Source organism: Lepus europaeus, chromosome 1 (genome assembly GCF_033115175.1).
Source record: "Lepus europaeus isolate LE1 chromosome 1, mLepTim1.pri, whole genome shotgun sequence".
NCBI classification, from domain to species: Eukaryota; Metazoa; Chordata; class Mammalia; order Lagomorpha; family Leporidae; genus Lepus; species Lepus europaeus.
The window spans coordinates 160,591,219-160,651,293 of NC_084827.1; the positions used below are offsets into that span (position 1 = coordinate 160,591,219).

The 60,075-nt window shown below is 42.5% G+C and overlaps 2 protein-coding genes across 2 annotated transcripts; one reads left to right on the forward strand and one right to left on the reverse strand.

The window, feature by feature from the left end:
- Positions 1-429: 429 nt before the first annotated feature.
- On the reverse strand, positions 430-36,325 carry PECR (peroxisomal trans-2-enoyl-CoA reductase). Its single transcript, XM_062191361.1, has 8 exons — positions 36,134-36,325; positions 24,941-25,074; positions 24,218-24,383; positions 14,220-14,301; positions 12,079-12,175; positions 8,261-8,371; positions 3,631-3,742; positions 430-963 (listed from the first exon to the last, which is right to left on the reverse strand). Exons 1-8 carry the CDS (start codon positions 36,255-36,257, stop codon positions 878-880), a joined length of 912 nt encoding a protein of 303 aa, XP_062047345.1. The 5' UTR covers positions 36,258-36,325; the 3' UTR covers positions 430-877.
- Positions 36,326-36,478: 153 nt separating this feature from the next.
- Positions 36,479-58,236, forward strand: TMEM169 (transmembrane protein 169). Its single transcript, XM_062201850.1, has 3 exons — positions 36,479-36,531; positions 53,695-54,091; positions 57,392-58,236. Exons 2-3 carry the CDS (start codon positions 53,821-53,823, stop codon positions 58,012-58,014), a joined length of 894 nt encoding a protein of 297 aa, XP_062057834.1. The 5' UTR covers positions 36,479-36,531; positions 53,695-53,820; the 3' UTR covers positions 58,015-58,236.
- The last annotated feature ends 1,839 nt before the right edge of the window (positions 58,237-60,075 follow it).

Consider the following 60,075-nt stretch of genomic DNA (forward strand, 5'->3'; position numbering starts at 1 on the left):
CCTGGCTTCGGATCAGCGCAGCTCCGGCCGTTGCAGCCAACTGGGGAGTGAAACAGTGGATGGAAGACCTCTCTCTATCTCTCTCTCTCTCTCTGCTTCTCCTCTCTCTGTGTAACTCTGGCTTTCAAATAAATAAATAAATCTTAAAAAAAAAAAATAAAGAATGAACATGTGCAATTTGTTAATGGCATTTTTAAATAAGCATCTAACAGGATTGATGGAAGGTGGAATACTAAACCATGATCTATTTGCATAAAATTTAGTTTAATTTGATTTCTGTATACAGAGGAGGTATATGGAGAAAACAGAATACTTTGGTAATTCAAAATACATACCAAGCACTGCAAAAACAATACTACATGTAACTTCTTCTTTGGATTAAGAGGGTTTAAACAAATTTGACTTTAAGTACAAAACAAACTCCACATCAACAATTACCATAAAGCTTTATTGATACGAAACATTTGCCATCAAAAAGAAGTCATTGTAACTTATAATGTATAACTCTGGTTATAAAAATCAAAATGATGCCACAATTTAGATATATTTTCTACATTTACAGTTAAGTATTAATATCTTCTGGAAGTTCACAGTCCCTCTAATTATTTAAATTATTGCATTTTTTATTACCTTCTTAGAAAAAAAATAATCATTTAAGTATGTTAATTTGGGGGTTCCCAAAATTGTTATTTTATCTCATGGGTTAACAGACATTGTTTAGGAAACAAAGTGCATCTGTTTGGGGGATAGTTTATGTATAACTATAACATAAATTAAAAAGTAGAAATTATGCAAATTACAAACTCTTTAAAACTACAGAAGTGTATTCTCAAGACGTTAAGGCACTTGGAACCAAAAGACACCTTGCCCCCTTGGGTCAGAGATTGGCTTTACGCTTGAAAGACTCCTTCAACCTTCTGACAACAGAAAGGTCCCCAACTCCCTCGGGCCAGTTGTCATGATCTGTAAGGAAGTAGGAAATGTAGGTCACTTGCGAATCAGTTAAACTCCATTGTCTTCTTGTTATTTTCCCTGTTTCATCCATTGTCACAGCAAGAAAAAAGAAATCTTTAGGACAAATGGCATAGTTACTTTTTTTCAACGATTTTATTTATTTGAGAGGCAGATACAGACAGAGAGAGGGAGAGACAGAGAGAAAGGTCTTCCACCGGCTGGTTCATTCGCCAAATGGCCACAACAGCTGGAGCTGGGCTGATCTGAAGCCAGCACTGGGAGCTTCCTCTGGATCTCCCATGCGGGTACAGGGGCCCAAGGACTTGGGCCATTTTCCACTGCTTTCCCAGGCCATAGCAGAGAGCTGGATCAGAAGAGGAGCGGCCAGGTCTCAAGCCAGTGCCCATATGGGATGCCAGTGCTACAGGCGGAGGCTTAGACTGTGACGCCACAGCGCCGGCCCAAAGTATAGGTTTTGTAAAGAGCTGGCTTTGAATTCCAGCTCTGCCATTCACTAGCTCTGCCCAAGGCATAATAACATCTACCTTTTTTTTTTTTCTTGACAGGCAGAGTGGACAGTGAGAGAGAGAGACAGAGAGAAAGGTCTTCCTTTCGCCGTTGGTTCACCCTCCAATGGCTGCTGCGGCCGGCGCGCTGCGGCCAGCGCACTACACTGATCTGAAGGCAGGAGCCAGGTGCTTCTCCTGGTCTCCCATGGGGTGCAGGGCCCAAGCACTCAGGCCATCCTAGACTGCACTCCCGGGCCACAGCAGAGAGCTTGCCTGGAAGAGGAGCAACTGGGACAGAATCCGGAGCCCCGCATGGAACTAGAACCCGGTGTGCTGGCGCCACAAGGCGGAGGATTAGCCTATTGAGCCGCGGCTCCGGCTAATAACATCTACCTTTTAAAGGTATGGGTTAAAGGTGACGCCATATGTGCAGTGCTTGGCATACTATGGATGTTCAATAATTAGTATTTGCTTAATAATTTTTAAATATTGTGCTGCCTTTGTACCAGTTGCCTCCCCAGCCATATTTCCAATTCCCTGTCTCTTCTTTCCAATAGCATCGTTTCCATTTAAGAATCAACAAGGGTATGGGGAAGTGACCTTCTACTGGCACAATTGGTAGGGGAGGAGGAGGCAGCATGTGATGTAAGCTAAGTCAGCCAGGACCTCCGATCCCCTGGCTGTATTATTAGTTGACAATGATGTTTACAGAAGCTGATCTAACACACAGTGGATCTCGGAATTTTCTTAGAAATTCTGAAACAAAGCCATTCTCCCTCCCCTCTCTCTTTGTGCAGGGGGATGTGAACAGAGAAACATGTTGTTAGGGGCAGCAGGCAGCTGCCTTGCAACCAGGACAGCCAGCTGTAAAGTAAAGTCAACATAGCGGAAACAAAAACAGAGGAATGAAGGGGGAAACTGTCTTTGAGAGTTATCTCACCTCCTTTTCTGGTATTGAGGTAACAAATCCCTATATCATTTAGGCCCATTTGATTGGCAACTAAACAAATTCTGTCTGACACTGGGCTCTCTCCGTGCATTATCTGACTTAATCCTTCCAACGCCTCCACGAAATAAATACTGCATGTGTCCCATACAGAAAACAGAGGCCACTTGAAATTAACTTTCCCAAGCTAAGAAGGGTAGATAGTGCCAGGTTTCTCTGCCAGGCACTCCCATTCTGGAACCAGCAGTCTTAAAGACCACACCATACCAAAAGGCTACATACTCCTGTCCATTGTTTGGAAGTATTTTTATTCTTAAAAAATAGATATGTGTGTTTCCCCCAAAAAACTTACAACATATTTAGTACTGACAAAACAGTGTTAGAGTCACAAAAGAAAATCAACTTATTGGAGGCGTGGAGAAGATGCCATCTGGAATTTGTTGGCCTTTCTAAAGGAAAACCAGGGGTGGGCATTTGGTGCAGTGGTTGAATTGCTGCTTGAGACACTTGCATCCCATATCAGAACGCCAGAGCTCAAGTCAGAAGCTCCACTTCTCATGCCAGCTTCCTGCTAATGCACATCCTAGGGGGCAGCAGGTGATTATGGCTCAAGCACTTGTGTCCCTGCCACTCTTGGAGACTCAGACTGAGTTCTGGGTGCACATCAGCAGAAAGCTGGATCCGGAGTTGAGGAGCCGAGACTTGAACCAGGCACTCTGCTTTGGGGTGTGGGCATCCCAAGTGACATCTTAACCAAATTCAGAAAAGCTAGTGAATGGCAAACCTGGGATTCAAATCCAGGTCTTTTCTCAAAAACTACGTCATTTGCTATCAGTCCTAAAGAAAAGGAAAGCAGCCCTACACCACTCATGCCCCACCTAGTGGGTCTGATTGTTCTGCACAGACATGCAAGTCACTTACTGGAGGAAATACATGGCAACCTCTTCTCTTGTACATACAAATTCATACTGAGAATATTTAAGGGTTTAATTTCCACCAATGTATCCACACACAAAAACTTTTTTGAATATATAAAGCTAAAGCCTATAATAAATATACATCAATATTTTCTGTGACTAGGAACATTTCCTTTAAAACCATAACTGTAAATATTTTTGCAATTCTGATATTCTGGAGGGGAAAGCACTTATCTGTTCAATAGCAACGTAAGATTGAACCTGACCATGAATGTGAGAAGGCGTAAAGGTAGTGACGACTCACCTGGAATCTCATAGGAGTGAGTATACAGAGACTGACCCCCATCCACGTCTACCAACTGCCCAGTGATGAAGGAAGCTGCGGGAGACAGCAGGAAGCACACCACGGAGGAGATCTGGAAGAAAACACACACGTACACTTAAAAGTACAAACTCCCATTCCTAGTGCTTCACGGTCTCAAGTCAACACATCTCAAAGCCATAACTATGACATGAATCGTACTTGCATGTGCACAGTCGCCTGACAACACATGGACACCTCCCCTTTTCTGCTTGAGCATCATTGAAATCAGTAAGTGACTGGGGTAAAGGTGGTGAGATAGGAAGGAGCCCCAGATGGTGTCAAAGCCACACCCGAGTGAAGAAGTCAGCAGTGAACTCAGGGCTTAAACTCCCCTTTCACATTTCAGGCATTCAGTCCCTTCTGTGCCTTTCATTGTCCACTGCAACCCCACTTTCCATCACTGCCTCCCACGTGTCTTTTAGATCTTGGTCCCTGAAATAGTCGGTGTGGCTGTGTAGCAATAAACTGGCATTGTGATTTGTTCAGATTGTGGTCTTGTCAGGCCAGAAGCCTAGCAACACAGACAACAGGAGCATCCACAAAAGTGGATTCAGAATCTTACTGCATTCTTTTAATAATTCAAATAGTTAGTTGGTAAGTTCAGCAACATCTACCCCTAAAGCCAAACAGGAAGGCAGAAATAATTTCATAGAAGGTAAAGGAAGGTAAAAGCTGATGGCAGAAGTCAAGTTTTTTAAAGGGTACTGATCCCAAACACCTGACCCTCCTAACTCTCCCCTCAGGGACTGTCAATTAAAAGGAGGTAACACACTGATAAGCAGGCCAGCCCCTGGCTAGGTGGGAAAGTTCGGCCCATCTACAGATTTCTCTGACAACGAGGCAGAGGTCAAATTGCTCCCCTCCTGCTGCACCTCACTGTGTTGACCATCGTCTCTCTTTTATGAAAGAATGACCTACAGCATCTGCTGTCAAAGTGCAGTGGGGCAAAACCTGGGCATCCCTAAGACCTTTGGGTAGGGGTGGGGCAGTGTTCAAAGTCAAAACCTTTCCTAATAATATTAAACCCTTATTTGTGTTTTTCACTGTGTTATCATTTGGAGTGCGGGAGAGAGCTGCTGGGAGAGTTAGCATGAATCGTGCCAGGAACACAACACTGCACTTAGTCAGCAAGTTCTCGTGGGAGCGGGGGAATGCCCATCTCACTTTAGAATGCCCTTGACAAAGTGACTTGTTCACGTCTTCATAGTCTTCTGTGTGGTGAATGTTAAGTCCCCATCCGGGCCCAGTTCTTCTGTGCAGTAGATGAGTACAGTGGTTGTTTCAAGGACAAGAAACTGACTGAACTGAGAGCCAAAGTAGCCATGGCTTTCATAATGTTTTTTTACTTGGAAGAATGACTGACAGTTATTCATACTTGGGCATTTGGCAGACATTTTTTTCAAAAACAAACCAAGTGAGACTGTCACATCAAAGGAAAATAACTGGCAGTATTTGCTGTCAGTGATAACATTTGAACCTTCAAGTGAAAATTGGGATTTTGGAAAACTTGGCCCTGTCCGCATGAGCTTGACAGCTTCCCAATACGTAAAGGCTTTTCTTTTCTTTTTTTTTTTTTTTTTTTTTTGACAGGCAGAGTGGACAGTGAGAGAGAGAGACAGAGAGAAAGGTCTTCCTTTGCCGTTGGTTCACCCTCCAATGGCCGCCGCGGTAGGCGCGCTGAGGCCGGCACACCGCGCTGATCCGATGGCAGGAGCCAGGTGCTTCTCCTGGTCTCCCATAGGGTGCAGGGCCCAAGCACTTGGGCCATCCTCCACTGCACTCCCTGGCCACAGCAGAGAGCTGGCCTGGAAGAGGGGCAACCGGGACAGGATCGGTGCCCCAACCAGGACTAGAACCCGGTGTGCCGGCGCCGCGAGGCAGAGGATTAGCCTAGTGAGCCACGGCGCTGGCTACGTAAAGGCTTCTCTGAAGAGATCAGTGGAAACACAACAAATGGGATCTTTTGATGCTGTGTAATGAATTCCGTGTCAACATGGAGAGCATCTGCATAATTCAGTGAACCAGTATTTTCCAAAAGACCAATGCCTGATGTTATGAAATCCTGTGTGGATGAAATATTTGAATGTAACACAGCACAGGAAGTTCACTGAACACAGTTTCAAATCCCACATGGCAATTAATCTTTAAGAAACTACCACTTGCTGAGTATCTAAGACAAGTGTCCATAATGATCTGAAAAGATCCTGAAGAGCGTTCTTCTTTCCAGCCATCTGAGGGAAGCCACGTTTTCTTCATATGCTTTGGCTCAGAGTGAATACAGAGCAGAACTGAGAGTTCGGCTCTTACTAGGAAACCCCATGGACTATTTAGCCACACTGTAAGGGGATTTGTAAAAATGTAAAATGAATGTAAATAAAAAGGATTTTGTGATTTGCTTGTGAAAATGTAGCAATTTATCACTTCAAACTGTTTTTGTTAACCTAATGACTTGATCATTCTTAAATGAATTAATAAATATTTCTTGGCCAGCGCCGTGGCTTAACAGGCTAATCCTCCGCCTTGCGGTGCTGGCACACCGGGTTCTAGTCCCGGTCGGGGCGCCAGATTCTGTCCCGGTTGCTCCTCTTCCAGTCCAGCTCTCTGCTATGGCCCGGGAAGGCAGTGGAGGATGGCCCAAGTCCTTGGGCCCTGCACCCACATGGGAGACCAGGAGAAGCGCCTGGCTCCTGGCTTCGGATCAGCATGATGCACCGGCCGCAGAGGCCATTGGAGGGTGAACCAACGGCAAAAAGGAAGACCTTCCTCTCTGTCTCTCTCTCACTATCCACTCTGCCTGTTTAAAAAAAAAAAAAATTCTTAAATTTTTCAGCTTAAATTTCTACAATAGCAAATATAGATAGTGTACATAAGCAAAAAGAGTACTCTGGAGTGGGCATTTGGCACAGCAGGTAGGATGACCGCATCCCATAGCAGAGGGCTTGGGTTCAAGTCCCAGCTCTGCTCTCACTTACAGCTTTCTGATAACACTCCCTGGAATGCAGCAGGTGATAGCCAAAGTGCTTACATCCCCGTCACCCACATGGGAGACCCAGATGGAGTTCCAGCCTCCTGGTTTTGGTCTGGCACAGCCTCAGCTACTGCAGGCATTTGAAAAGTGAACCAGCAGATGGAAGATCTTTCTCTCTCTCTGCCTTTCAAATATATGACACTTTAAAGTGTTCTATTCAAATATAAATTTAATACTCCTTCAATTGAAATATTTCTAAAACAACTCAGCTTTCAGAATAAAAATCCAAATATCTCATTAACACAGGTCATCAAATGTCTGAATTAACAATGCCTTCCAAAATTTAATGTGAAAATCGGATTTAGTTCAGGAATTTCACTTTTAGAAATTTGCTTCCTTAAACAAGATACATGGCTTTGTTCAAAGATATTCACTATAGAATTACTGGAATCATAAAAAATACAAATAGAATCTAAATGCATAATAGGATCTGATTTAATAGATTATGGTATATCTATAGCAAGTTGCAGAAAAGAACAAATTGCAACCTGATTTTATTTATTTCTTTAAAGATTATTTATTTGAAAGACACAGTTACAGAGAGGCAGAGGCAGAGAGAAAGAGACAGAGAGAGAGATGTACTTCATCCCCTAAATGGCCACAATGGCCAGAGCTTGGCCAATCCAAAGCTAGGATCCAGGAGCTTCCCTTGGGTCTCCCACATGGGTGCAGGGGCCCAAAGGCTTGGCCATCTTCCAATGCTTTCCCAGGCACATTAGCTGGGAACTGTATCAAAAGTGGAGCATCTATGATTCCAACCTGCACCCATTTGGGATGCTAACACTGCAGGTAGTGGCTTTACCCTCTACATCACAGCACTGGCCCCCTGATTTTATTTTTAAAAGCCAATAAATATTTTTTTATGCATAGTAAATTTCTGAAAGAACACACATCAAGCTAATAATAAAAACCAACTCTAGGAATATAGCTGCATTTTCTTCTAAGAGTTTCATAGTTTTGCTTTCTATATATAGAATAGGAGGCCTAATTTATTGATTTTTCAAATTTTGAAAGATTTACTTATTTATTTAGAGAGGTAGAAAAACAGGAGGGAGGAGGAGCGAAAGAGACTCCCAGCTAGTGGTTCACTTCCCAGATGTCTCCAACAGCTGGGGTGGGGCTGAAGCTGGGAGTCAGGAACACGTTAAGATTGATATTGCTAGCATTTAATGAAGCACCTGAGTTTTACATACTTCAATCTGGCCACCTTACTGCTGTCTCTTAAGAAACTCCATGTAGCCAAGACCACCTGACTGACAGGGTTCTGTGTACCTGCAAATGCCATACGATCAAATAATAGAGCCTAGAAGTACAATGAGACAACAATGCATGCTGCTCTGAGATCACACTGCATTTGCTCCTGCATTAAGAAGGCACAGCCAGGATATTCCCGAGAGCCGGAAAACACAGGAGAAATGGATAGGTGGCAGTGAGGGAACCATCTCTGTCAGCCAACCAGACCACATAAAAAGGACACCAAATGATACAGATTACAAAGTCTCAAATATAGTCATTCTAATCAATGCTAGAAATACACATCACCTCCTCAGGAACTCCAACCCGTTTAGCCGGGACAACCTGAAAAGAAGATTCAAATAACTCTCGTCCCACGTCACCATAGTTGTCAGCTGCAGTCTGCGAATAAATGATTCCCTGTGTTTAAAATGAAACAAGAACAAAATGCATAAAAATTAAATGTTAATTGTAAAAACATCAAGGCAAGACAAACAGTACCAATAATTAAGTGGCTTATGTTTAATAGTGAACAATTCTAATATTAATTTTCTCACTGTTGTCAAAGGAGTACAGTCAACTACTATCTACAAATGCGTTATCTTAATCTCATTTTTCATTTTGTGACCTCGTCTCCCTTAATACCAACCACACCCTGGGCTTTTTCATAGAAGACTTGGTTTCTCAAGAACACAATTTTCAGTACATCACTGAGGCACTTAACTGGGAACAATGCGACAAGAGAATCTATTTTGTCTTCCACCAGGGTTCTCTGCTTTAAAACAGAGGACTAAGAAATGGTCTGTGAAACTTAGAAAATGCAGTATTTTATTGGCTATTCGCCTAGAATGAAATCACAGGTAAAACATTTGAATCCAATGTAAATAGACTAAAATTTTAACTGGTTAAGTGTTTTTTTATTCCTCTTTCCCTAGATTTCAAGGGTTTATAAAAGCCAGGAAACTTATTCAAAAACTGTATGAGGATCCTTAAAAAAAAAAGTCCTTGGAAAATGGAATTAGAAGTTTATTCCTGGGGCTGGTGCTGTGGCACAGTGGGTAATGCCACCGCCTGCAGTGCCAGCATCCCATGTGGGCACCAGATCGAGTCCTGGCTGCTCCATGTCCTATCCAGCTCTTTGCTATGGCCCGGGAAAGCAGTAGAATATGTCCCAAGTCTTTGGGCCCCTGCACCCATGTGGGAGACCCAGAAGAAGCTCCTGGCTCCTGGCTTTGGATCAGCACAGCTACAGCCATTGTGGCCAATTGAGGAGTGAATCAGTGGATGGAAGATCTCTCTCTCTCTGCCTCTCCTTCTCTCTCTGTGTAACTCTGACTTTCAAGTAAAATAAGTAAATCTTTAAAAAAAATAATTTTATTCCTAGGCAAGCAAGTTTGAAACATGCCTTTTGAGGGGTTCTTCAAAAAGTTCACAAAAATGAGAATCATGAAAAAAACCATGCATGATATATTTCAAAAATTTGTGGCACCAAAATATTTAATTCCATTTTACATGTACTTTTTGAAGTGCTCTCATGTAACACAAGATCAAGTTACTTGTTATTGATTCTAACTATCGGTTATGAGGAGGAGCGTAGGAAAGAGAAGTGAAAGTAAAATGAGGAAGTTTATCAGTATTAAGTACTTCAAATGATACAGCAGATATATTCATTGCCGATTAAACAATCTGCATCCTTTTACTTAAAGAAGATGAAATCATCCAGAAGTATTAAAGCTTAGACATCAAATCTAAAACATCTAAACATCCCTGGAGGGCACGTATGAATCAGTGCTGTCTTTATTATACTCACATACCAATAAGAGTTTCCAAGAAATGCACTTTAAGGCTAGTATTCCAAGCTGTCAACCTAATTATCTTAGAAATAGCTGAGCACAATATGAGTAAAATAACACCAGTTGTAAAGGACCAAGGGACGATGAGGATGCTGCTTGGAGCTACAGTCTTATTTGTTAGGGAACCATTCATGGAGAAAGTAACTGTAGCGCCCTTTGAAAGAAAGTAACTGCACAGTAGCATGCAGCTTGAAAGAAAAGTAGAAAGGTAACCACGCTAGCTGGCAAGATTTGAAAACGGATGGCCTAACCAGACCTAACCACAAACTGTCGTTGCCACGACTACGGGACCCTGGGGGGTCGGAATGTGGGTGGGGCTAGCCTCTAGAAACTGTATATAAGGAGACCCTCAGACGCTGTAAACCAGAGGTTGCTCAGCCTCTCTCCCGGGTCCATAGTGCCTAGTGCCCGCAGGGAGAAGCTCCTGGTCCATAGTGCCTAGTTCCCGCAGAAATAGGCTTGAGTGAGCAATCTCTCCTCCTAGTCGCCTAGAGTATCAATAAAGTGTGTTTAGCTTGACCTTCCTCAGTCTCCTCGACTCTTCCTTCGTGGTAACCCGGCCAGTTCCCGAAGGGGGAGATCCTGACATTACTAGATGAGATTTCTCTACCAACTTCAACAAGCCAATGTATCTGCAGACACTGTAGCACAAAACAGTATCTACAGATATTATGTTGATATCCACAGATATTACAGAAGTTTCAGTTGCAGGGATTATTACAATCTTAGCAATGACTAGGGAACATCACAGAAGGGAGACTACAGAGGAGTTGTACAGGATGAGTGAGATGTTTGATGTAGTGTCTCCCATGGAGTATACATGGCCAGTATGCACTACAAATAAGGCTTTGGCTACAGCTTGCCATAAAAAACGAGTTTCTGAAGTTGACTATATTGCGATGTTTTCCTCTACCATTTACATTATGATTCACAAAAATTTTCTCTTGACTTATAGTGGATCTTTATCTGGGAGTTCCTTCCTAAAACTTCAACATTCAATTTCTCTCTCTCCTAATAAAAGATTAATGATGTATCAAGAAATAACTAAATTCTTTAGGAAAATTCATACTTTAAAATGGTGTATCTCAAACTTCATGCTAATTTTCCTAATTTTCATTTTAACTTTCATTTTAATTTGCTTTTTAAAATACAGATAGATGGAAGCCGGCGCCCGCCGTGGCTTAACAGGCTAATCCTCCGCCTTGCGGCGCCGGCACACCGGGTTCTAGTCCTGGTCGGGGCACCGGATTCTGTCCTGGTTGCCCCTCTTCCAGGCCAGCTCTCTGCTGTGGCCAGGGAGTGCAGTGGAGGATGGCCCAAGTGCTTGGGCCCTGCACCCCATGGGAGACCAGGAGAAGCACCTGGCTCCTGCCATCGGATCAGCGCGGTGCGCCGGCCGCAGCGCGCCAACCGCGGCGGCCATTGGAGGGTGAACCAACGGCAAAAAGGAAGACCTTTCTCTCTGTCTCTCTCTCTCACTGTCCACTCTGCCTGTCAAAAATAAATCAATAAATAAAATTAAATTAAATACAGATAGATGCCTGCACATCCATCATGTAATACTAAAACACATAGATCTTCATTGTTTAAATATTTCACAAATAATTCTTTTTTTATCTTTTTTTTTTTTTTTTTTTTTTTACTTAGGTTATAGGAAGAGGAAAGAGAAAGAGAGAGAGACAGAGAGACAGAAAGAGAGATTGAGATCATCCATGTGCTGGGTCATTCCCCAAATGGAAATAATGGCCAGGGCTGGGCCAGGCCAAAGCCAAGAGCATGGAGCTTCTTCCAGGTCTCCCTCTTGGGTGCAGGGGTCCAAGCACTTGGGCCATCTTCTGCTGCTTTCCCAGGCCATTAGCAGGAAGCTGGATTGGAAGTGGAACATTTAGGACTCAAACCAATATGCGTATGGGATGCTGGAGTCACAAGCAGAGGTTTAACCTGCTACATCACACCACTGGTCCACAAATAATTCTAATATGAGGGTATTTCAAATAGCTCATGGAAAATGCCCATAATATTTTAACTCCATTTGTCCACAAGCACTTGAGGTACACCTATATAGCCAGTATTGAGGAACATTGGCTTAATTTAACATTCTTCACAATCTGGTTATAAATCAAATACTTCTGTAATATAAGTTGCTTTCTAAATTTATTTGTTTGAAAAATCAATCTTTGTTCATATGCTGATCTACTGTCCTGCTATCAACAATACAACTGGAATCAGAAGAGTAAAATTTGTCAACAGACCTCATATAGAACATTTACTTACAGGGGCTACACAATTGATCCTTATGCCATTCTTAGCCCATGTCAAAGCTAAGGACTTGGTGAGGTTGTAAACTCCTTCTCTTGCAGCTCCAGTATGCCTTTAAAGCAAAACACAAATATTATAATTAGCCTCTGTTGAGTATTTCACTAACCAAGCTGACAAGTGTGCCAATGCCCTGACAGGAGCACTCTAATTATGCTCAACAAGACTCTATCTCTTGTTCAGTCTCCACCTAAACAGTGGAGAAAGAACTGAGTCCTCTTATTTTAACCAAACCATGGCTCTCTGGTGGTCAAGCAAATCTCACAGGGTATAGGACTGTAAAAGGTCCCCCAAATCATCATCTACATAGTTGGGATATTTTGAAGAATTTTTTATTACAGAAGAAACCAAACAAATGTGTGGGTGTTTTTTTTTTTTTTACTATTTTTCAAAATTTTAATTAGTTTTTAACAGATTCCATGGGATTTATAGATACAATTCTAAGAACATGATGATATTCCCTTCTGTCCTCTCTCTCCCTCCATCCCCCCACAACCCTCTTTCCTTTTTCATTTTTTGAGACAACATATTTTAAATTTACATTACAATAAAAGGCTTAATACTTGTGTGGGTTTTTTGAATCAATTTAAATAATAAGGGATATGACATTCACTTACCTGGCTAAAAATACTATCAAGAGAATGTCTAGCCATACCAGAAGTTTAATAAATTTTAAAGTAGTTCCAGATAGGAAGTCTGCATCAGTATGGGGTCTTGTGCAGAAGATATAAAGATACTATGACTAAATATGTCTTATTTATTTATTTACTTACTTTCTTATTTGAAAGGCAGAGTGAGAGAGACAGACAGATTGATCTTCCAACAGCTGGTTTACTCATCCACACGCCCACAACAGGCAGGGCTGGGCCAGGCTGAGGCCAGCTCAGAACTCCATTGGGGTCTGCTGTGTGGATAGCATGGCCCCAGGTACTCAAGCCATCACTGGCTACTTCCCAGGCACATCAACAGGAAGTCAGATGGTGCTAGATCAGAAATGAAGGAGCTAGGACACAAACTGGCACTCTCATATGGGATGCAAGAGTCCGAAGCAGTGGCTTAACCCATTGCACCACAACGCCCACCCCTTCACCATCTTCTAATTTGCATTGTTTCCAGTGAGGAATGTGATTCTGTGCAGAATGTTTGTAAGATTTTTGTCCCCAGCACTGGTTTCAAGCAACATGATTATAGACCTTGCATTTGCCTTCACATTCTCCTTGGGGTTCATGAGTTTCTTAGACCTGCAGTCATCATTTTCATCAAACTTGGAAAATTTTTGGCCATGGTTTCTTCAAAATTGTTAATTTCTTCCCTCTTCATTGAAAACTTTGCCTTACCATCCACTTATGCTCTGTCCATTTTTTGTTTCATTTTTTAATAGTTTCTATTGCTATGTATTTAGGTTCACTCAGTTTTCCTTCCAAAGCATCTAACCTGCTATCAAGTTGCATTGTTCATCTCAGGCCCCTGTTGTTTTTGTTTCTAGAAGTTTGATTTGGATCTTTAAAAAACTCTCTTCCATGTCTGCCTGCTAAGTTCTGTCTTTCCTCTAGCTTTCTGAACCATGAAATACAGTCAGCATAACTGTGTTAATGTCCTCTCTACTAATCTATCATCTGTGTCAATTCTGGGTCCATTCTGACTGATTTGTCTTTGTATCATGAGTTGTATTTTTCTGCTTTTTGCATGCCTAGCAGTCTTTTATTGGAAGCCAGATATTTTTATTTTCCTATAAATATTGTTAAGATTTGCTCTAGGATGCTGCCAGGTTACTCAGACAAAGTATGGCCCTTTCACGCTTCATTTGGACCAGGGCAACGTTTCTGTTTGGTTCTGAGCTTTTCCACCACGGCAGTGGAAATGGACGCTGTTCTGGACCCTGTGTGAGGTCTGGGCCCTGCCCCTCCAATCCTTGCAGCCAGGTCTTTCCTCAGCCTAAGATGAAGGAGAATATTTTGGAAATACATTTTTAAAGTTAAAATAAGGGAACATGCTAGTAAGAGGCATTAATGACCTTGATTTAAGGAATTTTCCCTACTTTACTTGCCCTCATTAAGGGGATTAAACCCAAAAGCTTAAGAAAAGATAAAAATGCTTACGCAGCTGTCGGAAATCCATTTTTGGTAAGAGTGATGATGTTAACGATAGACCCTCCATGGTTTTTCATCCAGTAATTGTACACTGCAGGACACACAAAGGACAATCATAATAAATACTGTTGCTGACTCTTCTCTGATACTTGATTCCAGCACACTGCCTATGGGAAATGTTTTAGTTCTAGTACTGGTTGCTCCTCTTCCAGGCCAGCTCTCTGCTGTGGCTCGGGAAGGCAGTGGAGGATGGCCTGAGTGCTTGGGCCCCTGCACCTGCATGGGAGACCAGGAGAAGCACCTGGCTCCTGGCTTGGGATCAGCGCAGCACACTGGCCATAGCGGCCATTTTAGGGGTGAACCAATGGAAGGAAGACCTTTCTCTCTGTCTCTCTCTCTCACTAACTCTGCCTGTCAAATAAAAAAAAAATATTGAGGTATAATTTATAAACCATAAATGCATTTACTTGAGGTGTGTAATTTCCTAATTTTTAATAAATACATGGAGTTGGGTAATCACCCCTACAACCCAGTTTCACATTTCTATCCATCACCCCAAGTCCTATTATACCCATTTGAAGATGAGGAAAACACTCATCTTTCTGTTGCTATCGATTTATTTCTGCCCATTCTGAATATGTCATATACATTGAATCATGCAATATGTGGTTACATTAGTCAGCTTTTCATTACCATGATGAACTACCTGACAATGGATAAATATTTTTTAAAAGAAGGTTTATTTTGGTGCACAGTTTTGGAGGTACAATAGCCTTCTTGCTGGCAGAGACCCAAGATGGCCAAGGGATCACAGGGCAAGAGACAGCCTGTGTGTCTTTCTGTACCTATGTGGTCTCTCTCCTCTTTATAGAGCCAGCAGATTAATTCACAGAGGCTGCACCCTGATGGTCTAATCTAATCACATTCTGAAGGCCTCACCTCTAAACACCAGGGTTGGGCTAAGTTCCCACCTTTTAAATACCATTTTCTTTCTTTCTTTTTTTTTTTTTTTTTTTTAATTTTTTGACAGGCAGAGTGGATAGCAGAGGGAGACAGAGAGAAAGGTCTTCCTTTGCCGTTGGTTCACCCTCCAATGGCCGCCATGGCTGGCGCACTGCAGCCGGCGCACCGCGCTGATCCGATGGCAGGAGCCAGGTGCTTATCCTGGTCTCCCATGGGGTGCAGGGCCCAAGCACTTGGGCCATCCTCCACTGCACTCCCTGGCCACAGCAGAGAGCTGGCCTGGAAGAGGGGCAACCGGGACAGAATCCGGCGCCCCGATCGGGACTAGAACCCAGTGTGCCGGCGCCGCAAGGCGGAGGATTAGCCTAGTGAGCTGCGGCGCCGGCCTTAAATACCATTTTCATGAGACTTTGAGGTATTGAAATCCTGCATGAGTTTGGGGAACAAATCATACTCAAATTATAGCATGGTCTTTGTGTCTGGTTCTTCCACTTAGAATATTTGTGAGGTTCACCCATTTGATATGCATTAGCTCCTTTTATTGCAGAGTAGAATTCCACTGTATAGATAAGCCATAATTGGTTTATCCATTCATCAGCTGATAAACACTTGGGTTAGTTCCTCTTTGGGATGATTATGAATACAAATCTTTCTCTGGACATTTGTTTTATTTCTCTTAGTCACATAAAAAATCTGTATGTGAAACTGCTGGATCTTATGGTAACTCTGTTTAGCTTTCTAATTTTTTTTTCATTTTTCATTTTATTTGAAAGGCAGAGAAACATAAAGAAAGAAAGATAGATTTCCCATCTGCTGGTTCATTCCTCAAATATCCACAACAGGCAGGGTTAGGCCAGGCTGAAGGCAGGAGCCTGGAACCCAACTAAGGTCTCTCAGGTAGGTAGCAGGGACCCAAATACTTTACCTATCATCTGCTCCCTCCCAAGGTGGATTGGAAGTGGAGGAGCCAAAACTCAAAGCAGGTCCTCTGGATGGGATGTGGGTATCCTAACGCAGCATCCAACTGCTGCACCAAATGCCTACCCTCTGTTAAACTGTTTAAGAAACTGCTCTCTAAAGTGGCTCCACCATTTCCCATTCCTACCAGAAATGCATAAGAGTTCGAGTTTCTTCCACTGTCACTATCTGACTTTCTGATTGTAGTCCTTCTAGGGGATATGAAGAGGCATCTCACTGGGATTTTGATTTGCATTTTTCTAATGATGCTGATGTGTACATCTATCCCAATGTCATTACCACATTATCTTTTTTTTTTTTGGACAGGCAGAGTGGACAGTGAGAGAGAGAAAGGTCTTCCTTTGCCATTGGTTCACCCTCCAATGGCCGCTGCACCGCGCTGATCCGATGGCAGGAGCCAGGTGCTTCTCCTGGTCTCCCATGGGGTGCAGGGCCCAAGCACTTGGGCCATCCTCCACTGCACTCCCTGGCCACAGCAGAGAGCTGGCCTGGAAGAGGGGCAACCGGGACAGAATCCGGCGCCCTGACCGGGACTAGAACCCAGTGTGCCGGCACCGCAAGGCGGAGGATTAGCCTAGTGAGCCGCGGCGCCGGCTACCACATTATCTTAAAATCAAGATGTGGTACTGAAATCAAGAAGTGTTATTTCTCCAACATTCTCCTTTTGCAAAATTGGTTTGGCTATCCCAGGTCCTTTGCATTTCTATATATATTTTAGGTTCAGCTTGTTATGTCTGCCAAATTTTTAAGGATGTCATTGAATCTACAAACCAATTTGGGAAGAACAACCATTTTAACAACATTTAATAACCTTCTAATCCATAAATGTACAATGTTTTCACATTATTTAAATCTTCCTAATTGCTATCCACAATGTTTTTAGCTGTTAGTACACAAGTCTTACATTCCTATTGCATAGAAAATTAATCAATTCTTAAAAAAATACCATGTAGGATCTCTGTCCTTAATGTGCTGTACACTGTGATTTAATGCTATAACTAGTACTCCAACAGTATTTTTCACTTGGTATTGCTATGTGAGGGCAAACTGTTGAAATCTTTACTTAATATATACTAAACTGATCTTCTGTATATAAAGAGAATTGAAAATGAATCTTGATGTGAATGGAAGGGGAGAGGGAGCGGGAAAGGGGAGGGTTGCAGGTGGGAGGGAAGTTATGGGGGGGGGAGCCATTGTAATCCATAAGCTGTACTTTGGAAATTTATATTAATTAAATAAAAGTTAAAAAAAAAGTCTTACATTCCTTTTGTTAACATTATTATAAAATAGTTCAACCATTTTTGAGGCCCCTTTGATACTTAGGCCCCATTCTGTTTATAGAAAATGATGTAATGGTAGAGATGTACCTCCAGGTTCCTCTGAACAGAACTCTAAATTTTTAGAATTTAGATCAGAGGAGGGGCCAGTGCTGTGGCATAGTGGGCTAAGCCTCCACCTGCAGAGCCAGCATCCCTCTGGTTCTAGTGCTGGCTGTTCCTCTTCCAATCCAGCTCTCAGCTATGGCCTAGGAAAGCAGTGGAAGATGGCTCAAGTGCTTGGGCCCCTGAACCCACGTGGGATATCTGGAAGAAGCTCCTGGCTCCTGGCTTCAGATCAGCCAGTTCCAGCCACTGCAGCCACTTGAGGAATGAACACGCTGATAGAAGCCCTTTCTTTCTGCTTCTCTGCATCTCTTGTGGGAGACCTGAATGAAGCTCCTGGTGTCTGTTTGCCCAGTCCTAGACATTGTGGCCATTTGGGGAGAGAATGAGCAGATGAAAGGTTTCTCTCTCTCTGCCTCCGCCTCTCTCTCTCTGGAGAGGAACTCTGCCTTTCAAAAAGTTAATCTTTTTTTAAAAAAATCTACCTATAATAAAACCCACAAACCTCTGCTAAGAGATATAAAAGAATTCATTAATGACAAGATATGTCATGATGGGGAGACTGAATATTTAAATATGTAAACTATTTTCAACTTATTAAGTTTAACACAATTCCAATCAAATTCTCTAAAATGACTTCTGAGAAAAAAAAGTGAATATAAAATCATCTGAAATAATAAGTGGTCATGAATAGCCAAGAAAAGTTTAGAAAGGGAAATAAAGCATTGTATTCCATATCAAATATTAAAAACTATAAATTCATTTGATTCCAGTATAAAGGAGAGTAACAGTTAATTTCAATTACCCTATATAGACTTTTTGCTTCTAGATAAATATCACCATTTAATTTACAAGAAAGAATTTTATGTTGCTCTTCTGACATTTTTGCAAGGTACAGAAGATGAGGGCATTTCTTTAAGATATTTGAGACAGTTATCAGAGAAACCAGAAAGCCACCAGAATAAATGTAGAAGAAGGATATATATATATATATATATATGTATGTATATATATGTATATATAAAACATTTTATAAAACAACATGGAAGGTTTAAAAGCAACTTGAGAAGGAATGTTAGCAAATGAAAAACCAAATGATTTGGAGAAAGCTAGAATATTAAATTTTAGAATCATCCAAATTAAAGAACAAGCCCTGTGGTCAGATTAAGGATCTTTTTTCCCTTCCATTTCCTTTTATTGTGGTAAAATACACATAACATAAAATTCATTATCTTAACCATTTCCAGGGTACAGTTTAATGGAATTAGGTATATTCATCTTCTTGTGCAACCATCATTCATCTCCAGAACACTTTCCATCTTACAAAATTGAAATGCTGGCCCCAATAAGCTATTTCTCATTGTAGCCTCAGTCCCTGGCAATACCATTCTACTGCTTGGATCAAGAGTTATTTTTTCTTTTTTTTTTTCTTTTTTTTTTTTTTTTGACAGGCAGAGTGGATAGTGAGAGAGAGACAGAGAGAAAGGTCTTCCTTTTGCCGTTGGTTCACCCTCCAATGGCCGCCGCGGTTGGCGCGCTGCGGCCGGCGCACCGCGCTGATCCGATGGCAGGAGCCAGGTGCTTCTCCTGGTCTCCCATGGGGTGCAGGGCCCAAGCACTTGGGCCATCCTCCACTGCACTCCCGGGCCACAGCAGAGAGCTGGCCTGGAAGAGGGGCAACCGGGACAGGATCGGTGCCCCGACCGGGACTAGAACCCGGTGTGCCGGCGCCGCAAGGCGGAGGATTAGCCTAGTGAGCCGCGGCGCCGGCCAAGTTATTTTCAAGGCTGACATCATTGATGCTTAGAGGGTTTTGAGACAGCACAATATATATGTATATAGCGGACAGTAGATGTGGATTTAGAAGATTAGGGTCTCAGTCCAGCCTCAAGGTGATCTTGGACTGGTTGGTTTAAATTTGAGCTGGATATGATACTTTTTGTAGTACTTAAATCGAGGAGGCACTATGAGCATCAAGTAAGATACCAGATGTGAGAAACAGTTCTATAAATGTAAGTAAAAAATTTAAGAAAAATAAAATGCTTTCTAGATGAGGTAATTTAAGAATGTCTCACAGCAAAATAATTGTATTAAAACTGTCCTCCTCATCATTAAAAAATTATAAAATAATAATTTTTATATGCTTACTCTCAAGAACAAAACAAAGTCTTGTTTTCACTGTGGGAAAAGAAGATCCAAATATGGAATAAGAAAAAATGAGAAAGAATCTGATGGTAATGGATTTGAATAGAAGTTTAACTATGAAATCATTATTTTTAATCAATGTGCTAGTAAAAATGCTAAATATATGAAAAAAAGACATAATGGTATAATGAACTTCAGACTTTTATCATCTTGATTCAACGTTATTCATTTATAGCCAATCTCTCCATTCATTTGCCCACCTCTTCTATACTCTTGGAAGCCAACTTGAGATATCTTGTCATTTAATCTATAAGTATTTCCATGTTTATCTCTGAATTAGAGGAAAGTTTTTAACAATATAATCCCAATTCTATCAATATACTTAACTAACAATAATTTCTTAATATCATCAACTACTCACTCAGTGTTTGTATTTCCCTCTTTGGGTAATAATTTCTTAATAAATATTTGCTGGAATCAAGCTCCAAATAAAGCCCATACAATGCAACTGGTCAATTCAACACTCCATCATTTCCAAACTGTAGGTTCCCCTCCAACTCTTGTCCCTCCCTCTATGTAGTTTGTTCAAACAGCTGTGTTGTCTTCTAGTTTCCCCACAGTCTGGATTTTGCCAATGGCACTCCATAGAATCATTCAAGATCTGTTCTGTCCCCTGTATTTTCCATAAATTGGTTGTAAGACTCCAGTTTGGCACACACACATATATGTATGTGTGTGTATCTCTGTGTGTGTATGATAGGTGATACTCTTGTAGTTCTACCAGGGCACATTGAGTTGTCTATTTTTTGTGATATGTAATCTGCTACTGATGATTGTTATCTAGATCCAGTAATTCATTGAGGGTTAAAAATGTTGACTTTCTTCATTAACATAATCTATTTGTTTCCCTGCTACCCAATTCATATGTGAACAGAAAAAAAAATTCTCTATCTCCTTATAAGTTACCAAAAGGCTTGATTCTCTAGCATCCTCAAAAAACCTGACCATTAATTCTTCCTAGAATAATTCTGAATTCATGGATTTAAGCATAACTGATCCACCTCAGTCCACAGACATTCCAATAGGAGTGAGGTGATATCTCATTGTGGTTTTGATTTGCATTTCCCTGATGGCTAGTGATGTTGAGCATGTTTTCATATCTTTCTTTGCCACTTGGATTCATTCTTTTGAGAAATGTCTGCTAAGGTCTTTTGCTCATTTATTAGTTGGGTTGGTTGTTTATGTCTAATTTTAAGAAATACACTGGCAAAGTGCTATGGTGTCTATAATTCATTTTGAAGTTGTTTATTAAAAATTGTAGGGGAAGGGAAGAGAGAAGAGAAATCATGGAGATGGAACAAAAGGAAAGGAATACATGGGTTCATTGTAATTAACTTTGCCATAGATTCACCATTGGTTGGGGGTGGGGAGCGGGATCCAATATGGTTAAAATGAAAGCTATAGGGAAGACCGAATTTACTGACAATTTACATGCGGGCTTTTCCGTATTTCTTTAACTGTAGGATATATGTCGAAGAGGACAAGCTGAAACAAGCAGGGACTTCAGGGCATTCATCTTTTAAACAATTTTTATTATACAAATAATACATAGTTATTTTAGAAAAATTGGAAAAGGCAGATAAACAAAAGAAAATAAAAGTCACATGTAATTTAGCTCCCAAAGATGATGTCTGTCAGTATTTTGGTATAACTTATTCTACAATTATTTCTATTCAAATATATAAACACACATAAATTATACTGCTGGTTTACAGATCTGTGATTGTGCTAGAAAGAATGCTTTATAATGCTTTTTCCCACAGTGAAATCTGAGGATATCTTTTCATGTTAATAAGTATATTTTTATACCAATGTTTTTAATGGCTGCACAGTACTCCAGCATATAAATGTTTAAGAATTCACTCAAATAATACTTTACTCATGATACAGAAAAAAATATAAGCTTCATATTCCTTGTTGCAGAAACAAAATATTAACAGCTCAACTTTTTGAAGTAAAAATAAAACAACTATAGGTTTTCCATTCTTTAATTCAGTTTTGGATAACAAAAATCATGGCTGGGCCCTGGCATTGTGGCACAATGGGTTAAGCTGCTGCCTACAATGCCAACATTCCAGATGATCACCAGTTCAAGTCCCATTTGTTCCAGTTCTTTTTTTAAAAAAAAAAATTTATTTTAAAGACAGAGTTATTTATTTGAACGACAGAGTTACAGAGAGGTAGAGACAGAGAGAGGTCTTCTATCCCTGGTTCACTCCCCAGATGGCCGCAACAGCCAGAGCTATGCTGATCTGAAGCCTGGAGCCAGGAGCTTCTTCAAGGTCTCTCATGTGGGTGCTGGGGCCCAAGGACTTAGGCCATCTTCTACTGCTTTCCCAGACCATAGCAGAGAGCTGGATCAGAAGAGGAGCAGCTGGAACTAGAACCAGCGCCATATGGCATGCTGGTGCTTCAGGCCAGAGCTTTAACCTGCTGCGCCACAGCGCCGGCCACCACTCCACTTCGGAACTAACTCCTTGCAAATGTGCCAGGGAAGGCAGCAGAAGATGGCTCAAGTGCTTGGGCACCTGCCGTCTAAGTGGGAAATCTAGATGGAGTTCTAGGCTCCTGGTTTCAGCCTGCTGTCCCAGCCCTGGCTGTTGTGGCCAGTTGAGAAGTGAAAGATAGATCTTTCTCTCTGTGTCTCTGCCTCTTTAACTCTCCCTTTCAAATAAATAAATAAATCTTTAAAAAAAATCATGGCTGAAAGATAGGCATTTGGCCTAGTAGCTGAAATGCCTGCTTCCCATATCAGAGTACCTGAGTTCAATACCTGGATCAGGCTCCAGACTCTAGTTTCCAGCTAATGCAGACCTTGGGAAACAGCAGTCATGGATCAAGTGATTGTGTTCCTGACACCCACACGGGAGATCTAGTTTGAGTTCCCAGTTACTGTCTATGGCCCAGCCTGGCTCCAGCCATAGTAGACATTTCAGAGTGAACAAATGTATGGGGACCCTCTACTCTGTCTCTCAAATAAATAAACTTTAAAAATATTTTAAATCATAGTTGAATCTAGATTCTGCAGGACTTTAATTAATAGCTGATAGCACTGAGATATAACATTTGGGTTAAAGACTACTAACTATCCCCCAAGACTTATTCTCCCCTTCTTACAAAGAAGTAGAATTTGTAGCTGGGCAAACAATTGCCCACTTAAAGACTCTGTTTCCCTTGGAGAAAAGTATGATCATTTAACTGAATCCTAACTGGTGAATGTGAATAAATGTAATGGTGCTACTTCCAGATGATGCCCCTGAAAGACATGGCAAGCATTATACTCCTCCCCATTCCTGCTGTCTGGAATGCACACATGTGGGCACACACCAAACAAGTCATCTTGAACCATGGCAAGGAAACCGCAGCTCAAGAATAGTGCAGCAATAAGAATGTCAGTTCCTAATGATCATGAAATGATTGTACTATCCTACATGGACTTTCAGTGACAGAAATAAACTCTATTATTCAGGCCTCTATTTCTTCTGGGTCTCTCCACTGGAGCAGCCAATCTTATATCATTACTTACACAAAGATTTATACTTCTACTTACAGGGGCCGGCACCAGCATCCCATATGGGTGCCGGTTCGTGCCCCAGCTGCTCTACTTCTGATCCAGCTCCCTGCTAATGCGCCTGGGAAAGCAGTGAAAGATGGCCCAAGTGCTTGGGCCACTCCATCCGCATGGGAGACCCAGAAAAAGCTCCTGTCTCCTGGCTTTGGATCTGCCCAGCTCCACAGTTATGGTTACTTGGAGAGTGAACCAGAGGATGGAACACCTCTCTCTGTCTCTCCCTCTCTCTGTAACTCTACCTCTCAAATAAATAAATATATCTCTAAAAAAAAAGATTTATACTTCTACTTAGATTTATGTCTGCAATATGTTTGACTGAAAGAAACAAAAAAATCAAGCCTACTCTTTGTGTAGTGAAGATTCTTTGGGTCAGAGTTCCACTTGTCCTACCTTTTATATCAGAAGAGTAACTTGGGTAGTTTATAAGGAAACCCTTGCATTACTTAACTTCAGGAGTTTAATATTAACCACCCATGAAATATAACCTTTAATCCCAAGACTAAGCATGGATGCCAATTAGCTTTCAGAAAGCATGTAGACTCTGATATTCTCTCAGAAGACTGAATTAATGAATTGCTCCTAATAATAGATTTAATAGATTACTTTCTTTAAAGCAAAGTGTGAAAGTGTTCTCTAGTCCTATGATAAACTTAGTAGCTAAATCTTTGCAGATGTCATTAATAATTTTCTCATAATGAATTCCTAGAAATAAAACCATAAGATCAAAGGATGTCCACATTTAAAAATACTACTAGATGACTATCTAGAGATGTAACAATGTTTGCCTCTATGTTGTATGTATGTAAATGTGAGTGACATGAGACTTTAGGATTCCTAACAGTTTCTCTTTCAAGACACGATCTCTAAATAAAGACACATTGACCTTTGTGGACACTGATGACACTTGCCTGCTTTGCACATGTAGAAGGTACCTGTCAGGTTGGTTTCAATCACGGCATTCCAACCCTTGGAACTGATGTCTTCCGCAGGAGAGAGGAACTGGCCTCCTCCATTGTTCACCAAGAAATTGATCTTACCATAAATAGCCAAGGTAGATTTAATCAAATTATTTACCTAAAGAAGAAACACACAAAAGTTTAATAACCTAACTTTCTGCTGGGATAGCTTGCTCTAGAAGCCTATCAGAGCTTGCAATTCTCACAGTGAACCATCTCTGAGTAACACAGTGAATAAATGAACACACTCAGCAATGAAAAAAAAAACAAAACACCCTACTTCAGTGAGTCAATACTCATGGACCATAAAGATAAAATTGTGATTTTTTAATCCATGAGCCTGGATCATCCCATTGTAAGGCAATCACATTATTTTGTAAGATATGATCCCTGAAGAGCGAAATCAGGTTAAAATGAACACTAAGAAATGACTTAAAAGGCAAAAGGAGTCTCTAGCTGAAATCACATCCTTGCTTAGCTTTATCTTATCTTCTACCCTGACCTCCTCTTGAGGACACTAGCTCAACAGATCATTAGCATCAGAATCCGCTTTGCTGACTCTGCTTTGTGTGAACCTCACCCAAGACAGCCACCACAGGAGAACCTGAAGCACAGCCAGGTTTAAGAACCACAGCTGTACATTAAAACGAGTGAATAAGTGACACATTGCATCACCTCCTCTTCTTTCCGGATGTTGCACTGTATGGGAGTGACTTGAGCCTGGCTGGTGGCAGGCAGACTGCGCTTCAGTTCTTCTGCAGCAGATTTTAATCTGTCCAGCTTCCGGGACGCAATGACCACATTGCAGCCTGAGGAGAAAGTAGCCAGAGAACAAGTAAATGCGCTTTTATGAGTTCTCCAAATGTCAAAAATAACAATGGTTAGAAAATACTTTGTGTGTTCCTGTCAAACAAAGATTATTTAGGCCTTCTACTTCTGGACAGGATGCAACAATAGCTGCTGAATTATCCTCCAGCCCTGAACAACTAAAAACCTGGGCAAAGTATACAAAACAATGGTTGTGAGGCATTGGACATGAAGTAGCACTGGACTTGCTCTATGAGAGGGTGGAAACAAACAAGGTGAGCCCTGTGATTACCGCAGCTTACTACCTGGAGAGAGCTTCTAAATGAAGGGGGAACCCAATCAAGAGCCTAGACATCTCCCTAGGTGAAAGAGATGAAGTTGGGGATCCCAGAAGGCCATGATGGTTGCTAATAGATGACATACAGAAAAGAGGTATATAGAGAGAAATCTAGAGATTTACAGAGTCCCCCACGAGTCTTCTAGGTACTGGTTAGTACATGTAAATACATAAACAGACTTGGGTAGAACTCCCCCCAAATAAGCAGAGAAAACAAACCTTGCACTCACACAGTGCAGAGAATGGTTATTATACACACCAGAAAACATGTTTCACTATATAAGGGCTATGACCTCAACGATGAGGCAAAATTAGCCACAGACTAAAGGATGTTCAGAGCATTTAAATGAAAAGCAAGCCTCAGCTGGCGCCATAGCTCACTTGGTTAATCCTCCACCTGTGGCGCTGGCATCCCATATAGGCACTGGGTTCTAGTCCCAGTTGCTCCTCTTCTAGTCCAGCTCTCTGCTGTGGCACGGAAGGACAGTGGAGGATGGCCCAAGTGCTTGGGTCCTGCACCCACATGGGAGACCAGGAAGAAGCTCCTGGCTCCTGGCTTCAGATTGGCCCCATGCCAGCCGTAGCACCCATATGGGGAGTGAATCAAAGGTAGGAAGACCTTTCTTTCTCTCTCTCTCTCTCCCTCTCTCTCTCTCTCTTTCTAACTCTACCTGTCAAATAAATAAATAAGCAAGCCTCTTTCAAAGTATTGAACTATTTTCAAGTAACCATGCATCCCCGGATAAAATTCAAGCATGTTTACAGAATATAAAATAACCAGCACCCAACAAGGTAGAATCTAAAAAAAATTACTAGGCATGCAAAGGAGTAGGAAAATAACCCATAACAGGGAGAAAAGTCAATGACTAAAACAGACCAGAAATGACACTGCTGATGTAATTATATAAACCAGTGATGAGGAAGAGAACATTCTCAAAAGCAGCCAGAGAAAAACAACACATTTAGCATAGAACAACAACAACAAAGAAAAAGATCTCTTTCAGAAACAATGCAAGCCAGAAAACAGGGTAGCAATATCTTTAAGGGATTGAAAATAAAAAATAAAAAAGATTATAGTGAAAATATCTTTCAAAAATGACAACATAATGACTTTTTCACACACATGAAAGCGGGAAGAACTCAGCTAAGTAGAACTACACTACAAAAGAAGATTAAAGGAAGCCCTACAGCAGAAGGAAAATGATACCAGATGGAAATCAAAATCTATATAAAAGCAGAAAGAGAAGCAGAAATGGTAATACATGAGCAAATATAAAAGGCTTTTCTTTTTTCTATTTAGACCTCTTTAAAAGGTAGTGATATTTGTGGAAAGCAAAAAAAGTATACCATGGTATTGTGAGACTTAAAACATATGTAGAAATGAAGCTCTTCCCTTCTTCTCCTTGATAATAATAGCACAATGGCCAAGAAGGAGCAGTAGGGGTAGTCTTTGTTTTTTTCAGCTCTAGTTACATACTAATTCCAGTTACCTTTGTTAGTTAAGTAAGGCCAGTTCTCCAAAAAACATGCTTCAAATTTCAGTTATCAAGGTATATTAACTGTGGTTATGTGTGGGTGCAAACTGATGAAATCTTTACTTAGTATATACTGAAGCGATCTTCTGTATATAAAGATAATTGAAAATGAAAAAAAAAAAAAAAAACCCTTGGTGTTAAATTGGAAATTACATAGAAAAGTAATCAATCTTTTTTAAAAAATATCATGCAGGATCTCTGTCATTAATGTGATGTACACTGTTATTTAATGCTATAACTAGTACTCCAACAGTATTTTTTCACTTTGTGTTGCTATGTGAGGGCAAACTGTTGAAATCTTTATATATACTAAACTGATTTTCTGTATATAAAGAGAATTGAAAATGAATCTTGATGGGAATGGAAGGGGAGAGCGAGTGGGAAAGGGGAGGGTTGCAGGTGGGGGGGGAAGTTGTAGGGGGAGAAGCCTTTGTAATTCATAAGCTGTACTTTGGAAATTTATATTCATTAAATAAAAAAAAAGGTATATTAACTGTGAGTACTTGTATAAAATACAAACTTCCCTGCCAACTCTTCAGTTTACAAATCACTAGGTAAACAGCAGGTGCACATCATGATCAGTGACTAATTATGGCACTTCTTTCAATTCTTCTAGTGATTGGTCATGTGCATCTTCAGTTCATGCACAGACATCAAAGAAAGTAGCTATGTTGCCTCTGTGATTCACAATGGTCAATCCATATAACATTCTATAACAAACAATGATCAGAAGAGAGATTGGGCAGTAAAGATGGAAGTGAATCAAAGAAATGAAAAGTGGCAACACTGCAAGTGAAATTAGGATGCAATGTCATTCTAATGCGCTGTGGCTTAGTGGGTAAACTCACCGCCTGTAGTGCCAGCATCCCATAGGGGCCCCGGTTCAGGTCCCGGCTGCTCCACTTCTGATCCAGCTCTCTACTGTGGCCTGGGAAAGCAGTAGAGGATGGCCCAAGTTCTTGGGCCCCTGCACCCCCACGGGAGACCTGGAAGAAGCTCCTGGCTTCAGATCAGCACAGCTCTGGCTATTGTGGCCAATTGGGGAGTGAATCAGCAGATGGAAGACCTCTCTCTGCCTCTCCTTCTCTCTCTGTGTAACTCTGACTTTCAAATAAATAAATAAATCTTTTTTTTAAAAAAAAAAAAGAATGCAATGTCAGTAGAGTTACAAGAGGAACAGATGGCTATGTGCATATTGACATTCTCACCACTCTAGACACTACAGCTACACAGCCAGAAGACCTCAGTGAAGGGAAAGGCATCCAAATAAATGAGGAAGGTGGTCTTGACAAAGAAGATGAAGATGTCCTACAGGACCTGCATCCACCAAGAAACAAACCAAAAGAATCTTCATATACAAAGCAACTTTGGGAACTATTTCATGATATTGACAGTATAAAAGATAAAATGTTGGAAGATGATACAAATATAGAAAGAAATATGACAATTTAACAAAGCATAGGAAAAAAAGCTTGCTCCATATCATGCAGCATACAATGAAAAGAAAGCAAGCGCTATTCTTCTTTTTACTTTTTTAATCTATTTGAGAAACAGAAAGCACTCCCATTCACTGGTTCACTCAACCAAAGCCCATAAAAGAGGGTTGGGTCAGGGCTGGACCCAGGAGCCAGCAATAATCCAGATCTCCTATGTGGGTGGCAGGAAACCAACTACTTTAGCCATCTCTGCTGCCTGCCAAGGTCTACATTGGCAGGAAACTGGAGTTGGAGCTGTAGCTGAGAATCAACTTTTAGCAACCCAGTGTGGGACATGGGCATCTTAACCAGTAGGCTAAATGCTTGCTCCCTGGCAAGCACTATTCAAACTGCTTTTGATAAGATTTTCATCTAGAGGAGCCAGCACTGTGGCATAATGGGTAAAGCATTGCCTGCAATGCTGGCATCCCATATGGGCACCGGTTTGAGTTCTGGCCTCTCCACTTCTGATCCAGCTCTCTGCTATGGCCTGGGAAAGCAGAAGATGGCCCAGGTCCTTGGGCCCCTGCACCCACATAACAGACCAGAAGAAGCTCCTGGCTTTGGATCGGCATAGCTCCCACCGTTGTGGCCATCTGGGGAATGAACCAGCAGATGGAAGACCTCTCTCTGCCTCTGCCTCACTTTAACTCTGCCTTTCAAATAAATATTTTAAAAGATTTTCATCTAGCAACAATTCACTTTAATTATAATATATTAAAATAAACAAAAAGAAGAGTTAAAATAAGCCAACAAAAGATTAACTTAAAATCTATAAAAATATCCAATTCAAAAGAAGGCAGAAAACAAGAGAAAAGGAAACAAAGAACAAATGGGACTTTAAGAATAGAAATAGCAAGATGGTAGGTTTAATTTCACCTATGTTGATAATCACATGTAAACATTCTAAAACAATCTAGCTGAAGATATATATTGTTAGAATGGATGAAAAAGCAAGTTCTAAAATGCACTGCAAGTATCAAGACACAAAGAGGTTAAAAGTAAAAAGAATAGAAAAAAAGATACAACATTCTAACAGTAGCCCAAAGAAAGCTAGAATAGCTATATTAATAAACATTTCCCAGCAAAGAATATTGCCCGAGATGAAGAGGTGTATTTCACAGATTTAAGTGTAAATTTATAGAAAAAGAGGATATATTGGCATAACCAATTTGTCAGTTTCTTAAAAAGTTAAACACTCACCTATCATACAAACCAAACATCACATTCCAGGTATTCAAGAGTAATGAGAGTGTACATCCATGCAAAGACTTGAGTACAATGATCATAGACATTTTCTTTTGTAATAGCCAAAAAGTGGAAACAACTCAAATGACCACCAATAAGTGAATAAACTGTGGTACAGTGATAAAATGGAATATCACTCAGCAATAAAAAATAATGAACCACTCATTAATATAACCAACAACATGGGTAAATCTAAAAATATCATGGTAAGTGAAAGAAAAAAAAGAAACCAGGTACGCATAGTACATACTGTATGACTCCATTTATATAAAACATTCAGAAAGTACAAACTACTTGATAGTAATAAAAAATAGAACAGTGTTGCCTCAGATGCACAAGGGGGATAGGTTGGACAGAAAGATTACAAATGGCACAAAGAGGCAGAAGCTTACATTCAGGCGTGGTTGATGTATAAATTATCTCCATTGTGGTAATCGTTTCATGCATACATACTATGTCAAAACTCAACTGGGGGCTGGCGCCGTGGCTCACTTGGTAATCCTCCACCTGCAGCACCCCCGGGTTCTAGTCCAGCTTGGGGCGCTAGGTACTAGTCCCGGTTGCTCCTCTCCCAGTCCAGCTCTCTGTTGTGGCCCGGGAGGGCAGCAGAGGATGGCCCAAGTGCTTGGGTCCCTGCACCCGCATGGGAGACCGGGAGGAAGCACCCGGCTCCTGGCTTCGGATCGGCACAGCGCCAGCAGTAGCGGCCATTAGGGGAGTGAACCAATGGAAGAAAGACCTTTCTCTTTGTCTCTCTCTCTCACTGTCTATAACTCCACCTGTCAAATAAAAAAAAAAAAAAGAAACTCAACTGGGTGCTTGGCGCAGCAGTTAAGAGGCCACTTGGGTTGCCTGTATCCCTTATCAGAGCGCTTGGTTGGAGTTCCCATTCTACCTCCTAACCAGCTCCCTGCTAATGCAGGAAGGCAGAAGGTGATGGCCCAAGTACTTGGGGCCCTGCTGCCCACTTGGGAGACCTGGATGATGTTCCTATCTCCTGGCCCATCCTTAGCCCTTGTGGGCATTTGAGGATAAAGCTAGCACATGCAAGATCTGTGTTTCTGTCTCTGTGTGTCACTCTACCTTTCCAATAAATACAAATAAACCTAAAATTTCACATTTAAATCTGTGAAATAATTATTGTCAATTATTTAAATATAGATCAAAAAACCCCATATGCATTATACAGTCAAATATTGCCCCAAATTATTTGTCACTGTAAAGGAACCAAGCTATAACATGATGGACTACCCACTTATCTTATTAAATAATGCTGGGTCTTGTTGTTCATTGTTGCCTTATGTCTTAACTCATCCTACATAAATCCTTCAAATAAAACATGTCACATATGTATTAATATGTTACATATATGCATATTTAATACATGTACTAAACGCACAGCATGCACATTTATATATGCACATACATGCATATATGTGGTATGTGATATGCATGCACAACACCTGTAATAATATAGGAAGCAGAAATGCTTGCCACGGCTGCCTCTAAGCAGGGAAAAGAAAGTGCATGTCACCCCTGGGAAGCTCTGCTAACCCTCCTCTCACTCCCCCAGGTTCACTGCTCTATCCCATGTCCCTGTCCTCACAACAGTGCAGCATACTGGCCTGCACTACTTCATAATAACTTAGCACCCTCCCTCTGTCATCCCTCGGAGAGCAGGTACCTTGTCATTGCTGTGTCTGTTATGCAAGCACACAGCCACATTCAATATACGCTTGACGAATGAGTGAGGGTTTTTTCAATTTTTTTTTTTTTTACAATTTATTTATTTGAAATGTAGAGTTAGAGAGAGAGAATCTTCTGTCCACTGGTTCACTCTCTAAATGGCCACAATCTTCCATCCATTGGTTCACTCCCCAAATGGCTGCAACAGCTGAAATTGGGCTGATCTGAAGCCAGGAGCTAGGAGCTTCCTCCAGGTCTCCCACATGTGTGCGAGGCCTCAAGCACTTGGGCCATCCTCTGCTGCTTTCTCGGGAGCATTAGCAGGGAGCTGGATTGGAAGCAGGGTTGCCAGGACTCAAACTGGCACCCATATGGGATGCCAGCACTACAGGAGGCACCTTATCCCACTATGCCACAGTGCTGGCCCCACAAGTGAGGTTTATAAAGGTAGGGTTCAAAGGCTCTCACCTGGTCTGAATTGTATTAGTTGTATAGGATGATTTACCTACTGCACAATAAGATACTTTTAAACAGTATCTTTCAAGTTTCAGCTATAATTTAATAAGTTACAAATGGAGACAGCATTTGGAAAATCTAATGAGCAGCCTGAGAGTTTTATAAAGCAGAGATTTGAAAGATTTGCCATGAATTTCTTATAAGACAAGTTTAACTTTAGAAGAACAATAAGGGAGCCGGCACCGTGGCTCACTTGGTTAATCATCCGCCTGCGGCGCCAGCATCCCATATGGGCGCCAGGTTCTAGTCCTGGTTGCTCCTCTTCCAGTCCAGCTCTCTGCTGTGACCCGGGAAGGCAGTGGAGGATGGCCCAGGTGCTTGGGCCCCTGCACCTGCATGGGAGACCAGGAGGAAGCACCTGGCTCCTGGCTTCAGATAGGCACAGCGCACTGGCCATGACAGCCATTTGGGAGGTGAACCAATGGAAGGAAGACCTTTCTCTGTCTCTCTCTCTCTAAATCTGCCTGTCAAAAAAAAAGAAAAAAAGAAAAAAAAAAAGAATAATCAGGTGATCAAACTGTATGCAGTATTCAACATGACCCAAGGTATACTGTTATTAGGGAGAACCTCACTCCTTTTTCCTTTTCTTTCCAGGAGCAAAAAGAATTGACCTTCAGACCTGATGCAACCATGAGTTAGAAGCAAAGGTCAAGCAGATCATTAAGATGGAAAGAACTAATAGGGCACTTGGGTCAACCAGCACCTCTGCCCGGCTCTAACCCTTTCTTGCTCTGGTTTTTCTGTCATCTACATGGGCACTTGGCAGTCCCAGATCCCAGCGTAGGGCTTGGAGTGAACAAAGCAGAGTTTAAAAAATTAGGCCTCTACAACTGTTCCCAAATCCAATTAAAAAAATTAAATAGTAATAATAATAATAACCTTAGGGGCAGGCATTTGGTGCAGCCATTAAGACTGCTTGGGTTTCCCACACCCCATAACGGAAGACCTGGTTCAAGTCCTGGCTCCTCTGATTCTGATACAGCTCCCTGCTAATGTGCACCCTGGGAGCAGAAGATGATGGCTCAAGCACTTCGGCCCTATCACCCTTGCAGGACACAAAGATGGAGTTCACACACCTGACTTCAGCCTGGCCCAGTCCTGGTTGTTAATGGCATTTGGAGAGTGAACCAGCAAATGGAAGATCTGTCTGTCTCTGACTCTCTTTACCTTTCAAATAAAATAGCTTTAAAAAATATATAAATAAAAACTTTGTAAAAAAAAAAAAAAAGCCTTCTCAGGAATACAAAAGTAAACTAATGCATGTTAACTTTGTCAACAGCCTTTAGTAAGAGATACCATAAAAACATCAATAGGATAATTCACGAGGATTATCTGATTAGAATCTTATTGAATTACCACACTTCAGGTCTGTTACCTAATAACAAATTTGACAGAGTCATCCACCTTAACTGCTAGAATTTTCCACGGCATGCAAACTTGAACCAGGGTGCAAAGGTATTACAGGGAAGAATGCTACAATGCTGGCTAAAACACCAGCGTTTGGGAAATGAACCAGCACACAGAAGATCTCTGTCTCTCAAAAATAAATAGTTAAATATTGTCTTGTGTCACAATGTCCACTTGCATTTCCTACTTCCTTGCCATCTACCATATCTAATTTATGTTCTGCTGGAGAGATAGAGAATGATGAGCGATGAGCGTGAAGACAAGGATATGACTTGAAATCAAATTGAATGGTCTTGGGTATTCCCTGGCAGAATCCGGACTCTCTCTACCTAAAGCATCTGTCCAACAGACAAAGGAGACCTAATTCTTCCCGCTACATCTTCTCTTTTACGCAGTGGCTCTTCTTGTCCTCTAAGCACAAGGAAAAGTCAAAGCAATAATCACCATTTCAAAACCCATGCCTCCAAATACAAATTATAATTCACATTTTTAAAAAAGTGGCCTTCATGCTGGATAAAGAATTATCTAACATTTTATTTGCTTAATTTGGATTAATGTAACAATTTTTAAAAATAATGCTGGCACTGAAAAATAAGATGAAAAATGCATAGTAAAATTATTTTATATCTTTTCACCAAAGGAAATCATTTCCAGTATGATAAAGAATTATGTATGTGGGTCCTTTTTAAATATATGAAGTATTTTTCTAGAGAAACACTGTTTTAATACTTTAGCCTTTGCTAGTAAGATAAAGTTTGCCATTTTACCCCAAACCTGACAAGTAGTGTTTGGCCTCTGCAAATTTATCAAGCAGGAAGAAAGTTCAAATACATACAAATCCATGAAGGGTCCAACTAGAATTCTATAAATCTGTTGAGAAATCTTGTATCAGGCCTTTGCATAAAATGATCACCAATTCTGATTTTCTTATCAATTTTCCTGAAAGCTAATAGAGTTTGGTATAAAGAATGAACTGTACATTGATAGAGATGAGGCTCTACCAGGGCCAGATTAGGGAAATGTTAATTTCCCATGTTTTTCTTCCCATGTTTTCCCATGTATATACTTATTAAAAAGGTATGTATATTTTGATTGCTTTTCAGAATTTTGGCTAAGATCAAGTGTTAAAAAAAAGTATGTATATTTTCTTCTTTTTTTATTTGTGGCTTAAAGCTGATTCCAGCCAAGACTGAGAGAAAAGTCACTCATCTTTTGTAGGTAGAGGGGTTTGTCTGTAGAGAAATTCTGAACAATTATACAGCATTAAGTGGGGAAGAGGACCATCAGTACATACTACAGTATGTATATTTTCAAATACAATCAGTTCCCAACTTATAATGGTGCAACTTAACAATTTTTTTTTAACTTTTGAATGGTGTGAAAGCAAACCTATGCAGCCATTCTATTTTTCACTTTCCCTATAGAATTCAATAAATCGCATGAGGTATTCAACATTTTACCTTAAAATACACTCTGTGTTAGATGATTTTGCCCAACTGTAGACTAATGTAAATGTTCTGAGAACACCTACGGTAAGTTAGACTACGCTATGATTTGAAGTAAGTCAGGATCATTAAATGTATTTTCCAATCACTATGAGTTTATGGGGACATAATCTCACTTAAGGTCAAGAGACATGTGTACAATACGTTTTTGGTTTTTTTAGGTCATACTATGCCAGATCTTGGAAACATAAATGGCAATCAAAGGACCCCTACATGTTCATTTTAAAAAGATATTTGAAATATGAAGGCAAGTCTAACCACCCAAAATTAAAATTATTTTCAGAAAAAAATGCTAACAATGTTATAAATGTCCTTCCAGTCTGTTTGTGGATATGCGTTTTTCATTAAGAATCAAAATGGAAAGCTGTTTTGTTTAAAAGCCTGCTTCTTATAAATAAATAGCATGTCTTTCTCCAAATGGAGTCTTCAACAGCAATATAATCAGAGGGTAGCATATTTCAGCTATTAATTTACTACTGTGCACATAATGCTGAGGTTATTTCCAATGTCTCACTACCCAGATGACATTACATTCTTGGGCACCAATCTTTACCTGGCTCTGATCATTTCCCTACAGTAAATTCCTGAGAAAGGTTACAGGGTCAGAGAGTATGACCATCATAAAGGCTTTGGGTCTTTTCTCCAAAGGCCTGCCTTTCTCACTATTCCGAATGTTTTAAAATTTTGTTAGGAAAACAATGGTACCTCACTGTTTTACTTTGCATTTAATAGTCAATAAGGTTGATTATTTTCTCGTAGTCTTCTTTTGGAATGCTTAGTCCATACCGTAAGACTATTTTTCTATCAGTGTGCTGGCCCTTCTGTTTGTAAGAGCTCTTTAGCTAATTAGATAAAATTAGATCTAATATATTGTGAGAGTTGTCTTTCACACAACTTTACAGTCGTAAAACGCATGGAGGGCTTCCATCATCGCAGGGGCCATGCACCTACTTCCCGCTTTGGGTTACTTTCCTTGTCTAGAAGAGAATTCGATGGAGGACTCTCAAGAGGTTTAGAACCGTCGGCAGTTCAGTGACGTCTCCCCAGGCCTCCCAGCCACTCAGATCGGCCGGTGACCTGTAGACTGTGTTAACCAACGCAGGTGCGCACAGTTCTTTCCGTAAGCTGTTTGCTCAGGCCTCCGGCACTGCGTGTCCGGCTCAGAGCGCCCAGCAGCCCGGACCTCGGGGCTCCTAGGGGACTCTGCTGCCCTCCCCGCCCCTCGCGGCCCTCACCAGGCTACACCTACACATCCCGAGGCCCGCTCAGGCTCCCGCCCTCACAGGGGTCCCCAACCCTGTGTCCGCCGAGCCTGGCTGCAGGGCCCTGGACGCTGGGGCCTGCCCACGTACCGAGGTGCAGGAGCTCCCGGGAGATGGCCTTTCCGATGCCCGTGGCCCCGCCGGTGACGATGGCCGCTTGGTTCTGCAGCAAGCCGGCCGCCAGGCAGCTCTTGCCCTTAGTCCACGACCCCATTGCCCCGAACGCCCGTCTCCCTGAGCCCGGACTGCAAGCTACATTTGTACGGGAGGTGGGCGGAGCGCAAGGCGCGCACGCGTGCTAGGCCCGCCCTTGGCCCCGCCCACCCGCGACGGCGCTCCGCACCCTCCCAGGGCCGGCCCCGCCCCGTCCTGGGGCCCCGCCCACCCGCGGCGGCCGCTGGGCAGCCTCCCAGAGCAGGACCGGTCCCCCGTGGCCGCTTCCAGACCGTCCGCATCCTACGCCGGCGTCGGTCTCCGGGCTTGCGCGGGTGAGACTCCTCGTTCGCTTTTTAAGAATTTCGATTCCATTTGGGAAGGGGGGGGAGGGTAAGAAAAAAATGCAAAAAAAAAAAAAAGCAGAGGTGTGTTCTATTTGAAAATTAAGTCCTCAGGGCCATTGCTGCTATGGTTAATTAAGATGATGTCCTGGAACGGGAAAGGCTGCAGCTCGGCGCCCGCGCCGCCCTCGCCTGCGTGCGGCGGGGCCGCTGGCTGGGAAGGGGCGAGGGGGCAGGCACGGCCGAGGGGACCCTACGACCTCTGGCTCTTCTCGCCCTCCGGGAGCGAGCAGGGGTGCGCAGAGAGAGGAGGTGCGGATGCAGCTACTCCCCCGAAGCAAGATCATAAATGACTTAGGCAGTAAACTCGTCCCCAGCCACCGACCCCGAAATGAAGGGAAGAAACAGCGGTTGTCGGATCTGAGAGCTGATCCATTTCTGCCAGCGTTGCACAAATCCAAAAAAAGGATCTTTCCTGAAAGGGCGCGTGCTTCCTGCAAGGCGCCTCTGCAGGTGTCTTGGGTCCTGCCCAGCAGTCTAGCCCTTACCCCGGGGGAGGGGGGGGGCGAGCCTAAGAGCCTGGGGGGACGTTTCCTATGGTGTATTGGTGCCCAGTAACACTGGTTTATTATTCAGATTCTGCTTGTTCTTTCCTCCCTGAAAAACCCGGCAGGTGCAGGAAGCGAGTCTGGTGCAGTATCAATCCAGGCAGCCTGCGGCTTCTGAGTACTGTCACAGAGCTTGTTTTCCCCTACCAGGGATTCAGATAAGGCAAAAGCCGACACATTGTGTCATTGTTGTTGTTTTTGTCGGGCCCACCAACTAGGATCCACAAAGCAAATTGAAAATGGGTCTGCCTCAGAGGATCCGACATGACTTCCTGCACCAGGTTCCACCCTCCCGCCAGGCTGCAATTCCTGCCCACACGTGCTCCTGTTCCTGCATCCCCTGCCCTTCTCTGGCCTCTTTCTCAGAAACACTTAACCCTTTGTTACTGATAATCCCAATCTACACTTAGTAAAGAAAGACATCTCTACTGGTTCCCATTTGCCAGGCAATTTACAGAGGACTCACTAACTGTTGGGGCCAATTGACAAAAATTACAACACCTTCACCTCCTTTAGAGAAAAAAAAAAAAGTAGATTTAAATAGGAAAGATCAATTCTTGCAGAAAAAAAAAAAAAACATAATTCCTGATGTCTTGATCCCAATGGCACCAGTATTTTCTTAAACAGAAAAAGATATTTCAACTCAATTCTATAGAATACCTTATTCTAGAAAATTCTAAGCTTCTTTTCTTGGGGGTTGGGGCACATTAAAATTGCTTCTGAAGATAATTTACTCATGCTTTCTGTGGCCTCAGTGAGGGCTGAGCCAATGAAACAAGGGATTCTGAGATCTTCCACTGAAAAGATGACAGGTGGGGGCTCTGAGTCAGTCACGCCCACAGTTAGAATGAATGACAAGGCACCATTCCTCAGCTCCAAAGAAGTTGTAGGATTAGGGGCAAAAGAGTCAAGAAAAACCCATGATTAAGGGAGATTCTGGACCTCTTCAAGTGATCTTTTATTAAAAATAAGGAGGCATGGTCTGTGCCTCTGCCTGTGTCCTCAGTCAGGCTTAGAAAACCTGCCAACTCAGAGAGACCTGGAGGCACACAATAGTTGTGCTGCCAGGAAGCCCTTTGTTTTTGGATTTCAGTTCTGGCTCCTGCTTGAGCCATCTCTTCCCAGGGAAGCCACGCTGCTCTGCATGGACCACCTCCGTGGCTGAACCCGTGGCTGCTCTTTCCCAAGCTCTGCATCAGTGCCTCTTTTGTCCTCAAGGGCAAATGCATCACTGTGGCCATGATCCTTCCAGCCCACCACTGGCTCTGTCATGCCCCGTTAGCAGTGGCTGCCTTCCTCCTAAAGATTTTTGCAGCTCGCCCTTCTTCCCACCCTTCCCCCAGCCATCTGCCTGCAACTTCATTTTCTCCGCTCTGCAGAGCAGCTGCTGGCTCCAGCTGACAGAGCTTGTGGGAGTCTCAGCATGTAGAGTCACGGAATCTTAGTGCTGATGGAATGTCAGTGAGACATCCAGTCCCACCCTTGCCTTCATACAAGACCACTCCTGAGCGCTCTCATGTAAATAAGGCTCTCAAACAGTCCACAGTATTCAGCCAATAGTTCATGAGCACCTGTGGTGTGCCAGGTACTGTTGTAGGCAAGGGAGAGACAGTGCAGTAAATGAGACAGTTGGATTTCCCTGTCTTGGTACAGTTTTTGCTCTCACCTGTACGTACATTGTGAGTGGGATTGGGAGTTGGAAAGGGTATGTGTGTGGGGAAACATAGGACAACAACCAATCAGATGGAGAAGATCAGTGCTTGCAGCTCTCACAATAAAGAGATGTCCAAGCCCTTGTAAGTCAGCTACCCTTGCTGCCAGGAAATGTTTCCTCTGTAGATAGCCTGTTGCCCCTGAACCCACCTGAGCCTGAGAGCCTTTGGGGGCCAAATAGGTCAGGCAATGACAAGAGAAATGCTGCGCACAAGACCCCAAAGGAACTGGCAACAGCCTGACCATCTTCATAGCCAATTCACGACTGTATATAGAGAGAGTGGACGACATTCCAGGATGCTGTGACATCATAGTTCATCTTTACATTGGTGAGAGAGTCTTTCTGGCAGGGGCTGAAGGTAATTTTCAGTGGTAAAAAAGATGAACATTTCCTAGTTGATGGTGAGCCAAGGTGTAATTTGGAGGCTCTGCCCCTGCCCTTGCCCCCCCCAGCAAGGCATTTGTGACCCACTGACTGGCAGATGCACAGACCAGAGAAGAGTTGAAAGAGCAGCAGGACTGAGGCAGGCACAATTCACTCGAGTAGTAGTAAATCAGCTTCCCAAATTACGTTACTCCACCCTCAGCCCCAGTCATTCAGGTTCCATATGAGAAAGGTATACAAAGTCTATTCCTGGGGCGGGACGGGGGCTCAGTGGGTTAAAGCTGCAGTCGGCAGTGCCAGCATCCCACATGGGCACTGATTGGAATCCTGATCGCTCCACTTCTGATCCAGCTCCTAGCTAATGTGCCTGGGAAAGCAGAAGAAGATGTCCCAAGTCCTTGGGCCCCTGCAACCATGTGGGAGGCCCAGATGAAGCTCCTGGCTCCTGGCTTCAGCCAGGCCCAGTCCTGGCCATTGTGACCATTTGAGGAGTGAACCAGTGGATGGAAGTCTCTCTCTCTGCCTCTGCCTCTCTCTTTCTGTAACTCTGCCTTTTACATGGATAAGTAAATCTTTTATACAAATATAAAAAAGAGTTGCTTCCTAACATTTGTAGCCCAATAGAGTGGGCACACCCTGATTTGGAAAGTTCCTCAGCTAAAGGTAGCAAATGGGAAGCCCCCCTAGTGGTTTTTTTGGTGGTTTGTCCAAATAGTAACTCATTTAAATTTAGACTAATTGCAATAATTAAAATGATAAGCTCTCACATGAAATTTCAGATAACATATATAATGGGCCCATCTTTCTCTATGAGAGGAGTTATTTTAAAAAAATTGATTTAAACATTTGGGAGAAAGATTTTCCAAATATCCCCAATAGCTGGGGCTGGGGCAGGACAAAACCAGGAGTCTGGAACTAAATCCTGTCCTCCCATGTATGTGTCAGGGACCCAAGTCCTTGAGCCATCAACTGCTGCCTTCCAGAATGCACATTTGTAGGAAGCTGGATCAGAAGTGGAGCTGGAACTTGAACCCAGGGATTCTAATAGGGATGCAGGTGTCTCAAGTGGTGACTTTGAAAAAATTATATATTTATTTATTTGAGAGGCAGAATAGAGGAGGAGAGACTTCCATCAGTTGAGTCACTCCCCAAATGACTGTGATAGCTGAGGCTACGATAGAAGGACAAAACCAGAAGCTTGTAGCTCCATCCAGGTCTCCCACAAGGGTGGCAGGGGCCCAAGCACTTGGGCCATCTTCCACCTTTCCAGGCACATCAGCAGGGAGCTGTATCAGAAGTGCAGCAGCAGGGACTTGAACTGGTACCCATATGTGATGCTGGCATCATAGATGGCAGCTTAACCCATAGTGCCACAATGCCAGTCCCCCAGTTGGTGAGTTCGCAAGGGCACCAAAAGCCTACCCCAAGGAGTTAACTGATCTGTGCTTTCAGTACATGGAGGAGAAGGAAACAGTAGATTCCTACTTTTCATGAGACCCAAACTCCTTGTGTCCTGAGTCTACCATTTAATAGCTTTCTCCAGCCATGTTTCATCCTTGTATGTTACTTGCTTCCCTGCAATGTACATAAGGGCAGAAGCTTCAGACACTCCTAGTTTCTCTACCCAGCAATTCCCCAGTTCTGCTGAGTACCTGCATGGATTTGGAGAACACACCAGATCAGTGCTGCTCCTGTGGAAACCTGATAATAGAGAAGTCTCAGCTTACTATAGGGAAATCATGCCAGCTGATGAGAATTTCAGAACCTACAGGTTTGAGGTGGACGTTAGAGACAGTTGTGGGATGGAAACTGACCAACAGCAGGTAATAACTAGATTTCCTGTTGATGGCTCAACTGTACAAAACTCTTATTGCTAGATAGATACTTATTTTGTGGCATAGTGAGCCTTTGGGTTTTTACTGAATGCCTAAGAACTGTTGGTTTCTGTTAACAAAGCGCCCATGGGGTACTAGTTGAGCATCTCACTACAAGGAGAGAATAGCTTCATATACAGTATTGAGCTCTCCAGTGGGTTTCTGGTGGAACCTGAGCCAATATCAATGTGATATCCATTGTTCTGGACAGCTGAGTTTCAGAATTCTTCATCCACCCAGGAGAATTAAAACCACTTGGATAATGACCCAATTATTAGGAATGATGCCATTTTGTGCTTTCTGAAATATATATTGTGACCTGCCTAAGCTCAGGGTTGTCAAATTGGAACCAGAAGAGGTAAAATAACCTTGGAAATCCCCGATATATTAGTGAGGATTTCTGTATGGTTTCCCCAAGAGACCAAAATAGTCATTCATTTAAACTATGTATATCTGCATTTATTTTCTTATTACAGTCCAGAGAAAGAGAGAGTATGACTACTAGGGTAGCTGTTACTCCTTCCAACTCATTCATCTGCTGTCCTTAAGAGGATGCCTTGTCTGCATGGCTTCAGATTGGCATTCAACTCTAAAGGTGAAAAGAGGAAGACCAGAGAGCAAAGTTGCACATATCACACCTACTCACATCCCATTGGCCAGGGTTCATCGTATCATCACATATGACTGCAAAGGATACTGGGAAATGTTATATTTACCAGGGACACCATGTGACCAGCTGAAACATCGTTATTAAAATAGAGAAAAGAAAATAAATGTAAGGAGGAGCACCTAAAAATTGTTCCACAACTGACATACAAAGCAGCTCATTAACATCTTGTTATCAAGCCTCTTTCAGTTTCAGTCTTTGACAAGTCTTTGATAGTCCCGAATTTTTACCCAGTCACTTAGAAATAATTTCACTGAACATTTACCTTTGGCCTATTTGTATGGAACCCTTCATAGAAGCTATATTCTAGTAGAGGTGATAGACAATAAACAAGTAAACTAGCAAATACATACTTCATTACAAAGTAACAAACTATTTTGATAATAAAGAGAATCAGGACAGGACTTTTTTTGGATCAAGTGTCAAGAAGGCCTCAGAGGAGGTGACATTTCAACAGAGACTTGGGAATCAAAAGAGATGAACATGTGATGGGAAAGGGGAAAAGCATTGGCTCAGCCAGCAGCACTTCAGAGGGCCTTGAATGGGAAAATGTGTGCTGCTCTTGAGGTATATAGTGGCATCCAGTGTGATTGCAGCAAAGTAAGGGCGAGGAGAAAGTACAGGATACGATAAGTGGGTACCTTAAGCCATGTGAAAAGTTTGCATTTCACTTCATAACTGTGTAAAGTCACAGGAAGGTTTTTGGCAGGAAAAGAAACCAATGATTTTGTTTATGATTTCAAAATATATTTCTTACTGCTGAGTGGAAAGTTGATTGGAAGGCATATAGAGTAGAAACCAAAAAATAGAGTATTTTTCAGAACTTTGGGTAAGAGGTCATGGCCTCTTAGACTAGTCTAAATTATCTGTAGAATTTCTTCCAAGAGTGGATTAAAAACCACTTATTCTTTTTTTTCAACTTTTATTTAATAAATATAAATTTCCAAAGTACAACTTTTGGATTACAGTGCCCCCCACCCCCACCCCCCATAACCTCTCTGCCACCCAGAAGGATCCCATCTACCACTCCCTCTCTCATCCCATTCTTCATCAAGACTCATTTTCAATTATCTTTATATACAGAAGATCAACTTAGTATATACTAAGTAAAGATTTCAACAGACTGCACCCACAAAGACACACAAATAGAGTACTATTTGAGTAGTAATTTTATCATTAATTCTCATATTACAACACATTAAGGACAGAGGTCCTACGTGGGGAGAAGGTGCACAGTGACTCCCATTGTTGATTTAATAATTGACACTCTTATTTACGATGTCAGTAATCACCCGAGGCTCTTGTCATGAGTTGCCAAGGCTATGGAAGCCTCTTGAGTTCACCAACTCCGATCTTATTTAGACAAGCCCATAGTCATAGTGTAAGTTCTCTCCTCCCTTCAGAGAAAGGTACTGCCTTCTTTGATGGCCCGTTCTTTCTGCTGGGATCTCACTCACAGAGATCTTTCATTTAGGTCGTTTTTTTTTTGCCACAGTGTCTTGGCTTTCCACGCCTGAAAAACCACTTATTCTAAGTATATGTTCTTTAAAACACTGCTGGCGCTGTGGTGCAGTAGGTTAGACTTCTGCCTGCAGCCCCAGCGTCCCATATGGGCACCAGTTCTAGTCCTGGCTGCTCCTCTTCCATTCCAGCTCTCTGCTATGGCCTGGAAAAGCAGTGGAAGACGGCCCAAGTGTTTGGTTCCCTGCACCCACGTGGGAGACCTGGAGGAAACTCCTGGCCCCTGGCTTCGGATTGAGCCAACTCCCGCTGTTGTGGCCATTTGGGGAGTGAACCAGGGGATGGAAGACCTTTTTTTTTTTTTTTTTTCAATCATATGTTCATTTTATTAGTGTTGAGTTTTAAGAATCCTTTGTATATTTTAGATATCAATCCTTTTTTTTTTTTTGACAGGCAGAGTTAGACAGTGAGAGAGACAGAGAGAAAGGTCTTCCTTCCATTGGTTCACCCCCAAAGTGGCCACTACAGCTGGCACTGCACCAATCCGAAGCCAGGAGCCAGGTGCTTCCTCCTAGTCTCCCATGTGGGTGCAGGGCCCAAGCACTTGGGCCATCCTCCACTGCCTTCCCGGGCCACAGCAGAGAGCTGGACTGGAAGAGGAGCAACTGGGACAGAACCAGCTCCCCAACCAGGACTAGAAACCGGAGTACCAGCACCGCAGGCAGAGGATTAGCCTAGTGAGCCATGGCACCGGCCAGATATCAATCCTTAACAGATAAGTTTCTGAAAATATTTTGTACAAACTTATGGCTTATCTTCTTATTAGCTTTTTTCCCTCAAAGAAGCCTTTTATTTAAGGAATATAAACTTCATGCATTTCATAAGTACAACTTTAGGAATATAGTGATTCTTCCCATCATCCCCTCCCTTCCACCCACACTCCCACCTCTCTTTCTCCTCCTCCCTCTTCCATTCCCAGTCCTATTCTCCACTATGATCCATTTTCAATTAACTTTATACACAGAAGACTAACTCTGTCCTAAGTAAGTCAGAGCTTTCTTTCTGTCTCTCTCTCTGTGTAGCTCTACCTCTCAAATAAATAATAAATAAAATATTAAAAAAACAACTACATCCACCTCCCCCGACCCCTTACCCTGGCCACAGGATGACAGAGTTCAAAGCACAAGATTAATTAAGGTTCACATTCTGCAGCATCCTTGTCATTCATAATCATTGAACTGTGTGAGGAGGATGGGTGAAGCCTAACACTCAAAGAAAACACAAAACTGTGTATTTGTTGGTTAAAGTCTTGGAAATTGAGTAATCATTTTTTCCATCTTTCCTATGAAATCAAAAGGAAAAAGAGATGTTCAGAACCTGCCTCTCAGATTAATAACATATGCATAATAACATATACAAAAATGAGAAATAAAATTAGGTCTTTTTAGCTATTAAAGACATTTTTATCATATTTCTGAATAGGCATTTTCCTTTCTCCTCTGTCCTATCAAGTCAATGGGCACATCAAGGCTTTCTGTCTCATGTCCAGCCCCTGGCGTCTTCCCACTGGTAATGAGGAAGAAGGGTTATATATTCCAGATATATAGAGGTTTACAAACTACATGGGAAGATGAATGAAAGCTCATGATTCCATCCATAGTCAATACAATAATATGAAATGCTGCATAATAACTAAGAATGTGGACAAATGAGAAATGTTGCTAAAATATAGAATAGGAAGAAGCAAAAGAAACAGAATGGGAACCAGCATTTGCGAAGTGTTGGGAAGTATCAGTCACATACTAGGGATTTCATACTTGACCATCCATTGAGTTCTCTCCACATTCCTGCCACAATGAGGTAGGAGGGGAAAGCCATGTACGCTAAGGGAGTCCCAGAAGGGGACATGAACGAGTATCTGTCTTGAGCCTGAAATAAGATTGGGAGGAGGAAGAAGGGTAGGATTACAGGTGGGAGGGAGGGCAGGATGGGAATAATGTTCCTAAATCTATATCTATGTATCTATATCTATATATATCTATATATATATATATATGAAATGCATGAAGTTTGTATACATTAACCAAAAGGTTTTTAGGTTCAAAAAAAGAGAAAGAGATGGAGAAGAGTAAAGAAAATGAAGGAACCAACAAAATCAGATGAGGTATGGGGAAGGATAAAGGGAAAGGGAAAATTGTTACTGAATCCCGATGTGGGCATGAATATGAAGAATCTCAAACAGTAGGTCATAAGTGGCAGGACGAGATATAAATGACATTTTGGTTTGTTTTGTTAATCAACATTTAAAACACTCAAAGAAGAATTCTGTAATGGAAGACAAAAAACCCAGCTTTGAGACAATAGTTGAGGGCTGTGTTTTAGCAGATGGTGGCAGTATAAATTTGAATGAACAAATTGGCAAAGAAATTTCATAGGGATGATTGGAAGGACTTAGAAATTGATTATCATTAAGGATATAGAAGTATACCATTAATATGGGAAATGGGGTCATCAAAATAAATTCTAAAAGTTTAAGTATAGAACCTTGGGTAAATGTTGGCAGGCAGTATGGCACATAAAAAGAACAAGGGCTTTGAAATCAGAAAGTCTGGATATGAGGGTCAGCCCTGCCACTTACTAGCTATGTAAACTTGAGCAAATTATTCCCCTAAATGGGCATAATAATGGTACCTATTTCACCAGTCTATTGTGGAAATTAAACAGCATTACTGTGAAGCACTTAGCATGGCACCCAGCACACAGTAAGCCTCCCAGAAGTTTTGGTTTCTGCTATTAAATCCAAGGGCCCTCTTCTGCAAAATAGTACTTGCTTCATTAGGTTCTTGTGCCTGGAGCAATTGTGCAATATCTGGCATGTAGTACTGCTCAATAAATGTTTACTGAATGTATAATTAAATAGAGTAGTGCCAGCACAAAAGCTCCTCAAATTATGATGTGGTTACATCCTGATAAGCCCATTATAAACTGGAATTATCTTCTATGGTTTGGATATTAGCTTGGATATTTAATATCTTTCAAAGGCCCATGTGTAAAAGGCTGGGGCCCCAGGGTGGTGCCACTGGGAGGTGTTGAAACTTTTAGGAGATGATGCCTAGTGGGAGCTTCTTGGTCATGGGATTGTACCCTCGGAAGGTCATTCTCATGAAAGGGTTGTTACAGAGTAGCCAGGACATGAATTGGAACTCTAATATGGGATGTCAACTTTGTTAGTGACAACTTAACCCACTGTGCCACAATGCTGGCCCCAGGAAAAGATTGCTTGTTGTGCAGCCATGAAAACTATAACTAGTTTTAAAATTATTCAAGGAAGCATGCTTTGGAAAGCTATGCCATCAGGGCCAGCTCCAGTTAGCTTAAATAGAGCTGGTTTACTTTCAGAAATGATTGACTGATGAGTTTCTTCCCAAAGTCTCTTCACTGAGTGTTATGGTCTGAATGCTTCAGCTACCTCAATCTATATGTTGAAATCCTAACCTTCAAGGTGGTGATATTAGTAAGTGGAGAGACTTTAGGGGGTAATTCAGTCATGAAGCACAGCCTTTGTGACTGGAATCAGTGACCTTAAAGTGGTACCAAAGTGCATTTTCCACCATGTGAAGACGCAACAGAAAAGTGCTATCTATGGACTGGGATACAGGTCCTCACCAGACACCCAACCTGCCAGCACCTTGATCTGGGACTTCCCAGCTTCCAGTATCATGAGGAAGAAATATCTGTTGTTTATAAGCTGCCCAACTTATGGAGTTTTGTTATAGCTGCCTGTTCTAAGACGCTGGGAAATGTTGTTGATCAATTGAACAAATTTTTTTTTTTTTTTTTTTTTACAGGCAGAGCGGATAGTGAGAGAGAGAGACAGAGAGAAAGGTCTTCCTTTTTGCCGTTGGTTCACCCTCCAATGGCCACCGCAGCCAGCGCATCTTGCTGATCGAAGCCAGGAGCCAGGTGCTTCTCCTGGTCTCCCATGCGGGTGCAGGGCCCAAGCACTTGGGCCATCCTCCACTGCACTCCCAGGCCACAGCAGAGAGCAAATGATTCTGATGGCTACATTTTGTCTTGGCTACAAAACAATCCATCTTTCCTAAGTTTGTGGGAACATTTTGTATGCTCAAAGGGTAATGTTCTAATCTTAGGGAGAAGATGAAATCATCTCAATGTAAATACAGGATGGTGTTTGCTTTGCGAGTTAGATACTGGGCACTCTCTGAGAGGAGTTGTGCCAGAAGCAAAGGAGGGCCTGCAGGTTATCAAGGTTTTGTATTTCACATTGACCATCAGGTTTTTAATGAGGTCTTCTAAGCCCATCTCTCTTCTGGCCTTCTATGGTCGTATTTGTCTTCAAATCCCCAGAAAACTCCAGAGTTTTTCTCAGCACTGATTTTCCATTTTATTCTGTTCTTCGGCTCAGGAAGGTCTTCTAGTTTTCTAACATTGTTCTCTCCCAATCTCCTCACAGATTACTCAAATCTGGAGTGTTGGAACATTGCACATTTTTACAAAGCCCATTGACAATGGTTATCATCTCCATGCTTGTGTTCACTTGGCCATGCCTATATCTCCCTAAAGCACTGCCCCTCAGCAAACAAAAAGAACTAGGGAAAAAGAAATGTGAGATTTATAACTTGCCTTCTCACTGTGCTCTTTGTCATTCTTATCTCTCTCTCTCTGAATATCCTATATCTTAAAAGAACGAGAAATTAGTACAAGTGAACTCCCTCTCTCCTAGCTCTGAAACTCCCATCTTTGAAATGCTTGAGATTTCATTCTCAACCCCTTGATTGAAAACACACGCTGAGTAAAAGGAAGTTAAGAAAACATTGTAGATTAGGGTAGTGTATTTGTCAGATGTTCATTACGACAACGAAGTGCCTGATGCAACTAACTTTAAAAGTAGAAAATATAGGCCGGCGCCGTGGCTTAACAGGCTAATCCTCTGCCTTGTGGCACCGGCACACCGGGTTCTAGTCCCGGTCGGGGCACCGATCCTGTCCCGGTTGCCCCTCTTCCAGGCCAGCTCTCTGCTGTGGCCGGGGAGTGCAGTGGAGGATGGCCCAGGTTCTTGGGCCCTGCACCCCATGGGAGACCAGGATAAGCACCTGGCTCCTGCCATCGGAATGGCGCAGTGCGCCGGCCACAGCGCGCCTACCGCGGCGGCCATTGGAGGGTGAACCAACGGCAAAAAGGAAGACCTTTCTCTCTGTCTCCCTCTGCTGTCCACTCTGCCTGTCAAAAAAAAAAATTAGAAAATATTTGGGCACGCATTTGGTGCAGCAGTTGAAACCCCACTTGGAACACCTGCATCCACATTTGGTGTGCTTGCATTCAAGTCTCAGCCCCACTTCCAATTCCAACTTCCTGCTAATGCACACTCTGGAGGGCAGCAGTTGTTTGCTCAAGTACTAGGGTTACTGACACCCATGTGGGATAGCTGGATTGAGTTCTAGCTTCCTGCCTTTGGTGTGGCCTAGCCCTGGTTGTTTTGGGCATTGATTCTGAACCAGTAGATGGAAGATCTGTTTTGGTCTGTCTCTGTCTCTCCTTCCAATAATTTTTTTAATAATTTGAAAAGATTTATTATCTCATACTTATCTCATGAGTTATTATCTCATGTGAAAGACTGAGCAACCCTGTTGGTTTGGCATCTATGAAGGTAGCAGGTGGCCATGTTGGGGCATGGGCAGAGGGAGTATTACATGGTGAGCTAGGAAGCAAAGACAGAGAGATTAAGCCTAAACTCTGGCTTTTATAAACACCCTGTCATGAAAACTCCCTTCTGATAACACATCCCCATTGACCTAAGGGCCTTACACCAGGCCCCAATTTTTAACACTATAATCAGATTAAGTTTTCACTCTCTTATTGCTTCTTAACTTATGACTTTGAAGTTAATGTCCTGTATGAGTTCTGGGTCAAATCATCTTCAAATCATAGCAAGTAGCCTTTCAAGCTGTGATGTTTGTATCCTTAAGGTGGATAGAAAGTGGTTTGCTAAACAGTCACTCATAACAGTATTGCTATAATGTGTCTTCTTGGGCATCAGTTAGCACTTGGGCCAGGGCAAACATCTTTTGTATTAAACACATTTACAGAGTAGAATTCAAAATTCATATACATCTTTAATAGCAAGATCTAAACAATCTTAATTTTGGAGAGGACAGTAGCCTCTCAGCTTCTGCTCCAGTCCCCTCTGGGTAAATATCCACTCTCTTCTATATTGAGACCACATTGGTGTTAGAGCCCTGATTGAGCCCATTAGCACCAAGGCCCACTCAGTGTTCTCATGGTTGGGTTTCTTGTTCTCTGGAGCCATGTTACCTCTGCCCTGGCTCTTCCTTGATGTACCTTTGTTGTCTTCGGTATTTCAGCCACCAACAACCATCTTGGAGATCAGTTGAATTTAAACGTGAGAGCTCCTCATTCTCAGTTTTCTTTTACTTACCTTGATTTCACATTTAAAACTCCAGTTAACGTTTCCTAATGTGTCTCTAGAAAACCAGTGTTAGCTCAAAGTTATTTTGCAGGCACAAACAATGCATCATGAATACTCTGTTGTCTTTAAAAGATGGCATAGTAAGATAATCTTGCTTATTCTTTACAAAAATCTCTCTCCCAACCAGGGCAAACTCAGGTGATGAGGTCAAAGTGAAACCTGCCAATTTATTCCTACAGATATCATTTGCGAAATATCTTAACTGATTTATTCCAGCATCTGGGCTACATTCCCAGAAGACAAAGTTCGTTAAAACCCAACATCAGCCAGTCCAGTGGGGAATCAGATAAGTAAACCAACAGAGGACAGAATAAGAGCAAGTGGTTAGTCCAGAGATTTTGATGTCCATTTCCCATACAGGAGTACCTGGCTCTGGTTCCTGACTCTGACTTCTTTTTTTTTTTTTTTTTTTTTTTTTTTTTTAGTATATGTCCTGCCAAAGTAAGCATCTGAGTTCCTGCTAATTCAGGATGAGGTGATGGCTCATGTGGTTAGGTTCTTGCCACTCACATGGGAGACTTGGATTGTATTCTCAGCTCCTGGCTTCAGCCCCAGCCATTGTGAGCATGCGGGGAGTAAAACGGCAAATGGGAGCTCCCCTGCTCTGTGTCTGTCTGGTTCTCTCTATCTTTACCTCTGCAACTCAGACAAATGAATTTTTTTTTTAAAATAGGGGACAGAGGAGACAGTGGATGAGGGGGCTAGGGAGGGCAATGACCTGCCACAAATGTTAAAATGATGTCATTCCATTGGACATAAAACATGTGTAAATATTAAAAACATTGCAATGAGGGGGGAAAGTGTATCCTGTGGATTGAATAATATATGGTTATCAAATTTATGCAGATGGTTAAATCACAAATTCACAAACTGATAACGCTGATGGTGGTGTTTGGGGGTACATCTAGTGGGAGGTCCTGGGGACACTGGGGGCCTGCCTTCAGAATGCAGTTCTTGTGCAAGGGAGAGTTATAAAAGACAAGTTGGCTTAGCCCCTCACTCTGCTTTGCCATGTGATTTTTCCTTACAAATCCTGCCATTGCCATCCTCTGGCCTTACCAGATGGTCAAGCCAGTGAGGCCCACCCAATCTGAACTGTGAACCTCCAAAACCCTGAGCCAAAACAGGTGGCTTCTCCCAGGATGTGTTATAGTTATGAAAAGCTGAGGAATCCAGTTAATCACCCTGAAGATGTGCAGGAGCATTTGGAATTGGTTTACAAGGGAAAGTTGGAGGAGTTTGGAGGAGCAATTTAGAGAAAGCCTGGCATGCTGAAAGCAGAGTATCATGGGTGATTCTGATGAGGGCTCAGGATACTAGAATGCTGATAACTAGAATGTGGACAGGAGGACCCAGGCTGAAGGACTCTTGGATGGAAATGAGGATTTTCTTGACAGATGGACCAAAGGCCATCCTTGTTATATTATATTATGTTATGTCAAGGAGCCTGGGTGTTTTTGTGCCTGTGTTTTAATAACTTTCATCACTAAAAGTCCAGTGCACTATCCATTGCACAACAGAGCCCACTGTTTTGATACTTTATGAAAGGGTGTACTTAAAGAGGTTGGCCTAGTTTGGCAGAGGAAATTTCAAGGCAGCAGGGTGTTCTGGATGGAGCATGGATGTTCTTGGCTGTTGCTGGTAAGGTTTACAATGAGAATCAGGAGCAAAAGAGAACAAAGTGGAAAGATGTGAAAAATCTGTATGGCCTGGCCAGAGAAGGAACAATGAAAATAGCATGTTAAGGATGGAATAATGCAGTGGAGAAGTCTCTTGATTAGAATATTAGTGCAGGTTAAAGGAGCAGAGAGCTAATAGGCAAAATGCCATGAGGCTACTGCAGCCAAGGTGCAAGTGGATCCAGGTGCAGATCATGCTGGCAGCAGACCTTGGCACAGTCTATCTGATGCTGCTTTGGCAGGTACAGGGTCATGCCGGCTTCCATCAAGGTCTCACAGTAAAACCTGAGAGGCCAGGCAGAGTTGTGCCACAGAGTAAGAGAGGCTGATGCAGTGATGCCTAGTGAAGATATGGGAGTGAAGCCACAGTGAAAAGCCCAGAAAGGTAGAGGAACCAGGAACATGAGGCCCTCAGTAAAGAAAGCTGCAAGCTACTTGCCAGGTCATCCTGGGAAAGCCACAGACTTTAGTATGCTGCCTCAGGGAACAGCAATGTAAGCAAAGACCAGCAGAGTTTTGGAGGTATTGTGTGTTCCCCTGGATTTTGAAGGATATGTTGAACAACCTGGAGGTCCAGGGAGAAACACAGAGGGCTAGGGACACTGCAGAGAGCCCCAACTAGGACAATGCCAAGTGCAGATGTGGGATTGGAATTGCTACAGGGAGTACCTACCAAGGCAATGCTCAGTGGAACAGCGTGGTTGAGACTCCAGCCAATGAGAACTGAAGCGTAGGCTGTGACTATAAAGCCACAAGGGCAGAGCTGCCCAAGCCCTCAGGAGCTTACCCTCCCTTAGTGTTTCTTGGGTGCCAGGCATGCAGCTTTAGAATTTAATATTTTTTCTGCTGGTTTTAGATATTGCTTTCCTCTGATTAATTCTTTTTACATGATCGTTATCCTTTTATGGAATGGAAATGTATACCTGTTCCACTCTTGTAGCTTGGAAGTATGTAAGTTGTTCTGTTTTGTTTCATTTTGATTGTATTGGGACACACAATTGGAGGAGATTGCCTTCAATCTAAGATGAGACTTTGGACTTTTGATTAATGTTGTGCTGAGTTAAGACTTTGGAACTATTCGGGATGGAATGATTGTATGCTTTATATGAGAGGGTCAGGAGTTTCTAGGAGCTGGGGGTAGGTTTCTATGAATAGGATATGGCTCCCAAACACAAGTACATGATTAAATTCTAAAGTCTTAAGTTGATGGTACTAAGAGGGTGGAAACTTAATCCAATTATTGCATTTGGGAGGTCCTTGGGACATTGGGGACATGTCCTCAGAATACAGTTCTTTTTTTTTTTTTTTTTTTTTTTTTTGACAGGAAGAGTGGACAGTGAGAGAGAGACAGAGAGAAAGGTCTTCCTTTTGCCGTTGGTTCACCCTCCAATGGCTGCCGCGGTAGCACGCTGCGGCCGGCGCACCGCGCTGTTCCGATGGCAGCAGCCAGGTGCTTATCCTGGTCTCCCATGGGGTGCAGAGCCCAAACACTTGGGCCATCCTCCACTGCACTCCCTGGCCACAGCAGAGAGCTGGCCTGGAAGAGGGGCAACCGAGACAGGATCGGTGCCCCGACCGGGACTAGAACCCGGTGTGCCGGCGCCACAAGGCAGAGGATTAGCCTGTTGAGCCATGGCGCTGGCCACAGAATGCAGTTCTTGCAAGAGGATTGGTTATAAAAACCAAATTGGGCCAAGCCTCTCTCCTGTTTCCTGTTCAATCAAAACATATGATTGTTCCTGCACACAGGCTATGCCAATGCTATCCCCTGGCCTCACCAGATGGCAGAACTTGGGCCACCCAATCTTGAACCCTGAGCCTCCAAAACCATGAGCCAAAATAAACCTCTTGCTCAAAGTTCCATGCAGCCACATGAGTGTAGTTGTTATGTATGCTCCATAGCCAGCGGTCTGGAGTACTTATCCCAGTTATGATGGGAGTAAGAATGGTTCTTAACTCCCATATACTAGTAAGGCCTCCTCACTCAACAGTCTTCTGTCTTCCAACTCTCTGCTTCCCCTAACTGGACTGATGGGTTTTGACTGCTATTATATGTTTGTGTAAATGGCCAAAAAATACTATTGTAATACAAATTAAGTCACAATTTGTTCTTGTAAGAGCATTTCCACCAAACTCTCAAAATAAAATGTCATGGAAATAAAGGGAGGGGAAGGCTTCTGCCAAGTTGAGGCTCATTTCCCAAATCCCTTTACCTCTAGTCTATTTGTTCTATGTTGATGGCTTTCCATTCCATTTTAGGCCGAACACATCCTTGGGACAGCTTTGCCTGGTCCCAGCCAGGAAGAACATCTGTAATGAGAGGATCCTGAATTTGCTCAAGCAAGTCAGACTCTTTATAAACCATACCTAGACGTCAGAACTGGGATGGAAGAGCCGGCACCTGTGGAAGGCCAGAGCCAGCTACCAAGCCCACACCATGGTTCCCTGAGAAGGGCTGTGGCTGCTGCCCTGGCTCTAGATGGGGAATCCACAATGGGTCGCAGGAAAAAGAAGAAGAAAGATCCTCGCCCTGAATCAGTCATCATCTACCGGTCAGAGAATGAGAAAATGGATGACGAGCCTGGGGAGTTGGAGGGTGGAGATCAACCTAAAGAGGAGGAGGGAGACGATTTCCTAGACTATCCCATGGATGACAGTGAGTGTCTCTGGGACCCCTGGTTTGAGGCCATGGGAAGAAGCCCAAAAGGGATCTCCATCTCTCAGAAGACAGACATTTGCCCACTGATGTATTTCTTCTTGGTGATTCATTTCTTATCACAATATCGTAGTCTTTATTCAGCAAATGGTAGTATTTACCCAGAACCTGTTATTTCCTGTTCTAAGCAATATGGAGGTGATCTCCACTCTTTCAGAACTCATAGTATAATGGAAGAGGCTTCTTTATGCACAACAATTAGTAACACAGACTATGCTGATCAATTAATGTAAGATAATTGACAAATATTGACATATAATAATCAGAAAATATAAAGTATGACAGTGAGATATAATTTTCCATCACAAATAGGATTGCCAAAAACTGGGTAAAATATATCAAGACAGGGAAATGGATATGTTCTCAATGCCTCAGGTGGCAGTGGAGCTAGTTTCAAAGGGAAATTTGTCAATATTTTTAAAATTCAAAATAAGCATATGCCATATCCCCCAAATTCATAGTATCTATCCCATAAAACTTGTATAAGGAGGCATGTGTAACAATGTTGCTGCTAATGAGACAGTGTGTTGTTTGTATTAATTATTATGCAGCATTAAATGGTTGAGATATATCTATTGGTATATATGGGTATATCTCTATGACTCATGCCCACAGTGAACAAGGCTAGCAATGTCCCTTCTCTCATGCACTTGACCTTCTAGTCAGCAGAAGATCATCAGTGGAGAAGTCATCAAATAAAAGGCAATTTCAGGTAATGGTGAGTTCCAAAGACAATAAAACCATGGTGATGGGAAGGTAACTGGTGGAAGGTGGAGGTGGGGAGATAATTCATGGAAGGCCTCTCTGGGAAAGTGTTGTTTGAGTGGATCCAGATGATGTGAAGGAGCCAGGCATGATATGATCTGGGGCAGAGCTTTTCAAGAAAGGAGAACAGCTAGGGCAAAGGCCGTGGATATACAGCGACAGTGGCCCAGTTACACAATGCAGTCATTTCTGTGTAGGGAGTGCAGAGAACTAGAGAATCAGAATGGAAATCCTGGACTGCATCATGGTGAATCTTGAGGTCACAGCAAAGAGTTGGAATTTGCTTATAAGTGGAAAATTTTAAGCAAGGAAGAGACAGCATCTCATTTATATTTTTATAAGACCATTCTGGCTTCTCTTTAAAATTACAGGGGGCTGGCACTATGGCATAGTGGGTAAAGCTGCCACCTGCATGCCATATGGGTACCAGTCCAAGTCTGCTCTCTGCTATGGCCTGGGAAAACAGTATGAGATGGCCCAAGTCCTTGGGCCCCTGCACCCATGTGGGAGAACTGGATGAAGCTCTGGACTCCTAGGTTCGGATCTGCCCGGCTCTGGTCATTAGAGTCATTTGGAGAGGGAATCAGCAGATGGAAGACCTCTCTCTCTCTCTCTCTCTCTCTCTCTCTCTCTCTCTCTCTGCCTCTTTAACTCTGTCTTTCAAATAAATAAATAAAACTTTTTTTTTTAAAAAAAGAATAGATTACAAAGGGTAAGAGTGGAAGCTGTTGGGAGATTTCTGTATCACTGCAATCAATTGTATTGTATCACTACAATTGTATCACTACCTCCTGGTGGTGGAGGTAGAACAGGTATGGTGATTTTTTTTAATATAATCTATAAAGATTTAAAGGAAGGGATTACATCTTCTAAACATTCCCCTAAAGGTGATCAGTAGCTCTAAGCATGAAGAAGCCAGAGTTAGCCTTCTGTTGTTTGGTAAGACCTCACTCAGAGCCTTAATCACTCAGACCAAACAATTTTTTTTTTCTATTGTAGAAGATTAGGCCAGATGACTAGATTCTGAGTTAAAAGAAAATCATTCCTAACGGTGTCCTTCTAGATTCAAAATGTTGGATCCCAAGAAATCATCAGATTTTGGTGACACAATAGCCCTGATGTAGAAGTTGGACTGGGATAATAGCAGGAGGTTGAATTAAAAATGTAATTTGGAACTTGCTGGTTAGAGGTGGGGAGTGAGGGAAAGAGAGGAATCAATAATGACTCCCGAGTAGTTTACAGCAACAATGGAGAGCATCGATGGTGACATTTGCTGAGACAAGGGAGACTGTGATGGGCAGTGAGAGACCTTGCAGATATCCTGGGCCCTGCTCTTTAGGTGGCTCCAGTCTGGGTCTTCCAACCATGTGGCAAGGAGTCTACGTCTCTGTCTCCAATCTCATTTCCAGATTGGCCGAAGGATAATGCCTGTTGATGTGTATGTGTAGTGTGTATGGGGAGATCTTCATACATGTGTATGTGTAATGTGTGTGTGTGTGCATGTTGTGTGTGGTGTGTGTATTATTGCATGTGATGTGTGGTATGGATGTGGTATAGGGTTAGTGTTTATGTGTGATATGTATGCATGGTGTGTTGTGTATGTGGTTCATATGTATGATGGGTGTATGGTATGTGGTATGGGTGTGTGTATGTGGTATGTGTTGGAGGAGTGTGGTGTTTGGAGGCTGTATAAATTATATGTGGGGGTGGGATAGGCATTGTGATATGCGGTTTGGGTATGGATGTATGTGTCCATGGTGTGTTTTGTGTGTGTATGGTGTGGATGTGTGGGTGGGTATGTGGTGTTTGGGTATGTGTATGTGTGTTTTGGGAGTGTGTTCTATGGGGGTATTATGAGGAGTAGATTTGGGAGTGTGCAGTGTGTGGTATGGGTATGGATATGTGTAGGGTATGACTTGAGTGTATATGGTATGTGGTATGTGTGGGGACTGTATCTAGAGCTTGAATATGAGCGCTGGGGTATTCACAGTCATGTGAATAGGTCCTCTCAGAGCAGCAAGGAGCTGGGTGTGAGAAGGAAAGGAGTGAGCTGCCAATCTGTGCAATACATGCACATGCAATTTTACATACCATAGCTGAACAGCATTTGTTAACTAGAAATAGCATCATTATGAAGTAATGTCCATAGCAAAGTTTCTCATATGCCTCCATGTCACAGAGATCATGCCAAGTCTGAGGCCTAGAAAAGTGGAGAGAGTATCTGTTAAACAAGCCTAGCCTGTCTTACAACTTTGTTAGGGTCCTGGCACATGGAGTAAGAGTTCACTGTGGGAGCAAGAATAATAGCAACTGCCCTCCCAGAGGAGATCCATTCAATCTGCCATTGAGGCGCTAACTCCAGTACTGTGACAGGTGTTGTGCAAAGGGACACTTAGGTGCTCATACATGCTCTGGATAACACTGTGATGAAATGTGCCCTTCCAGTCTTGACTCTCACTTCCTTTGTGCCTGCAGGTATGTGGGACATGCCTTCAGACAGTCGCTATGTCACATTAACCGGGACCATCACCCGAGGCAAGAAAAAAGGTCATGTGGTAGACATCCATGTCACACTGACAGAGAAGGAACTGCAGGAACTCACCAAGCCTCAGGAGTCATCCAGGGAAACAGAATCTGAAGGAAGAAATGCCTGCCAGATGGGAGCAGACCGTGGGCCTCACGTGGTTCTTTGGACACTGGTCTGCGTGCCTGTGGTTTTCATCCTCTCTTTTGTGGTCTCTTTCTACTATGGCACTATCACCTGGTACAACATCTTCCTTGTATACAACGAGGAGAGGACCTTCTGGCACAAGATCTCATGTTGTCCCTGCCTCATTCTCTTCTACCCTGTGCTTATCATGGCCATGGCTTCTTCCCTGGGCATCTATGCTGCTGTGGTCCAACTCTCGTGGTCATGGGGAGCATGGTGGCAAGCTGCCAGGGATATGGAGAAGGGATTCTGTGGCTGGCTCTGCAGCAAGTTGGGACTAGAGGACTGTTCTCCCTACAGTATTGTAGAGTTGCTTGAATCTGACAATATCTCAGGCACCCTTTCCAACAAGGACTCCACACAGGAAGTAGAAACCTCCATGGTTTAAACTCCTGATAATTTCCTTTCTTCTCTGGTAGATAGATCTGGTAGCCTATATAGTATCTTAGAATTCCAGCAGATTCTTTATTTCTTTTTTTTTTTTGAAGATTTATTTTATTTATTTAAAAGACAGAGTTACAGAGAGAGGTAGAGACAGAGAGAGAGGTCTTCAATCTGCTGGTTCACTCCCCAGATGGCCGTAACGGCCGGAGCTGCACCAATCCAAAGCCAGGAGCCAGGAGCTTCTTCTGGGTCTCCCTTGTGGGTACAGGAGCCTAAGGATTTGGGCCATTCTATACTGCTATCCCAGGCCATAGCAGAGAGCTGGATCGGAAGAGGAACAGCCAGGACTTGAACCAGCGCCCATATGGGATGCTGGCGCTTCAGGCCAGGTCTTTAACCTGCTGTGCCACAGTGCTGGCCCCCAGATTCTTTCTTCAAATTATCCCCTGTCTCCCACAGTTCTTTGGGAACATCCTAGTCCACATTGATCTGTCTACCATCTTGATAGAGGGCAGAGAATCGGGCAATTTTTGCCAAATTTTTCCACCCAGTGGACAAAGCCTACTTGACTCCCTCCTCTAAAATGATCATTTTTCTGGGACAAGGAACTCCACTGTGTATCAGTTCAGGCGCTTGAAGTTACAACTGGTGTCTGAAATCCATGAGAGTATGTTACTAAATGTGACAGGGAGGATAAGGAGTCTCAAGGATCAGCAAAGCCACTAGAAAACAGGGATGGAGTGAAACATTTGGAAAGCCAGGCTACCGCAGTAGCTTGTAGTAACAATAAAGGTTTGTGCACATCACTTTGAGTTAGATTTAGCTCCATATAATTAAAACCCTAAAATATCAATGGTTTAAACAAGATAGAAGATTCTTGTATAGAAGTCTAGAAGCAGACCATCCCTGTGAAGTCACCTAGGTCCTTGGTTTCTTCCATTTCGTTTTCAATAGTAGGGTGTGGCCCTCATTACTCCTCAATGTCCTGGTGCTGACTACAAAACTTCAACCATCTTATCTACATTTTGGCAAAACAGAGGTGTGGCAAAAAAGTACACATCTTCATTTTTAAGGAAACTTCCTAGAAGTTCCACTGAACACTCCTTACATCTCTTTGGCTAGACCTCAGTCACATGACATCATAGGCAAAAGAGGCTGGGAAATGCCAACTTTAGGCTGTGTAGCTACACTCTCAGCTAAGTATTGAGGTGATGCTATTTTAAAATGAATGGGAGGAGTGTCTATTTTGATAGGTAAGTAAGAATTTCTGACTCACAATAATTATTCAAAAACATTCAGAATCTCAAACTGCTGATATAATTTATTTAATTTATTTTTATATTTATTTGTTGGTCCTTAATTCACTCAGTCATTTATGTTGGCCTGAATAGTACATAAGGAATTTATATGTAAGTATCAGCTGCATATACTAGATATGTATGTGCTATACACACATATTAGCACCTCATGTGCTTTGCAATTAAACTGCCATAATGTCATCGTGCTCAAGTTTTGTCAGAAATAGTGGACAAGAGAGTACAATTGCATAATAGCGGAATAGCCCTTTTTACTGGTGGTAGAGGTGGAACAGATATGGTGACTTTTAAATCTAATCTATAAAGACTGAAAGGAAAGGATTGCATTTGTTAAGCATTCCCTAAGGGTGACCAGTAGCTCTAAGCATGAAGAAGCCAGTGTTAGCCTTCTGTTGTTTTGCAAGACCTCACTCAGAGCCTTAATCACTCACACCTTTCCAGAGTTTGGAAACAAACAGGGTCTTTTCTGTGCTTAGAAGATAATCCAGATGACTAGATTCTGAATTAAAAGAAAATCATTCCTGGCCGGCGCCATGGCTCAACAGGCTAATCCTCCGCCTTGCGGCGCTGGCACACCGGGTTCTAGTCCCGGTCGGGGCTCTGGATTCTGTCCCGGTTGCCCCTCTTCCAGGCCAGCTCTCTGCTGTGGCCAGGGAGTACAGAGGAGGATGGCCCAAGTGCTTGGGCCCTGCACCCCATGGGAGACCAGGAGAAGCACCTGGCTCCTGCCATCAGATCAGCGCGGTGCG

Excerpts from the sequence above, each read along its gene's own strand:
- TMEM169 (XM_062201850.1), top strand. The coding sequence starts at position 53,821 with ATGGAAGAGCCGGCACCTGTGGAAGGCCAGAGCCAGCTACCAAGCCCA. Across the intron at positions 54,092-57,391 it reads AGACTATCCCATGGATGACA|GTATGTGGGACATGCCTTCA; the intron begins GTGAGTGTCTCT and ends TTGTGCCTGCAG.
- PECR (XM_062191361.1), bottom strand. The coding sequence starts at position 36,257 with ATGGGGTCGTGGACTAAGGGCAAGAGCTGCCTGGCGGCCGGCTTGCTG. Across the intron at positions 12,176-14,219 it reads AATGGATTTCCGACAGCTGC|GCATACTGGAGCTGCAAGAG; the intron begins GTAAGCATTTTT and ends TTTGCTTTAAAG. Across the intron at positions 964-3,630 it reads TCACTCCTATGAGATTCCAG|ATCATGACAACTGGCCCGAG; the intron begins GTGAGTCGTCAC and ends ACTTCCTTACAG.